This window comes from Zeus faber (genome assembly GCF_960531495.2).
Source record: "Zeus faber genome assembly, chromosome: 8".
Lineage (NCBI taxonomy): Eukaryota > Metazoa > Chordata > Actinopteri > Zeiformes > Zeidae > Zeus > Zeus faber.
In genome coordinates, this window is record NC_137195.1 from 29,014,709 (window position 1) to 29,086,797 (window position 72,089).

Consider the following 72,089-nt stretch of genomic DNA (forward strand, 5'->3'; position numbering starts at 1 on the left):
AGAGATACTGCATCAAGGTGCGAAAGGTTATCTATACCATCTGCCCTACTGACTGTTCCAGTCTCGCTATCTGAATAATTCCATTGGGGCTGAGGTCGAGTGCCTCTAATCTCTTCTCTAATGAGGTCAATTTTCTGAGTGAAGAATCTCATAAGCTGTGAAAGGGAAGCTGTTGAGAACAGGTTGTTGTTGGCTTAGCATAGCTACCATATCAAATAAAGTTTTAGGATTATATTTATTCAGACAAAATAATCTGGAGAAATTCTTTCTTTTAGCTAACGAGAGAGAACGTTTGTAGTTCATCAAACTATCGCCCCATGCCTGACAGAACACTTCTAGCTTAGTTGCACACTATTTACGCTCAAGTTTCCTGCAGGATTTCTTCAGTGGTTGAGTCTCACCTGTAAACCTAGGTGTTGGATTCCTCACACGTGATTTTATTCTTAGTTGTGCCACTGTATCGAAAGCATTACAGGGGGCCGCATGCAATTCATTTGTGAGATTATCAATGTATCAATGATTATCTCGTAAAATAGAAAGGAAGCAACAGCTGTGGGCAATTGGTGAATAAACTCAGTAGTAGTTAAGGTACAAATGTTATGGCTCCTATAGCTCTGGTCATACTCCGAGCTCTGTCAGTGAGTTAAGATTTCAAATTTTATTACATGACAGAGGTATAGGGGAGAACCACCGCGTTAGAGGTATCAATGCCCCTGGTTAGTACAAGGTCAATTTTGTCACCATTATTTTGGGTCGGTTCATTTATTAGCTGCATAAGGCCAAATGTATCAATTATTGTCTGGAACTCCTTGCTAAGGGGTTCAGACAGGAAGTTCACATGGATATTTAAGTCACCCAAAATTAATATATTATCTGCGTGCAACACCATTACAGAAACACAGTCAGAGAATTCATCTAAGAAGCTTAAGCAGGGGCCAGTAGAACACTGCTAGGTAAACCGTTATTGGTGATGGGGACTACATAACAAGAGCCTCAAAAGTTTTAAAGTCAAAGTTCAATTTAGGATTGAGGTTTAGATAAGATTAAGAGATAAGGGCAAGGCCACCACCTTTCTTCGATGAACGTGTAACATGGGAGCTGACAAAGTTTGGTGGAGAAGCTTCTTTTAGTGTTAGGAAATCATTTAGCTTTAACCAAGTCTTACCATCACCCATCATATTGAGATTTTGGCCTCTGATCGAATCATTGACTAACAATGCTTTGGGGGGGGGGGGGGGTCTGATATTTATTAGACCAATTCTCATTAAAGTAGGCTGATCGATGCCGTTCACCCCCTGCTCCCTCCCTGTTCCCTCCCTGGTATTAAATTTAATGAGACTACATTGTTTAGAGCCTGATTTGTAATTCAAGGAACTATAAGAATTGATATTGTGGGTATCTGGTAGGAACTGCTGGGTAATATACAAACACTTTGATTAGAAGAGAAAACCATCAGAGAGGTATGACTAATAGAGTTCATACCAACATGAGAGGAAGGATGATTAAATGCTTCATACATTACAACGTCAGTCTGTAGTACATCGGTCTGTACTACATCAGTTTGTACTTCATCAGTCTGTCTGGCAGAATGTGTTCTCTCTTTTACGCTAGGCAGGTTACTCCTGTCCTGCATAATACTAGCTAAACTTGCAGCGTCTACACCCTCTGAAGGTGTAGCATGTGCAGGCTTACCTGCCGCACTGTGCCTGCTCTGCCTTGGCAAGGCTAGAGTCCACAACCTTTAAAATGAATCTTAAAGTGGTACTACCAGGCTCTCTACTCACCTGTGTCCTAACCTGTTCTAGAGTGAGATGTCAGGCTTGACTCAAACATTTATCGATCTTCCGAGAAAGAGTCAAGACACCTTCTCTGTTAGTGTGAAGGCCGTCCATCCACATCAGGTTGGGTCGCTCCCCGAACGAGGGCCACTTATCTACAAAGGGGCCTCCCTGATCTCTGCAGAACCAGAGACGACACAGAAACACACTACTGTGGCTGGCCTTCTAAGCCTGACGTGGCGAGCGATGGAGTCACCTATGACAACGGTGCCTGAGCCAGGAGGGCTAGCTGAGGTAGCACTAGCTAAATGGGCAAATCTGTTAGATACCTCAACAGGCTCTCCAGGGCTGACAGGATGTTTAGAGCTATCGAGGATCCACGCTATCTGGGGTGCCCGTCACATCTAAAGTTAAATTACTCTGCTCTCACTTACAGACACGTCCCTCTAGCAGGTACAAGGTCTCAAGGAGCAGGGGGCACAGGTCCATACTCACTGCTGTCTCGGAGCAGTACGCCGCATGTAGCCGCTTAGCTGCTAGTCATTAGCCACTGTAGCTCGTAGCCGGTGTAGCCTGTAGCTGGTGTAGCTTGTTGCCGGTGCAGTCAGAGATTCGCAGAGCTTCACCACCACTCTCACAGGAGCCGAATCCGAGAGATGGAGAAGAGAAAGAAGAGGACTAGCAGATAACTCCAGAGAGCAGATTCCAGCAAACACTGGTTGGTACTCGATTACAAACAGAAGCTTGGGAGCCCTGAACACGAATAAGCAGTTAAACAATTTGATTCAAGCGGAATTTAAAGCTAATGTATATTAAACTATTTATTGACACTATGATTAGAAATTGTGAATGAATGTAAAGTAGTTTAAGCGATACAATCACCAGATAGCAGAAGTCGCCGGAGTGCAGAACTCGTGGTCCTATCGTTATTCTTTAATAAAGTTATTTCTGAAACATTTATGAAGCTTTGTTACAGCATTTGGGGAAAAGAGAAAAAAAAAGAGACAAGTTTTTTGGGGCAGTTTATTACATTCACAGCTGTGATACGTGACACGGTGCTCGCAGATGCACAATCCCGTCAAAAGGATATCACGTATTGATTGTACATAACAAAACAACTAATGTTGTTTGCCAGACCCATTGGGAAATCATGATGAAAGCAGCTGCATACCTGCCAGAGTGAGTTATATCAATATTTATCCGCATACTCGCTGTGATTATGGGGTTTCTGGGCTTTCACCGCTGGCAATATTCCTTATAAAGAGCGGCAGTTCAAGATTAAGGTCAGAGCATGGTTAACTAGTGTTAACTCCATCTGAGGTCATTTCAGAGATACGCCATGATGAATATTGAGGTACAAGGACAGGAGTGCAGGTATAACATACAGTGGGAAAACTAGACCTAAATTGCTCTTATCCTGTTCTTATATTTCCTTATCTTATAGATGCAATCAAAACTTAAAATGTTCAAGTACTTGCTCAAGTATAGACTGCTCAATAAATTAGTGTAAAAAAAAAAAAAGGTAACATCCACACAATCCAAGAAATAAAGGTACTTCATTTCAAATATATTCCAGTACCGAAAGTATGAGTAAAACAGTCCCACACAGTTGGAAATGCACATTTCATCTTCACTGCATTCCAGTTTTTTGCAATTGGTTACAGGCATTTGTCAATACTGAGTTGACACTCAGTAATGAATGCTGAGTTTTGAGTTGTCAGTTCTCTTTACCGACTCATGATCAAAATGCACTAAAGCTACGAAAACACTCCATACATCTCTATCATAACACCATTGCTGTACCTAAAAAAAAGTCTAAAACCAGGGAACATTACAAGATGTATCATTTTGTCTTCAAACTATCTTTGACGTTTTACATAAACCAACATGACATTACAAAACAAGAATGGCACCTCTATACCGTATATAATATTGTTACAGAAATTAACCAGAAAGGCTTCAATATGTTGTAGTTTTTGCCATTTGTTTGCGTTGTGATAGAGTAAATACAGAATGCACAAAATGCAACTACACAAATTCCATTACTGTAATAATTTTGTTTTTGTTTACACATATATAGGATATCTGTGAACGGATACAGATATAGACATACAATATAGCAATGATATTCAACCCTGTCCTCTACATTTGGCCGTCTCAAACTGCACCTCTGGGTCTTGCTCTCTGTCATCTTCCACCACTCATACCGTACCTCTTTCTCTCCCTCACCCAGCCACTTGTCTACCTCTGGATGGGTGCATGTTTATGTTAAAACATATATATATTGCAACCGAAAAAGTCACCTGGATAGGTCATCATCTGAAATGGGAATCAGCTGCGGTCTATTCCCAGTTTTTCTTGATCGCTTGAGCATATTCGTCCCAGCAGAATATTTTTTCGCAACAATGAATCACACAGGCCAAAACTTGAACACGTTGGCCAAAATGACAATTTGTTTTTTGCAAAATGCACCAAAAGTCTCAAAACAATACAGTTTTTACTGTTTACACACTAACACTGGTACGATAGACACAATGACCAGAAAAAGGATGTAAACAATTGAGAAAAAACTGTTAATACGAGATTAACTATCTGCATCAAAACATACAACTTGTTACAGTAGCTAACGAAAAGCTCTTGCAATCAATCATTACACATTGGCCCAATGAATACTAACTACAACTGTCTCCTAAAATGGCTTCACCAAAGATTACCGATGCAGAAAGAATGTCGCTCTAGAGCATTATGTCCAGAAACAAAAGCCTTTATTTTACATTTCCAATTTTGGAATCCTTTGCAAAACCCTAATCCTTCACAAACTCCATGATGCCGTATAAACAGGTGATTAAAAACAAACACAGCAAGCTGACAAATCACCGCAAAAACAAAGCAATGTCAAAAAAAAAAAAAAGCTAAACAAATTCTTATCTTGAGTGTATTTCAATATGGTATAACAGTAAATTGCCTGAATTTACAGTCACAGTTTTGAGAAGAGTAGCAACACGGGCTGTAGATGCGCAGCGCTTTGCTGGCGGTGGAGTTTGAGTGAGAAAATAACTGATGAGTTTTGAAAGACGTGCTTATTGAATGCATTTTGTGTCAAAGCAAGGAAAAATGCCCCCGCCCCTCAGTTTAGTCCACACTCACTGCTGCTGTGCTGTGTAAAGAGTTTTGAAAAAGTGAACTCAGTATTGAGAAATGCATGGAACCAATTGTAAAACAGAAATTAAAAATGGTAAGCTCTATGGGTAGATCTGAAAGTGAAAAATGATGAATGATGAATAAAAAAAAGAGAGAATGACCCCAAATTAAGTACTAAATAAATACCTCAGAATTTGGCTTGAGAAAATAAAAACAAAAAAAACTTACTTCTTTCAGACAGACACACACGCTCACACACACACACACACACACACACACACACACACACACACACACACACACACACACACACACACACACAGTCTCACGCGCTCCATATCCGCTTGCAATCCACACGAGTTTTCTCCAACCTGACAGAAGTGCTCCCCCTAGTGGAAAAGTTTGCGCATTACAATTCCCAACAGTTTTGGATTTGGATTTGGATTTGAAATGAGGGAAGTAAAGAAATATTTCCTACCCATGGTTTTATTTCACCTCTCTCTGAGTGCTGTTGTGTCGTCGTCAGTTTATTTTTGTTCTTTGCTTATTCTCGATATTTTAGTCAAATCTTCATCTAAATGGAACACGTTTTTTTTTTCTTTCACAGCGGGTTAGTTGTTTCAAGCCAAATGTGTTCAACGTACTGCTCCGAGGTTTAATCTCTGAGGAATGCTTTTAATCTGTTTCCACAGTGATGACCTTTGTTGGAAAACAAAGAAAAGTGGCTTAAAAGTGGACACACACATACACACACACACACACGTGCGCACGCATGCACGCACGCAAGTATGCACACACACACACACACACACACACACACACACACACACACACACACATAGACAGACAGATGCAAGGACACAAAAGATTACGTGCGCAAACTAACCCTATGTCGACTAGCTGCCTGTCACATTTTGATGCTGCGTTTGATTTGGGAATTTTAAATATTTTGTCTCGTTACGTTCCATCCGTCAGGGTCGCTGTTCCACACTGGGGGCTCGGATGTTGAAGCAGGAAGTGATTAACATGCTCAATTTATCCAATTAACCTGAAGAAGTGATTTGTTGAGTTTGTCTGCCAAATTGGGAACAAAATTCGTTCCAAAACAGTAAAGGGGGGAGGGTCGGGGGGGGTTCCCCTTTTTAGTGGCCTGGAGTGGCTATGACCTCTATCTTCTGCCGGAGGTCTGAAGAACATCTCGTCAACACATGCTGAATCTCAAGGCCTTGTGAGGCCAGAGGCAGCCATTCCATTGGCTCCGAAAAACTCAGCCATAAGATAAGCTTCTGTTTTGCCAGAAGTGTGCTTTTTCAAACTGAGTACACAAAGCCTTTACCGCTCCTTGTCGTTGTCATCTCATCAATTCACTAGAGTATACATTAAGAAGCACGGAGCAAATTTGTTGTCGCTAGTAGGACAACACACAGGTGAGCAAAAGTTAGTCTCTTTTTGAAGATTCACAGGAACGGGACGTTTCCTTCACATCTACAGCACTGTAGAGAACAAGAATTAGCGATGGAACAATCTTAAACCAATATTTAAATATTTAAACACGTGATTACTAAAAATGCTGATGTTGCAGATCGATTACGAAATGCCTAATAAATCTAAAGTAAATGATCTGCACGTTCAATTTATACTAAATTGCATTCCCTTAGAATACGTTAACTGTAGCGGACAAAGGGGCGTGGTCAAGCTCTGGCTGCGGACGACAGCACGGTTCCCTTTCCCACGGCCACCAAGCTGCATCGACGGGCTCGTCAGCAGCGGAACGCCATTCCTCCTTCGCCCGAGATGATCATTATCAACCTCATTATTAAAATAATCATAATTTGTTATTTATACTGTGGCTAGAGTACTTTATTGTTTAAGGTTACATTAAAAACTCTCACCCTAAACCCTTATCTGTGGGCAGAGACCCCCACAAGTGACGCCTAACAGGGACCCAGGAGGGGCAGGGCGCTGAGAGAAAGGCGCCCCAAGGCCGATCCACCGGCTGCGGCACATCTCGTGGACCTGGAGGAGGAGAGGGACTACCTCCGCTGCTAGATGGGGCGCATCCTCGCCAGCGTGAGCTCCGTGGAGCACGCCATCACCGGCCGCTGGCCCGCCGCCGCCGACTGGGAGCCGGCCAGAGGTACAGACCCGCGTCCGACCCCAGGACCCACGCGGGATTCACTGGTTCCGTCACTCATCGCGGTGCTCCAGAGGAGAATGTCCGGGGGGGGGTGCTACAGTATGTCCGTCCCCAGGACCTACGCGGGATACACCGGGTCCCCAGCCCGTCCCGATGGCCCGGAGGAGAATGTCCAAAAGGGGCCTACCAAGTACCTGTAAGGCTACAAGGGGGTAGACATCAGGCTTTGCTGGACTCGGGTTGTTTGCAGCCGATGGTCCAGCAAAGCCTCGTTCCACCCGGGACTTTGGTGGAGCCGTCACAGGTGGAGGTTCGTTGTGTGCGTGGGGATATTCACACATATTCGATGGTCCGGCTCAAAATTCTTCATAAGGGAAAAAAGCATAGGGTACAGGCTGCGGTTAGTTCCCGCTTGTTGCACTCCCTGATTTTGGGAACGGATTGGCCAGGGTTTGACGCGCTGATGAGAGAGACTGGGGGAGTGCCTTTACGGTCGGTAGGGAAATGTGAGTGTGGCGTGGCGCATGGAGGGGGGGTCGTTGGTGGGGACGACTGGTGCAGGGGTAGCGAGATCCCACTTAGGATCTCCCCCGGTGTCTTTAACCTTCACCATCAGCGATTTGCCGCCAGAGCAGTCGCGAGACGAAACCCTACGCGAGGTCTTTGAGGGGGTAGTTAAAATCGAGGGCGTGTTGATGCGTCCAGACGCCGTTCTCATTCACCTGTATTTTTCGGTGATTAGGGACAGGTTATATGCTCTTCCAGGCGGCTCCCCATAACCCAATGCCCGGTCACCTCGGTCATGAGAAAACACGACAGCAGATAATTGCCCACTTCTATTGGCCCGGGCATTTAGGCAGATGTGTATAAATGGTACGCTGCATGTCCTGAGTCCCAGTTAGTCAACCCTCCGGCTAAGCCAAGAGCCCCGTTGAGGCCCCTCCCCCTAGCCGAGGCCCAGTTCGAAAGACTCGGTATGGACCTCATCGGGCCGTTAGACAGCAGTGCCTGCGAGTATCGTTTTGTGTTAGTCCTAGTGGATTATGCAACCCGGTACCCAGAAGCAGTGCTCAAGGTCGGTCAGGGCTGACCAGGAGTCCTACCTCTATGTCACGTACACTTCGGGAACTTGACGAGTTACATGGCGTCCGGTCAATTTGGACTAGCATTTACCATCCCCAGACCGATGGCCAGGTGGAGCACTTTAATAGAAGGCTGAAAAACATGATTTGAATGTTCGTTCACGATGATAGCAGTAATTGGGACATGTGGTTGGACCCTGTTGAACCTGTTTGCGGTGCGGGAGGTTCTCCATGCCTCCACGGGATTTTTTTCCCTTTGAACTCCTCTTTGGCAGGAGACCTCAGGGGGTGCTGGACCTAATTAAAGAAAACCGGGAGGAAGGTCCTAGCACCAGTAAGAATGAAATACAGTATGTTATGGACCTGAGAGCAAAGTTTCACGCGCTGATTCGACCGTTATCATGGGAGAATTTGCTCCGGGCTCAGGAACGTTAGCCCCTCTTATAGTATTGGGGGGCTCGACTCAGACAATTTGCACCAGGAGACAAGGTGCTAGTGTTGCTCCCTACATCCGGCTCTAAATTGCTCCCGAAGTGGCAAGGGCCTTTTGTGGTCACACGGCGGGTTGACGAGGTCGATTAAGTGTTAAATGATACTATAGAATAACATAAATTTACAGTATATAAAATATGTAGGCATCTAGTATGTATAGCTGCAGAAAATAAAGAACGATACGAACATATTGTGTTAATTTAGAACAAAATAATTACCTGCAATTGAATCAAACACTTGTTTGATGTGCCTCGCACTTTGGTGGTCCTAGAATATACAGTAATAAATAAATCTCCAACAAAACTGTCGATCGTTAAAATGCGTAATACAATGCATTTGCACTACAGTTAAGGGCTGATTGCTGCTTCATTAGGCTGCAAGTTATATCGTTTATTTTAAAGGTGATTCAATACCTTTCATAAAGAGGTTCTTCTGGGACCCTAAATTGGTCTATTCCACTGAGAACGCAGCTCTTTTATCAATCAGTCACTCGCGTTTGCGTAAATAAGAAAATATTGTAATGATGTATGTATAAAAAAAAAACATGTACGTGTGTGTGTGTGCAAACTAGCCTGCTCCTGACCAGAATAGCTTTTCTAGTGGGTGTTGGAAACCCTCTTATACTGGAAGTTAGTCAGGCTAGTGGAAATTAACCTTGCTTATGGCATAAGCGACCTTTAGGAAATGCCTGGTTGTGCTGCACTAGTTGAATCTCCTTTTTGAAAACAGGATGTTTACCATACAGTTTGACAGTGTTTATACTGTATGTCATACTGGGGGGAAGCTTTATCAGCTTCTGCACCTCTGCAAATTAGCTTGTATATATACAAATAGCTCACCAACACCAGAGACTATAAACAGGAAGTTGGAGTTGCAAAAAGAACTTTTTAATTAAATGTGATACTACTCAGAACATGTAAAGGGGGATGGTAGCTCAGGCGGTAGAGCTGGTGGTCTAGTAATCTAAAGGTTGCTGGTTGGATCCCAGGCTCCTCCTGCTAGCATGCTGTAGTGTCCTTGAGCAAGACACTTAGCCCCTAATTGCTCCTGATGGCTGCGTCCATCGGTGTTTGAACAATTGTAAGTCGCTTTGGATAAAAGCATCTGCTAAATGACTAAATGAAATGAAATGAGAAAACAAAATACACAACAAATACACGTGTGACTATATTGTCAATTTCCCCTTTTCGAAAAGGAGATTTAACATGTTTTTTTAAGCCTTGAACGTTTGCCCTGCTGTGGCAACCAACCTGTGCTTTAACTGTCCCCTCCCCTACTATGCAGGTAGAATGATATTATGGGAGCAGGGAGTTACTTTCCGAATTTTCAACTTGAAAAGGTGTTAAGGTTGTTAAGGAATTATGATATTCCTTCATAACACATTCCAACTTCATTTCATCCACATACAATTTCTCATAATGCAGTTTTGAGTGGCAACATAAGCCCCTTGTCATCTAGGTTATTGATTCTCAACCTTTTCCACACCAAGGACCCTCAATTAAATATGTATTCCATTTTGATACAATAAGATTTTGTCTCCTGGCCCCCATCCGAGAAGACCTGTATCGTAACAGCAGATATAATAGCCAGGACTTCTACTCTGTGAGGTAAGTGCTGGAGATACGTAAGTTCAGGTAAGTTTCATTTAGGAGGATTTAAATGTATATTTAATACAACACAGTCAATTAATTCTATTATATAATTATAGAACCCAGAATCGCGATTGTGGCGCCTCCCCTTGCGGCTGCCTGCGTGAGCACCTTGTGTCGATTACGCACATTTTGGTATTTTTTAGTATTTTTAGAGCTTATAGAGCTTATTGTGCGTAATCACCGGGTGTCATGACATTTCACTGCATATATGTATGTATATGTATGTGACAAATCATCTCTTGAACTTGAACTTGAACTAAATAAGACATTTTGATTTATCGCACAGAATTATTATTTTTTAAACCTTTTCTTTTTTTTAATATTGTTAATCCCACACAAGGGATACCTGTGGCTAATGTAGAACAAGAAGTGCTCCGCCGCAGCCACTCTGCCACAGTGTTACCTAGATATTCCAAAAACACAAACAACAGGAATCCCGGGGCCCTTTTCATGCGCTTTATTTATTCCCCGCTGAAACCCCTCGGCGGAAATTCTTGGAGAGGGATCAATGCTTTGAGTTTAATTCTTGTGGCGGTCAGCGAGAAAAAAAAATCTATTTGTCAGCTGTCCTGGCCCAGAGCCAGGAAATGTTTGACCGTGTGACCCGTGAACCAGCCGCCCCCCCCCCATGCAGGAGCCTTGCTGGGATTTGGGGAGGGTATATAAGACCCCTGGCAAAAACAAGGGGGCCACAGTTGGACCTCCGGAGGACACTGGTCACACTAAAAGGTAAGCCAACAGTTTACCCAACAATTCACTGGGGATTTTTTGCTCCAGAGGGAGACATGGGAGTTTTTATTTTTGATTTTATTTTAACCGTGTGTGTGTGTGTGTGTGTGTGTGTGTGTGTGTGTGTGTGTGTGTGTGTGTGTGTGTGTGTGTGTGTGTGTGTGTGTGTGTGTGTGTGTGTGTGTGTGTGTGTGTGTGTGTGTGTGTGTGTGTGTCATGCAGATGAGTGGATTTTCCAGTGTCATTGATGACTTCATCAAATGTAATCAGTACAGGAAAGTCCCTTTGTTATGAGCTCACAAAGAAACCAAAATCTGATCATAAAATAAACAGATCCTCTCCTCCGACGCTTCTTATGAGATATTAATATTGTATAGTTTCACCTCGTGCCACACACAGAGCACTGACCTGTCGAGGCATGGACTCCACAAGACCTCTGAAGGTGTCCTGTGGTATCTGGCACCAAGACGTTAGCAGCAGATCCTTTAAGTCATGTAAGTTGCGAGGTGGGGCCCCCATGGATCGAGCTTGTTGTTCCAGCACATCCCACAGATGCTTGATGTGGATGAAAATGTGATTCATCAGACCAGACCACCTTCTCTCATTGCTACATGGTTCAGTTCTGGCACTCACATGCCCATTGTAGGCACTTTCGGTGGTGGACAGGGTTCAGCATGGGCACTCTGAGCGGTCTGACGCTACTCAGCCCCATACACAGTATGCTGGGATGCACTGTGTGCTCTGACACCTTTCCGTCATAGCTAGAATTAACCTTTTCAGCAATTTGTGCTACAGTAGCTCTTCTGTGGGATCGGACCAGACGGGCTACACTTCTCTCCCCACTCGCATCAATAAGCCTTGGGGGCCCATGACCCGGTTCACTGGTTGTCCTTCCTTGGACCACGTTTGGTAGGTACTAACCACTGCATACTGGGAACACCCCACAAGATCTGTCATTTTGGAGATGCTTTGACCCAGTCGTTTAGCCATCACAATTTGGCCCTTGTCAAGGTCGCTCAGTTCCTTACGCTTGCCCATTTGCCCAATGTTATTCACTTCACCTGTCAGTGGTTTTAATGTTGTGGCTGATTGGTGTATATGTCGATCTCAGTTAGGAGAAAAAAATGGCTCCTTCTTGGTATTTCATTTAGGTAAATAATTCCCTATTTTAAAGAGAAGGGCAAACCCCCACTCTGAAAGAAGGATTTTCAGTTTTAGAAGACCATCCATTGTTACAAGATAGTTGTGTATAATGTTATCTCTTGTTATCTCACCCCGAGTGAGCGCACTGTTAAATATTATTATTATTATTATTATTATTATTATTATTATTATTATTATCTGACTCCCTTAACAGATGAAGCTTTTACTGCTGCCATCCATTCAGCTGGTCATCTCCATTGCCCACGCTTTCCAGTATGAGGAGCTTGCACAGTATGTAAACAACCATGAAGAAGAATACATGGAGGTACAGTTGATTAGTATCATTATTATTAAGCCATATAAACAGTATATATAGGTATATATATATATATATATATGTATATATACATATATATGTATATATATGTGTGTGTGTATATATGTATATATGTGTATATATATGTGTGTGTATATATATATATATGTGTGTATATATGTATTATATGTGTGTGTATATATATATATATATGTGTATATATATAACCACAACTAGTGTGTGTCCTTTAGGCACTGCGGGACTGGGTGGCGGTGGAGAGCGACTCCAGCGACATCTCGAAGAGGCCAGACCTCCATCGCATGATGGAGCTGGCAGCTGAGATGCTGCGGACGATGGGGGGAACTGTGAATCTGGTAGACATTGGTGCACAGGAGGTCAGGAAATGAAGCCCCCCCCCCAATACAGACACTACTACAAATAATATTGCATTGATTGCGTGTATGAGATGTATTTAAAAAGGCGATATCAACCCCCCCAAATCTTTTTTCTCTCATTTTCCCTGTTTAGGGCCAAATTAATAATGATAAACATGATAGCAGGCCATAGATTACCGTGAGCTCACATTGTAATAACAACAGCATTTTGCATGTTACACCGACTGGACGTTCACGAGTAGATTTGATTTAAAACCGTCCGTGCTTTCTTTAAAAGCACCGATGGATCGCAGCCGATGGGATCATTTAATTCAGAAATTAATGGTACAAAAAAGGCAAGCATTCATCATTTTGTTCAGCAAATTCTTGTCAATGAGATGTCGCTTGTGGACCTAGTTTTGTCAGCCATATTGACTGTGCCACTTCCACACCCTTATTTAGCGAAAATCCCTCCTGCTCTACCAGCTTTGCTGCTCTGCTGTGTTGGTTCCCACAGCTTCCCAACGGCGAGACGCTGGCCATGCCCAAGGTGGTGACCGCCCAGTTCGGCAGCGACCCCCAGAAACAAACGGTGTGCGTATACGGCCACCTGGACATCCAGCCGGCCAAGATGGAGGACGGCTGGGCCACCGATCCCTACAACTTGACCGAACTGAACGGTTAGGTTGTTTTATCTTTAATGTGGCTGATCCACTGATGGAATGATTTCCAGTAGTAGCGATCAACATTAGGAGTTGGGGTTTCTTTGAGTTGGTAAACTTAAAGACGACACGCTCGCTGAACACTGACCCCACATTGTGTCACTTACTGAGGATGTACAAACAATTTTGTGTTGGAATGAATAGTGCTGGCTAAAACGGCTTCTCAGTTTGGGGGAAAAAAAAAAAATCACAATCACAAGAAATACAAATCAAAAAGATTACAAATAACACATATGTACACATCTATCTATACAAAGTTAACATGAATTACTACTATGCCAACTAGTAGCACTATGCTAACTACTGTATATAGTAGTACTATGCTTACTAGTAACACTATGCTAACTCGTAGCACTATAGCAAGTGGCAGTTAGTTAATAAAAAAGTTGCATACAGTAATATTAACAGTATTAACAACAGTCATAATATGAAAGTGAGTCAGTGGATTGAATGGCTTTTGGCTTTTTCAACACTTCATTAGCCTATTGGAGGCATTTAACCTCACTCAGCATGTTTCTGGACCCACTCACAACAAGGGGCATATGATTCATATGAAAGAAATGCTAATTATACATGAACCAGCAAGAACTCTCAGGTCCACAGGCAGTGGTCTTTTAACTATCCCTCGTCCCAACTCTAAAGCAGGAGAAGCTGCCTTCTGTATCTATGCCCCAAGTAAATGGAACACCCTGCCGAGGGACCTGAGAGAGGCCCCCACACTGATTACTTTTAAAAGCAGGTTAAAAACCTTGCTGTTCGCTACAGTCTATGACTGACTGACTGACGTCTGTCTGTCTGTCTGTCTGTCTGTCTGTTTGTCTGTGTTACTGGTGCTGGTGCTGTGGCTGCTGGTAACCTTATACCTAAACTTAACCCTCGCTTACCTTATAGCTAAAATTAAGTATCTCTAACCCTATACCCTAACTCAAACACCTCTAACCTTATACCTCAACTTAACCGTCTCTAACCTGAGTGACTTCTCCGGTTCTGGTGAAAGCTACCACTTCCAGTTTTGGTGACTTCTTTGCGTGTGCGTTGCTGTTCTCTTTTTTGCTGTTGTTTTTTGTTGCTGCTGCTGGAGTTGTTGTTGCTGCTGCAGTTGTTGTTCTTTGGCTGCTGCTGCTATTTCTGTTGCTGTTGTTGTAGTTTCTGTTGTGATATTACAGTGAGAGGAATATAAGAAGGCTGTGTTTTCGGAGAGATAGTCAAAAGGATCTCCCTCCCTAGGTCAGAATGAAAACCTGACCTGACCCGTCATTTAGGGATGCTAATTAAAGGACCGTGACTGGATTAAGATGAGATGGTGCACACAGTTGAAATTTCCGTTTCCAGTGAGGGCTACCACTTCTGGTTCTGGTGACATCTTTGCTCTGTGTTCCTTTGTTGAGATGAAATGGTACACACTGTTGACCCACTGAGATTTCTGGTTCCGGTGAGAGCTACCACTTCCGGTCCCGGTGACGTCTTCGCTTGTGCGCTGTTGCTGCTACTATTGCTGCTGTGGTTTTCTGTTGCTGCTATTGTTTCTGCTGGTATTGTCATTGCTGCTGCTAACGTAATACCTAAACTTAACCATCCACCGTGACTGGATTTAGATGAGATGGTGCACACAGTTGAAATCTCAGTGTCTGGTGAGTGCTGCCACTTCCAGTTCCGATGACGTCTTTGCTGTGCGTTGCTTCCCTGAGAACTGTTGACTCAACACAGATGAGATTTCTGGTTCCGGTGAGATCTACCACTTCCAGTTCTGGTGACATCTTCGCTTGTGCGCTGTTGCTTCTGCTGTTTTTGCTGCTGCTATTGTTGCTGCTGGTACAGTAGCCACTAGCTGCTGGTGGTGTTGTTGGTGTGGCTAACCTTGTACCTTAACTGGTGGTGTTGTTGCCGCTGCTAACCTTATACCTAAACTTAACCATCTCTGACCTTATTCCTAAACCTAATCATCTCAAACATTATAGCAAAACATAACAATCCCTGAACTTATACCTAAACTTAACCATCGCTAACCTTATACCCTAATTTAAATATCTCTAACTTTGTACCTCAACTCAACATCTCTAACATCTCTAACCTAAATGTGACTTTTCCGGTTCCGGTGAGCTCTTTGTGTGTGCATTGCTGTTGTTGCTCCTACTTTGGCTTTGCTGTTGTTGTTGCTGCTGGTGTTGATGTTGCTGCTATTTCTGTTGCTGTGGTTGTTTCTGTTGTGATATTACAGTTAGAGGATCATAAGAAGGTCGTGTTTTCAGAGAGAGAGAGAGTCAAAAGGATCTCCCTCCCGAGGTCTGATTGAAAACTTGACCCGTAACTTAGGTTCGCTAATTAAAGATCCGTGACTGGATTAAGATGAGATGGTGCACACAGTTGAAATTTCCATTTTCCAGTGAGGGCTACCACTTCCGGTTCCGGTGACGTCTTTGCTGTGCTTTACTTCGTTGAGATGAGATGGTACACACTGTTGACTCAATTCAGATGAGGAGATTTCTGGTTCCAGTGAGAACTACCACTTCCAGTCCCGGTGACGTCTGTTGCTGTTGCTGTTTTTGTTGCTGCTGTTGTCTGCTGCTGGTAATGTCACTGCTGGTGTTGTCGTTGCTGCTGCTGCTGGTGCTGTTGTTGGTGCCGCTAACCTTATACCTTAACTGGTGTTGTGGTTGCTGCTGCTAACCTTATACCTAAACTTAACCCTCGCTTACCTTATACCTCAATTTAACGTAACCTTATACCTCGACTTAATCATCTCTAACCTGAGTGACCTTTCCAGTTCCGGTGAGAGCTACCACTTCCTGTTCCAGTGACGTCTTTGCGTGTACGTTGCTGCTGTTGTTGTTTCTGCTTGTGTCGATGTTGCTGCTTCCTTTGTTGTTGTTTCTGTGGCTGTTGTTGCTGCTGTTGTTGTTTTCTGTTGCTGTTGCTGCTGCTGTGGTTGGAGTCGCTTTTATTGTTGTTTTTGTTGTCTTTGCTGTTGCTTTTGTTGTTGCTGTTGTTTCAGGGGCATTCTTTTGTAATGACCGGCTGACAACTACGTTCTCTCTTTCTTTTTTGTATTTCTTTGTAAAGCGCATTGTGTTGCCCTGATATGAAATGCACTCTATAAATAAAGTGTGACTTGACTTGACTTTACCTGACTTTTGCATATGATGCGTCTTGTCTATTTAAATGGATCTGCAGGTAACTTGTATGGGAGAGGGGCATCCGACAACAAAGCTCCGGTTTTAGCCTGGATCCATGCGATCAAGGCCTACCGGGCTCTAAACATGGTGAGGAGAAAGAAATTCCACTTCCATTTCCTGTATGTTTCCCTGTAGAGCTTAGAGACAGACAGACAAATAAAAAGACACACAGACACACATAGATGAACAGTACACAACAAAAAATATGGCAATATACAATTAACATCATTATACAAACAAACAAACAAATCTATCCGAAAATGTAACACAATGTTGTTAAAACAATAACAAAAATAGAAAACGAGAAATATTTGTTCACATACAATAAATGTATACACTAACTAGAAGATACATTTCCATGAAGAATAAGCCAAAAATAAATGTAAATAAACCTAATATGAAAAACATTGATAAAGAAATAAGTAATAACAGCAAATATAAACCTAATAAAATGAAGAAAAACAATACATACAATAATAAAATAAATACAAATGATGAAAAAAGAAGCCTACAATTTAAACAGCAGATAATAAATATCTATCACATTCCATTTTGCTTCATCTCTTTCAGGAGCTGCCGGTCAACGTGAAGTTTGTGTTGGAAGGGATGGAGGAGGTGGGCTCCAACGGCCTGGATGGCATAATCCTGGCGCAGCACGACACCTTCTTCGCTGACGTTGACTTCATCATTATCTCTGACTGCATCTGGCTCAGCCGCCGGCCCGCCCTCACCTACGGCACCAGGGGCAACTGCTACTTCTTTGCCGAGGTACCGGGGCTTCCGAGCAATTCTTGGATCCGATGGGCAAAGTTTTTTTTTCTTAAAGGGGACCTATTCCTTTTCACCAAGTTACTTTATCTCTGAGGTCCCCAAAACATGTGGTTTTTTTCGTTTGTTTTTTTTTTGCTGCAAATACCACTCAGATTATGAATTCTAGCCATTCTAACATGCCCATAAGTCCATCGTGTTCCTGACGCTCTGTTTAAGTCGGAGGAGCTACACTCCTGAGGCCACGAGTTCTGTGAGCCAATGGGGATTGAGTATAAGTTCTGTGTTCTGTGAGCCAATGGGGTTGGAGCTTTATTGTGGATTCAGATGTATTTTCTCGATAACTTTAACTGATTTCACCTTATCAGTCCACCAAAATCTGTGTCCGAACAAATTTGAGGTGAGAAATAAGCATCCAGAATCTTTGCTCATGTTAGATCTACAAAACCTTATTCAAATGTTTGTCGTGACTTTACCCCTGGTGCTCCAAGGTCCCCCCTGCCCTGGACACCGCGGGATATGGCGGAGCTTGGGGCTTTTATGTTTTATTCAATTATCGAAACGTCGTAAAATGAAATAAATACATCTACAGTTTTGTTTGGAGAAACGTAGAGCGTAACGCGTGCCACAGCCGACAGCAACCTAACGTGGACACACACACAGAAACACAGCAGAATACATTTTTAAATACTTTTTCCCTCATAGTAACGGCTTGTGTTAGGACATGTTTTCTGAAACAGACAGCTCACAAAAAAACTGACTGGGTTATCTTTTTCAGAGTTTGTGTGGTTTTTTTTGTGCACAAGCGCTGAAAAGGTGAGTTTTGCATAATAGGACCCCTTAAAATGATTCCTGTTCCTATTGTTGTTCATGATAAAGAAAAAGCATATGAAACGGCAACAAAAGGATTAAAAAAATATCCCATCTATATTCACATTTATACCGATATTGCTTACTAGCAGCCATACATTTGCAGCAACGCCTTCGCTGCCAGAACCTTTTAATTGAAAATTTCCTGTGCGTAAAACCACATTTTTATTTTGGCCATATTTTCTTTTTCTTTTTTTTGAGGGTTGCACAGTTGTTGTTTTTTTATGAAAATGTACTCAGCCCCACACACTGATTCTGATGAAGTAGAGGCTCCGATTACTTTTTGCAAACAAATTTGATCGTACTCACATTTGTGATCAAGGCCCGCCACCTTGAACATGCCACTTCCAAGGGCTATAGCAGTTTCCTGCTGCAATGGTATTTCTACCATTGTGAGATACAGTATTGTAGCGACCCAAGGGGGGGGGGCAGGCCTTTTGGTTATGTTGATGCAAAGGATTGGTCTGGAGATGTTATGTGCCTCCATTGTGGTTTATTATGTGTTTTTAATCATTTGGGATATTCTGTTGGTGTTGGGCCGTGTTGTTTGTGTTGGGGGTGACCTGGACTGCATTGACTGTTGTTGACGAGGACAGGACCGTGACGTTGACTGATGTAGCCAGTTATGGCTTCAGGGGTTCTATGGGTTATTGTCTGGGGAAATAAAAGGAAGCTGCCCCTGCTGGTCATGTGGTGTATGGGACTCAGGTGGTGACTTATAAAAAGAATGCTCTGTCTTGACCAAATTAATTTGTTTCACTGTGCAAGCTCACCACGTAGGTGTCAGAAGTCGGATACGAAAAAAATTAATTGAGAGCTCCGTGAAATAGCAGAGGCTTTATGGGAGATGGACCAGCTGACAGGTAGCCCTGCCCAACACAATGGCGTCAGTGCATCACGACTGAGAAATAGAGAGTTTCTGGCGCAAGATGTAAAGCCAACGTGAGATCGGTCTCCACCCGGTAGCCAGGGGGAAAACTGCAACGCTGTTAGCTGCCTATGAAAATCCACCAGGAACACCTACCCCTGGGGTTCCGTCAACAATGGCTGTGCCTTGAACCCCTAAGCTGCCGTCAGCTTCACACAGATGGGGTTGGTCCAGCATGCCATTTACACTGGCACGTCTCCACCCATCCCACCTGCAGCCCCACCGCCTGGCCCTGGCCAAGCGTCGCATCGCAGAGGAAAAGATCATGGAGATGGCTCATGTGGGAGTAAACAAGCCTTCCGATAGCCTGTAGGCAGCGACAGCCGTTCTGGTGAGAAAGAAGGATGACAGCTGGAGGTTCTGCGTGGACGATAGGCGTCTGAATGCTGCAACCACCAAGGACTCCTACCCACTACCCCACATCGCGCCGAATTACATCACAGGTTCCATCTGGTTCAGCTCCTGGATTTGCGCAGCGGCTACTAGCACGTGAAGGTGGCGGTGGAGGCCCGGCTAAAGACGGCGTTCACCATCGGGCAAGGGTTCCGAGTCATGCCATTTGGACTCTGTAACGGGCCATCCACATTCGAGAGTGTGCTGGCAGCCGTTCCCCACGATCACTGTGTGGTGTACCTGGACGACCTGCTGGTACACGCCAACAGTTTCGAGGGGGCCTTAGCCAACCTGCGGCAGGTTTTTGCTGCCATTCGACAGGCAAGGTTGAGGCTTAACCCGAAAAAGTGTCATCTGTTCCGGAGAGAGAAAACGTTCCTGGGGCATGAGGTCAGTGCGCAGGGGGTTGCCACCAATCCGGCAGCAGTTGCCAACGTCAACTACTGTCAGTGAACTGTGAAGCTTCCTGGGCCTGGCCTCCTACTACATTTAGTCATTTATCAGACGCTTTTATCCAAAGCGACTTACAATTGTTCAAACACCGACGGACGCAGCCATCAGGAGCAATTAGGGGTCTTGCTCAAGGACACTACAGCATGCTAGCAGGAGGAGCCTGGGATCGAACCAGCAACCTTTAGATCACTAGACCACCAGCTCTACCTCCTGAGCTACCATCCCCACTACCACCGGTTTCATGAGGGACTGTGCCGACATAGCCAGCCTGCTTCACTGACTCATGGACAAGGGCTGACTCTTCTGCTGGGATGACACCTGCAACGCAGCCTTCACCTGACTTCGGAGCGCCCTGATCGAGGCCCCTGTGTTGGCCTATCCTGATGCCCAGCAGCCCTTCATTGTGGATGCTAATCCAATAATGTGGGGGTGGGGGCTGTCTTGTCCCAAGGAAAAGGGGGTGAGGAGCAGGCGGTGGACTACTACAGCCGGGCACTTTGCCGGGCCGAAAGGAACTATTGTGTCACCCGGTGGGAGCTGCTGGCAGTGGTCCAGGCGTTGGGTCACTTCAGACCTTACAATCGGTTCTTCCTATGCACCAAACATGCCTCTCTCACCTGGCTCCTGAACCTTCGTAACCCTCAGGGCCAGGTAGCCTGGTGGCTGGAGGTCCTAAAGGATATAACCTTGAGGTGCAGCACCGGCTGGGACCTCAGCATGGTAACGCCAATGCTGTCTCCCGGCAACCCTGTACGGCGATGGAGTGTCGCTATTGTAGGCATTAGGAGGAGCGGGACCGTGTGACGCAGATGGTGGCGGCCATCCGGACCAGCAGTGACGAGGGGTGGCTGGCGTTGTCAAACCAGGAGCTGCAGCAACATCAGGGAGCAAACACCGAGTTGGTGCAACTGCGGGGCTGGCTGGAGGAAGGACGGCGAGGGTGTGGGCGGCGGTGTCAGCATCCAGCCCTGAGGTGAAGGGCTATCATTGCCAGTAGGGCAACCTTGAGCTCCAAGATGGGACGGTGTATTGTTAAGGTCGGGCCCCCAGATGGGGGAACGACCTGCTCCACCTGCTGGTGCCTCATATGCTCCATCCCCAGGTCCTCCAGCTTGTCCACTGTGCAGCGGAGACGGGGCACTACAGTTCGGTGAGCTGTGCAGGCGACTGGGGGTGAGCAAGATGAGGACGACACCGCTGCACCCCCAGAGCGATGGGCTGGTTGAGCGCTCAACCGAACCTTGGCAACTTAGCTGCCCATCCTCACTAGCTGACACCAGCGGGACTGGGAGCACCACCTGCCCCTGATCTTGTGGTCCTACCGAACTGCTGTGCAGGAGTCAAGCCGGTGTACACCTGCGCCAATCATATTCGGGGGAACTTCGGATGCCTGTGGATCTGGTGTTCGGGCCCCCCCCCCCCTCGAGATTGCCGGCGACACAGAACTGGACTACTATCAATGGCTGACGGACCGCCTGTGGTAGTTGTGGAAGAAATTCTTACGCAATGAGGTTAATCTGCCCGCTACAAGAAAACAAAAACTGAGAATATTCAAGATAATTTATTCTGCAGAATAAAGAGAAAGATTCAGTACTGCTACAAAGCAGCGCTCGGATCAATCTGATATCACAGAAAAAGACAGGTGGCTTTATACAAGAAAACAGGGTGTGGTTTGGGTCAGAGGTCTCCAACAAGTCTGCCCCCCCAACAACTGTCTTCCTGGGTGCCCCCCCTAGACAATGGAAATAACAGGTACTTGCAAACATGACCTGGCAGAAGCGGGTTGCATGACAATGCACTTCTAGGTTACCCTGTTGAGTGTCCCTCATCTCTATAGAAGGTAAACAGGGCCAAGTGTGATCTGATTCTTTGATATTAGAATTGACATTGTAGGAGCAAAACATTTCTCTTTAAATTAACTCTGGGGGGGTTCCTGGGGAGACAGAGACAAATGTTTTAAAACCCCCTTTTGGAGGTAGAGGCCTTTGTCCTCATTCAAAATAGTTGATCGTAATCATTTTTCTCTCACATAGTCCACGAGTATAGTTCAAGTTCAAGAGATAATTATTTGTCACATACATATAAATACGGTCATACATATACCTCCAGGCCCAGGCCAGTTCAGGGGTACAGCAGAAGAGGGTCTACGACACACGCTTTTGGGGGTGAGCCTTTGCGCCTGGGGACAGGGTGTGGGTGTTCTGCCCTACCCGCACAAAAGGGCTGTCCCCCAAGCTGTGCAGTCACTGACTGAGTACTGGGACAGATCACTGAGGTAGTGTACAGGGTGTGCATGTCGGGTCAGGTGGTGCTGTACAAAGACAGACTCGCTCCCTATCGGCTCCTTGTCCCTCCTTCTGCTGGGGACGAGGGGGAGCCCAGCATCCCATGCCAAGACCAGCGCACAGTGCCCACAGAGACATCCTCTGTGGAACGCCGGCAGCCAATCCATCGGCGTCGCCAAACGGGACATTTTGTATCCGGTGATGGGGTCATCGGGGGCAACTGACCCCTAGGTGAGGGCTATGTAGCGACCCAAGGGGGTGGGCCCAGGCCTTTTGCTTATGTTGCTGCAAAGGATTGTGGGTCCAGAAATGTTATGTCTTCATTGTAATTTATTATGTGTTTTTAATCGTTCGGGATAGTCTGTTGGTGTTGGGCTGTGTTGTTTGTGTTGGGGGGTGACCCAGACTGCGTTGACTGTTGTTGACTAGGACAGGACCGTGATGTTGACTGACGTAGCCGGTTATGGCTTCAGGGGTTCGAAGTGTTGTTGTTTGTGGAAAAAAAATGGAAGCTGCCTCCTGTGGTGGATGGGATGCAGGCGGTGGCTTAAAAATAATGCTCTGCCTTGACCAAACTAATTTGTTTCACAGTGCAAGTTCACCACAGTATCTTGATTGGCAAACCAACGCATCGATTAAACGGGAGCCCAGAACCAACAAAAAATCAATAACCCTGGAAGCGTTGGTGGTTACTACTTTATCTAAAGTAGATTTTGGTCTGAAATGCCCCATCCTTGTGGCAGAAACTGTAAACCGTGCATTGATTATGTGATCTTTCCAGGTTGAAGGACCGAAGAAGGACCTACACTCTGGAGTATACGGAGGCACTATAATAGAGCCCATGACCGATTTAATTGGCATTCTTGGTGAGTATCTGGAATTCTATTTCAATTTTAATCAAGTAATGTTCATATGTATTTACTTTATAAATTGTACTCCACTACATTCATCTGTAACACTTTGGCTTAACACACACTAACCATAATGATAATAATACATTTACATTTATTCATTGATCAGACGCTATTGTTCAAAGTGACTTACATGAGAGGCTAAATAATCAAAGCATACATCGACCATTGGAGCAATGTCAAACTTAAACTGATGTCATAATAATAAAAATAGCTGCAGCCAGCAAAGCATGGGGTCCAGGTTAGTTTGTGTGACGTGTGACAAAACGATGTACAAGTCCCATTTGCAATACTGAGGAATTTACTACAGTTAATGTTATAACTATAACTACAGTTCAAAATGACGTGTCTCCAAATTAATTGTCTGTAATGGAATATACACTCATGTTATAATGGCAACAAATCTTGGTTTGACTGAGAAAAACAACATTTATTGTAGACTATTCATTTGGAATTTGGCTTAATATCTAAGGATAAATACAAATGTATGTAATCGCCTTGCCAAACAGTGAGATGTGATAAAGATGGTTCTGCATTTCAAACCCAGGTATAGCCATAAATCAACTAATTGGCAAATGTGTATTAGTCTGGTATTTCTCCGTTCCTTTTCGATTTCCAAGTTACCAACAGGCACAGACCAAAATGTCTCTGGACGCAATTGGATAGACCTACAATCAATCAGAGCAACGAAAACGTGTGAGAGTGCTAACGCTGAGCGAGTGAGTTGGTAAATGAAACTTTTACCAAATCTTGTCAGAAGTACCGCAAATACATCTTTCTTACAAACAAAAGCTTTTTGGAGAAAATATACCGTCCAGTTCGCTTAATACTGTTGGGTCATCGGATTCAACAGACTGTTCCACAACAGTGGCAGCCATCTTGGTCGGTTATGAAAATGCCTCAATGGCGCTCCTCTGCATCGTCATTGTATCAAACACAACCCATATATAGATAAACGGTTGTTACTGGGCTGACCCTGGCAATTTCGGGTGGAAATCTAGTGCTTTTCAAAAGTCCAGGAACATGGAGGTGGGACTTCCAGCGCTGAACATTTCTGATTGGTCGAGTACTCGCAGCATTTTATTCCAGACACCATTTTATCTGTAGCTGCAAACCTTTATTGTTTTATTGTTGTTTTTTAAACATAAAACGAAACAACCAAGGGTATATGTATATGTATGAACACACAAATTGGCAAGTGGTGTAGCAAGTAAAATTTTGCCCCTTCTACACAGTAGACCGAGGTTCGATTCTCCGTGTGTGAACTCATGTTTTGTTTCAAACTTGATAATAAAATTTTGATTGAGCGGGGTAATCATTGGCCTTATTTTGTCCATCTTGTTGGTGAGTGACTGGGAGTTGGTCAGGAAGAGACTCGGCAGGGCTGGTCTGTGCGGGCTAGCCCGTAGCCTGCGCGCCGCTATCTCGGGGAGGTCCTGATTGTCTATAACCAATCAGTAGACTGCAATGCTATCACGTGACCTGTGAGTGCTGCCATCTTATGCATGTACGCAGTGATTTTACCCTTGCAGAGATTCTAAAAACGTTTTTTACTAAACTATTCCACAAAAATTGACAAATCTGGTTCAAACTCAGATGACGGCATCCACACAACACTGACATCAATTTTTCATGGAAAAAAAACAATAGGGGTCTCCACCCCCTTCGGGCAGGACCTCTAATAATATTAGAAATAACTAATTATAATTACAATAATACAATTAATGCATCACCTATATTATATTGTTTATCTTCACACTGAAATAGGCGGTATTTATGTTGGACTTATGTACTTAATGTCAAGTACAATAATATTTGAAGTGTTTGAGTTTTTAATGGAGGTGTTTTTACTTTTATTTGGATATTTACTTCTACTTTGGTACAGGATATGAGTACTTTTATAGTTTTATTTATACTACAATCTGTTTGTGGAATGATGTGTGTAAGTAGTGATGTTCAAAGGTGGCTTGAAAAGTGCCATAAAACAATCTGTTGTAAAATGAAAACAAGAAAAACTAAATACCCTCCCCATATTTACCTCAGACACACTGATTAGCCCCAGCGGTAAGATCCTGGTCCCCGGCATTAGGGAGGCCGTGGCCCCTCTCTCCGATGAGGAGTGGAAAAAGTACCAGGACATTGAGTTTGACATTGATGGCTTCAAGGAGATGATCGGTGTCAGCCAGCTCATGTACAATAACAAGGTAATATCTGTCTGTTTGTCTGTCTATCTATCTGTCTGTCTGATCGTATTCTTACCTCATCAGTTGACTCTTTCCTTTATATCTAGGTAGACTTGTTGGCCCACAGGTGGCGCTACCCCACCCTATCCATCCACGGTATTGAAGGGGCCTTCTCTGCCTCTGGCTCAAAGACTGTGATCCCTGCTAAAGTCACCGCAAAGTTCTCCATGAGACAAGTTCCAAATATGGACCCTGCGATGGTCAAGAAACAGGTAGACGCTTTCCAAATCACTGTTTTCTCATTCCGTGTTTTCTGCCAACCATTTTTCTTCCGCGGCGCACTTTTTACAATGCAATGAATCCACGGCACCCCACCATCGTTTTAACCGTTAAAAATGTCAACTGATGTGAGACTCACAAATGATTTGTTCGTTGTAAACAAACCTTTTAAATGACTCGGGAGTTGGGAGTCACTCTGGGGAAAGGCTGGGAGAGGGAGTTGACTCACAAACTGAAAATAATTACGGAGGATTAAATGGAAGTCCAAGGAAAAACAGGCCAAAGCATTTGACATAATTCATATAAAATATGACTGGTTTGCTCTTTGCATTCCGGCAAAATACATTATTTTCACTGAATTAAATGATTCTTGTGAGAATTCCATTCACAACCTCAGAGTCTAACCAACTCTTCTGACTCTTGTTCACCTCGCTCACCATGCGATGAACCATCCCAATCAGATGGGCAAAGTGTCGGGAAACTGAACAACTTTTACAGCGTCGTCGAGAACCACACCTCAAAAAAGAGTCAAACCCTTCATCACTACAAATACTTTTTGCCCTCAGTGTCAAACTTGTTCTGATCAACACTGAGCTGGTGTTCTGGCCGGGACTGAATTCAATTCAATGATGTGCCATGTTGCAATTTTTTCATCCTGTAACACAAGAGCTAATTCTCCTTATTTCATTTTTTTTAAGTGGAATTTGAAAAATCGAGTCCTTTCCGGCAATCTATTTCCTTTCATATCCAATCTGATCCCCCCAGCTTATCCTTCCCATGTGTGCAGGTGACAGACTACTTGCACTCTGTGTTTGCCAAGAGGAAGAGCCCTAACAAGCTGAAGGTGACTATGCTTATCGGTGCCAAGCCCTGGCTGGCTGACACCCAGGACCCTCTCTATGAGGCCGGAAAGAGGGCCATAAAGAGAGGTACTTGCACTTTTATCACACACGCACCACTCAGCATTTTTTCAATGCAGCCAGAGGATACCAAACATGACACATCTATAGGGCAAACTACATAATCGATTTAACAATATTATGAGAATCCTGATGTTCCAGTGTCAGTTTGCTTAACGGCCCATGTCCCTCTTCTAGTCTTTGACGTAGAGCCCGACCTGATCCGCGAGGGCGGAACGATCCCGGTCGCCAGAACCTTCCAAGATGTGACGGGGAAAAGCATCATCATGCTGCCCATCGGAGACTTTGATGCCGGGATGCACTCTCAGAACGAGAAAATAAGCCGGTGGGTGGTCGCCTTCTTTAACTGCCTTCAACTAGACAGGACATTTGTGTAAGTAACAAAGCGACTATGTCTGATTGAAGGAAGACGACTGGGATTAGAAAATGAAAATAATATCAACTGAACAGGTCGAGAAAGACAGAGAAATACAATAAAGGTATTAAAGAATAAAGTAATAAAGATCAGAGGCGACCTATGGTTACAAAGCCCCCTAACACAAAAACAAAAGATGGGCAGAGTCAGACGAAGTACAATATATAATCGAGACATAACAGTAAACATATGGAAGCGCGTTTAATATCGGACGGCACACGATCCGGTGACAACACGCATCGCCATGAGAACAATGTGAGGCCCTCGGCTTGGCGTAGCGTAGGCCTTGAAGTGCTTGGGGACTGAATTGTGATTAAGGAGGCTGTGGAAATATACGACAGGTTTACATTAGGGAGGATCTCTGGATGGAAACAAAGAACAGAGCAGGCAGCTGAAACTCATTTCAACAAATGCCTGAAGATCTCCGTAGGTGATATTTTTATATTGATTTGTTTTGTAGGACACTCGATGATATGAGGATCTATGCCTATACCGGCATACTAGCCGCCGTTTCAATCTGTTTTTAATTGTTATTCCCATTTTTGTAGTTTAGGACACAGCAGAAACATTCAACACAATTGGTTGACTAAAACTTGATATAAAACTGCTGTACACTCAACCTGGTGCTTCCCATAGTCTCATAATCCACGTTCCATATTTAGAAATTATTTGTGGCAAATATACTTAGATAGCAATGAATTATTTTACAAAATTGTATGTGTTGTTACATTAAATCCACAAGGTCAAGTGTCGAATAATATCAAATAAGTGGATCAAGATATTGGGAGGGGTAAGAGAATGACTGTGGACGTGTTCCCGTTACGGCGGTGCTTTATTTAGGAAAACCTTTAATAAGGAATGGGAACACAATAAAATACATGTGAAATAAAACCACATTGTCTTTATTTGGACAGTGTGTTAGTGTGTTCGGAACGAGGGTGTGGAGACCATGGGTCCCGCAAATTGGCGGAGATGAGTGAGTAACACACACTCATCGAGTGGCCGCAAAAAACAGCGATAGGCTTTCAATGCTGTCGGTAACACTCTATTCCAGTAATACCTGGCGTAGACATTCTCACCAAAAAAATACCTGAAAGTGGGGGGGGGGGGACAGAAAATCATGTGCCCCCCCCCTCCCCATCCCCCATCCCCCCGCCTATTCAAGCGACCATGGCCCTGGATCCTGGAATTAGTGAAGTCAGACTGCTGTGGCATCATGTTTTTCGTGATATGCGGAGTTAAGCTTTTGCACGGCACACAGATTGTATATTTGTCCCCCATTACTTGCATTAAACTTATGATGGGAGCATGCGATTTATTCAGTCGCTCAGTACGTGAAAACTTACCCTATACCCTAAACCTCTCTCACGCCTCCTCTTCTCTTGCCTCTCGCAGATACAACTACATCGAGGGAACCAAGTTATTCATCGTCTACCTTAATGAAGTGGCCCAGATCAAGAAACAAGTGTGATCGTTTGTAACCTGGCATTATATACATTCCTCAACCATTCCAGCAGCTGTACCGGAGACTTTGTACGTTAGTCTTGTGTTTCCACCTCCATTCCTTCTCCATTTTCATTACGTCGTTGCCCTTTGATTCATATTCAAACACATTTCCACCTTTTTGTGTCCATCTATCTGCCTATCTTAATTCATGAAAGAATCAGTGGCTGTGTGCTCTTTGCCGATGTGTCTTCAATAAGGCGATTGCTCATTTAAATGTGCCCGAACCGTCATGCAATGTTTTGAGTAGGTATGTCGTGTATTAAATGCTTCACAATGCAACCATGATTGAACGACTGTGTATTTATTTATTTATATGAAGGAAAAAAAATAGCCACCAGTTCTTCAAATGGCAGAGCTGTACAAAATACAGAACATCAATATTGGGAATCCTTACATTGACACAATACACGAGATAGATAAATAGACAGCACAATTATTTCAAAATAACAGCAAACGTATTTCACCTTCTGGTAAGGAACAATGAAAAACGTGAGAACAGTTGTACTCTATTGCAGTGTTGTATTGCAGAGGCGGTCCTGGCGGTGGCAGCGAGTGGCGGAGGAGAAACCCTGGCGTTGTGAAAAAGCCGGCTCTTGACACTTCAGCGGCCTGATTCACAACACCAGCTGACCCTCCACACCAGACCAAAGACTGCTATTGTTATATCGTTGATGTCCAAAATGATTCACAGGGATCGACAGAGGACCTTCCAACCCTCTCGTTTCATGACTGTCTTTTGACGACTATGGGCTCTTATCAGCTCTCAAAACATATACAGACTTACCTCCTCAGCTGCAGTAGCAACACTTCGAACAACTTTTTATTTTTTTATTTAGTCTCTCCTTAATTAAGCAGACACAAGATTCCACGCCTAACAAATAATGGGTGGGTGCCGCCTACTGGCTGTTTATGCATCGTGTGTACTTAAGTTCTGTCCCTCCCAATCAGCAGTGATGCTGTGACATCCTAATCGGTCAGTTGTCGGAGCGCCTCGTCCTTGCCCTTGAGGAAGCAGAATCTGGAACTTTATTTGTTTATGCACACATTGAAAGAGTTACAACAGCGTATTAACAAGTTATTTGCATAGAGTGATCATCAATGTGCCTCCTTTTGTGCTGTTCCACAGTTTTGCACTGCTACCATTAAAACACCTGAAGTCATTTCCGAAGTCAATCTTGGGTACTTTTTGGGATTGTGTTCAGCTGGTTGCATAGTTATGCACACATACATAGTGAGGGCAGAGAAAAGTCTGTCTGAGAAACAGCTTGTATGACAGACTGCAGTGCCAACAGTGTGCACAGTGGTGGTCTTCACGGTTCATGCCGCACCACGCCTGTCTTATGGGGAGACTTCTTCTCGATGACAGGCTGGTTCAAACGTTTTGACACAACCTAGAGAGAGAGAGAGAGAGAGGGAGAGAGAGAGAGAGAGAGAGAGAGATGCATTTCTTGGGAACACCTCATTATGTATGTGATATATGATAAGGTAAAGGGGCAAATTAAGGATGTGAATGAAACAGACAAATGTTTCCAAAAAGATGAGTCCAACTTAATGGTGTCTTCCAGGATGGCACACGCACCAGGGCGGTCCTCGGCCATATCTGCGCTCTATTTGGTTTATCTATTAATAAAGTACTTAGGTATTGAGGACAGGGTCGGGGAGGAGCTGAGAATAACTTGGGCATCGCAGCGGCACGTCATAATTCCACCTTAAAGTAGCTCACTGCGTGCCAACGTGGAAATCCGGTACCAAAAGAAGTCAGTATTGTACATAACCCTTGTTAAAAGTTGAATTATTTACGGTTATTTCGAGAAACAAAGAAGGAGAATGCATTTAAATATACTTATATATATATATATATATATATATATATAAAATGGCAGGCCAAAGGTAAAAAGCCTGTGCAAATAACGTTAATGACACCCATAAATATAACAAATATTCTTATATTCAGCATTTGCAATTTAAATTCAAGCGACTTGCATTTATGCTGCGTGAATTGCTGTATAAAGAAGACAACGGCTGGGAACATGAAAAAGGCTCAGGCACTCAAGATGTAGTGAATCTTTGAAAAGAGATAGATGTATAGATAGATAGATAGTGTTTCCATTCTTCTCTTCCTTTCCAAGCCAAGGCGAACGTGCGAGACGATTTGAGCGCTTCATTAGGGTCGTGTTTTTTTTTCACTACCCCACCGGCCAAGCCCCGACCCTACCCGGGAGAGGTTAGTCCTCGCTAATTCCCTCACAAGCCGTGTCACACTCAGCATAACAACCCACCCACCCCCACACCCACACCCTGCCTAATCCCATTTTTCACCAGGTTCGCTAGAATTTCCGCTCAATCAAATTGCGACAAAAGCTGACACAAGGGCTTTTGTGCCCAAGAAAGTTCCTCCTTTGGCGGTTTCAATTAAACAGCCGGGCCGGCCCAGTGGAGGCTCTTGGATAAACGCCCAGTGTCCTTCGAACAAAGAATTCCATTGCGCATAATGGACAGGAACACACTTCACCCAAGGAGGAGGGAAGGGAGGAGAAGAGGGAGGGGAAAGAAGCAAATGTGCCAAAGCAATCGTCCACAACACTACAACTTAGCTCAATTCAGGGTCAAGAGGTAGGTTTTTTTGGGGGGGTGGGGGGTGTTTCTTTTCAAGAGGGGAGAGGGGACAAAGAGGTAAGTACCACAATTTGCCTCAGGGATTTTGTGTGTGTGTGTGTGTCTGTGTGTGTGTGCGCGTGTGTGTCTGTGTGTGTGTGTATGCGTGTGTGTGCATGTGAGGGAGAAAGAGAGAGTACAGAGAAAGCAGTTAAGTCGGGTTAGGGTTCGGGTTGATGCCTAAGCCCCTATTATATATTTGGATGAGCAAAGTAACGAAATATTCCCCCAAAATATTCAGAGGGGGCGATCATGAGGCATGGAAATACAAAGCTAAGGAATCAACCACGGTTCCTTCTAAGCCATATTCCACGCATAATGTGTCTTTAACAAAGGAATCAATAATAATGAAAAATAATTTCAGACATGAAAAACAATCCCACCCAATTTCTCTTTTGAACCAGACTGTCTCAAAGAAAAACATTGATCCTCCATTCCCCGAACAGAGGATCGGCAGACTGCTGATCCTCCTCAAACGTGCTCCTCCTCGGTTTCCCCCCCAAATCAATGTTTATTTTAAAAAGAGAGAAAAAAAAAAAGAAAGAAGCAGAGTGAAATTTTCTCTTCCTGGCCCGTCCTCCCTCAGCGGCATTCAACCCCCCCCCAGGGAGCGTGTCGGACAGGCAGGCTCTTTGTCCGCCCGCTGACGTCTCTGTATTGTCTGAAGCCAACCTCTATCTCAGTCCCAGCATTATGTGGCCTCTGTAATTCTAACGTGTTAAACACGGCTGTCGAGTTGCTGGAGAAAAATGAAAAAGAAAGAAAGAAACTGCAACGAGTGCCCCTCGGGTATAAAGAAAAGAGAAAGTAAATCACGCGGTACTCTGTGGGGAAAAAAAGATAGAAGTGATGGTTCTGTCGCTTTGAGGCACTCACAAGGAATATAGTGATAAAAGGCCTTTTTGTAACATGGTCGGCAGTATATATATATATATATATATATATATATATATGTATACACACACAATATAAATACACATATACTATATATACTGTATATATTGTATATATACTGTATATATTAGGGATGCAATGGTATAGTGGGCTCACAGTTCGGTATGTATGGTTTTTGGGCCACAGTAATGGTAGGGTTTCGGTATCTTTATATTTTTTATTTTTTATTATTTTTATTCTTTATATTATATTTTCAGTTAAAAGGTGTCAAAAGTGTTTTTAATAGGTTTAGTAGTCTGCCATTGATAGTGTAACATTGCGTGTATATCGCTGTGGGGGGGGGGTTCAAGTTCATCGTTGGGTTGTAAAACTTGACAAAAAAACAAAACATCTCATCAGTGCCTCAAGAGCCGTTCAAAAGAACCAGATCATTCGTGAATGACGCAACACCAGCGCCAGTGAAAGCGAGAGAGAATGTAGTGTCTGAAGAGAAATTTGTAATAAAAAGGGACATGGCCATCCCAGGGGGTTATTTTCCGACTGGACACACCAACCCCAGGGCGGTTGTATTATATGTTTGTTCTTTGTATTTGAAATGGGTCTTGATCAATAAGCAAATCTGACAGCATCTCAGGTCTCCGCCACAATGCAGACTCATATAAAACCCATTTAAATTGACTGCACTATTTACAAAAACATGGCCACACACATTTGAAAACGTGGCCGCACACATTTGAAAAAAAAAAACCTTGTGTGGCTGACGTGGTCAGTGGAGCTCCAACAGCGGATTCAATAGGAAATAGCACTGACGGCACACCACGGCCGTGTCCGATGGACTTATACCATGATATCGTAATACTCGAGGTTCATGTGTGCATGTTGAACCGTAGAGGGTGTACCGAAAGGTTCGATAACATACAGTGTAACATACAGTGTGCATCCCTAGTATATATTTCAGCAACAACATTAAAACCACTGAGAGGTGAAATAAATAACATTGATCATCTCGTTTCAAAGGGACCTGTCAAGGGGCGGGATATATTAGGCAGCAAGTGAACAGTCAGTTCTTCATGTGTTGGATGCAGGAAAAATCAGCAAGTGTAAGGATCTCAGTGATTTTGACAAGGGCCAAATTATGATGGCTAGATGGGTCAGTGCATCTCCAAAACGCCAGGTCTTCCCAGGGGGTTCCCAGTATGCAGTGGCTAGTACTGTACCTAACAAAAGTGGTCTAAGGAAGGACAGACGGCGAACCGGCGACAGGGTCAATGGCCGCCCAAGGCTTAATGATGCACGTGGGGAGCAAAGTGTAGCCCGTCTGGTCCGATCCCACAAAGAGCTACTGTAGCACAAATTGCTGAAAAGGTTAATGCTGGATATGATAGAAAGGTGTCAGAACACATAGTGCATTGCCCCTGCGGTGTATAGGGATGCGTAGCCGCAAACTGCATAGCCCATGCTGACCCGCCCACTGCCGAAAGCGCCTACAATGGGCATGTGAGTGTCAGAACAAGACCATGGAGCAATGGAGGAGGGTGGCCTGTTCTGATGAATCACATTTACTTTTACATCATGTGGATGGCAAGGTGTGTATGCGTTGTTTACCTGGGGAAGAGATGGCACCAGGATGCACTATGGGAAGAAGGTGAAGCTCGCGGAGGCAGTGTGATGCTCTGGGCAATGTTTTGTTGGGAAACCTTTGGTCCTGCGATCATGTGGAAGTTACTTTGACACGTAGCACCTACATAAACATTGTTGCAGACCAAGTACACCCCATCATGGCAACTGTATCCCCTGATGGCAGTGGCCTCTTTCAACAGGATAATGCATCCTGCCACACTGCAAAAATAGTTCAGGCATGGTTTGAGGAACCTGACAAAGAGTTGAAGGTGTTGACTTGGCCTCCAAATTCCCCAGATCTCAATCCTAACGAGCATCTGTGGGATGAGCTGGAACAAGCTCATATATATATATATGTGTGTGTATATACGTATGTGCACAGTGCATATACTTTATACATATACACATACGGTATATACAGATGTGTGTATATATACTGTATATACACACATATACATATATTATATGTACTGTATATATCGGGTAAATTATTTCAGAGAAAGAAAAGAGCACTCAAACTAAATTCACAAAAATGTACAAAAAAAAAGTTACATCAATTTCTCCATATGGAGCGGCCTGTCTATCTGTCCGTTTGTCTGTCTGTGCTGTGGAAGTCCTCCATCCAGTGAACCGGGCGGGGCCGGAGCTTGGCAGTCCGTCTGACAGGCACAGGAGCATTTATTTATTTTCATCCATTTTCTTTTTTTGCTTAGATCATCCCATTCCATTCATCACATTTTGCTTCACAAACAGCCTGAAAAAATGAGGCAGACACAGTGGTACAGGAAGTGAATATGCTCAACAGAGGTAACACAACAGAGCGATGGTTTCCCAAGGTGAGGATGCTCATCATCCACCTTCCTAACGCAGAGTGATGGATGTCAACGTGGGTTATTCACGTCGTCCCTACTGTTATTCAATATACTCAGTATTTATTGATATGTATCTTTTAAGATGTTTTCAGTTGCTCATTTTCCACCCCACAGTACTTGTGTTCATATGTTTGCCATTGAGTTGAATAAGATTCTCCCAGCTTTTCAGAGCCTACGATGGGAGAATGGCTGTTCATTTTAGTGGCTCTCTCACGGCCACAGGCGCTCTTTTGGAACGTAACACAGGGCGGATTTCAATAACCAATTCTGTTCAGGCACCCGGCCCCTTTCAGAACCTCCATTTCATTCAGAGAAAAAAGGAAATTCTTAGATTAATGAAGACCAGTAAAGCTGCTTAGAGGAATTTTGCGGCATCCAAGCACTGGCATGCAGCCAGGATAAAGGCTGTCTGGCACAAAGGTGTTTTACTGCAACGAGCATAACAATCCTCAAAATTAAATTGGGCCAGGCCATTTCTGACACTTACAAGTTTCTTTGATTTGGCACTGGCTGATTAGCCGGTTGAGTGGACTATGAGAAATGGCATTTGGTTAATGGCAAGGCGCCAATATCTTTCCCTAATTTCCCATCTTCCCTGTGCCACCCCCGGAGGCCTGGATATGTTGGACACCTCCATCCTTTGGCTTTCAGACGGATGTGCTTACTCTGCACTACGGATTGTGAGAGAGAGAGCGAGTGAGTGAAGAGACAAGGTGATGAAAATGGACTAAGAGAGAGAGAGAGAGTGTGTGTGTGTGTGTGTGTGATTGCAAGAAGCTAGAATGCAAGCTTTTTGTTTCTTTAATGGAGTCGTGCCCATCTCCTCCAGATCCATCATTCAGACTGAACCTGACATTGGCAACCTTGTTTCAACATAATTCATCCTGTGAGGAAGAGGGGAAAGGGGCCTGACAGGCACACTGCCATTTGCCAGTGGGATCTAAGAACGAGCTGCAAGCTTCGGACACTGCGCTCGTTTGTTGTATCGTTTGTTCATTCTCGCACATAATCATAATATCATAATCAATCATAATAATTCATTTAGAGGTCTAAAGGTCTATGTCTGCCAAGTTCAGGAAAGATATCATTTAAGTTGCATCATTTTTATTGCTGATCAGAAGGGTTATAAGTTTTGTCTTTAGATTGTGTATGAAGTGTAGCTTGCGGAACTAGTTCTGCCAGACAACTCTACGGTGCCACATGCTTCCACGCCCTTATGGACCAGACTATTTAGATGCCAATTCCTTCTGCCCCACCTGCTTTGCTGCCTGCTTGCTGCTTTGCTACGCTCCCTCCATCTCCTCTGCAGTGGGGGGATTCCAGTTCATCACTCCTATATATCTCACTCATTAAGTATACCTATGTTTGATGTACACCTCACCACGAGTGATGAGCAGTAGAGCCCAGATGCCAAACTCATAGGATGCAAAATACATTTTGATCATTTTAAAGTAAATCTTAAGAAAGAAGTTTGTCAAAAATACAAAATAAGTACATCCTAATCCTGGCAGCCCGAAACACACAGCTGCATATGTCGAAAAGTTAACCTTCACGTCAGGTGAGCCAAGACGCCAAATGACTGAAGAAACAAGCTCGTTCATAAAAATAAAAATAAAAAACCACCCCACACACACTGTGTGACAACAGCCAATATTGACTGCAGTTCTAGCCATGGGACACAGAGGCAGGGGGACAGACGGACTGAGCAATCAGCACATGGCCAAATTGAGTCCAGTATTTCCAGGGCTCGGAATAAACTCCGCCGCCTTCCTTATCGCAGGACGAGCAGCTGGCTGCTGGGGCAGGACAGGTGACAGAGAGGATGCTGCATCAACCTGGCGATAGCAGCCCTGCCTGCCAATCCCAAATCCAGCCAGCGCACACACACGCGCACACAGCCCTACTTATGGATGTTTGAATAAAGCCATGTGAGAAAAGCAGTGGTCATCCAGAAATCCCGCCCAACTGATTGGAAAACGAAACAGATTGGGAGATTTGACAGAGCGAAAAAATAAAAATAAAAAATGGATTACTCAAGACTTAAGAAATGCATTGACTCTTGTACTGTTATGCAGCATATGGGGTTTAAATTCTACTCTTTAACAATTGTGACACCATCTTTACTCATTGCCAGACCCTGTGTCTCTACAGTACTCTGTTATGTGACGTGGTACAATCTGACATTCAACAGACAAAGTGATCGCAACAGCATCTTCAGCTATGGTGACAGCAGAAAGTAAAATAATTAAAGGCTTTAAATAGGAGATTTAATTCAGGGCAAGGGGGCAGTAGACATTTCAATTCAACCAGACTTGGTGGCAGAATTAGACCATCCTAGACACACTTTCAAAGTGAGAAATTAGCATTGTTTCCCAGGGGCTTTCTCTCAGCTTTGTTTGAATCTTGTTTTTTTTTTTTTTTGTTTAAGGTGGCAACTTTTAGAGCTTAATTAGTTCATAAAATCTTGCTGAAGATGTGTGTGCGCGCAAGCCCAACGGCGGCGTCCCCTCGGCGGAAGAACAACAGTCTGCTCATTAGATGAAGCCACTGGTCTGTGTCTTCCGCTCTGCATGAGCTTCCATCGCGGTCTCCGTGGCGCTGGGCCGGCTGTAGGCACAGCGCAGAAATGTTTCGGCGAGTCATACAGCGACGCCCCGCAGCAATGTGCATCCTCCGCATGCACGCACGCACGTACACACACACACTTATATTTACACTCACACTTAGGTGTTTGTTGCAACATACAAACGTATGTCCATTAAAAATTCATACAAATAAGAAAAAATTGTCATTTCTCAATTGTGGCTCATACATACATCACAGCTCACCTACACACCTTTATGTGCACTGTTCTTCACTATTTAAATTTTTTTTTACCATGTCCTTGCGTTCATAATTTTTTTTTATAAAGTGCAATCTAAATGTTCTTTTATTTTATTGTTGTTGATGCATTTTGTTATTTATTCATTCATATCATGACTGTCTTAATGTCTTTGCCTCATTATATGTAATGTGTGATATTACAATTTTTATATACATGTGTTGTTACTGTATGCTATGGCAGAGTTGGAATTCCCATTTTTATGAAGACTTGGTGAGTTTTGGACAGCATCAAAACAGTTTTTTGGAAAATAAATTATTTCACAACGTCACAATGTTTTGTAACACTCACTGTCATTTGGATGGAATGAATGAATGGATTTCTGGCGGTGAGCAACCAAGCGAGTATGCAATAAAGGTGTCGGGACATTATAAAGCCACTTTTGAATGTAGTTTTACCCTGTGCACAGAACCGCGTGTTGCATATTTTCATATATTTGTTTCTCTTTTATATTTTTCTAGACTCATGAGCTTATTCAGATTCTGATGAAACCCACCCCACCTACCTCAAGTTGTGTGAGTTTCATTTTTGGAAAGAGGCGTTAAAATTAGACAGTTGAGGGTCATATACACACACATATATATATATATATATATATAGAGAGAGAGAGAGAGAGAGAGAGAGAGAGAAAGAGGAAGAGTGTGAGAGAGAGGAGGAAGAAAGAGAGGGAATCTGCGTCGCTCAGGTTGCTTGGCAGGCGTGGCCCACTGCAGCAATGTCGAACCAACTGCCATCCACTGACAGAAAGCCAGACAGACAGACAGGATGATGGAGAGGTGGTTGAATGAGGGATGAACAGAGTTAAGAACAGATAGCACATTAATCATCATTTTCTTTCCCCCTTCCATGTGAGGTTGATAAGTATCTCATTGTCTGTGTGTGTGTGTGTGTGTGTGTGTGTGTGTGTGTGTGTGTGTGTGTGTGTGTGCACTCTCCCATATTAAGCCATCACCCACAGCAACAGAACGCGTGAGAGACAGACAGACCGAGAGAGCCAGAGGTGCTGAATAACCGGTTGCCATTAAAGTATTGCCTTTTTTCATCATAATTAGCTTCAATGGTCGCTCGGGGACGGGGGAGCATGTGCCGGCTTAACATACAGGTGTTTTTTTTTTATTATTTTTAATCTGGAATAATTTAAATATGATGTAACCACCTCGGGGCGATGCCGTGGCTGTAAGTCATTTCCAGGCCACATTAAATGATAAGATCAGTAATAAGGCTGAATTATGGTTCGTTCAGACTGTGTGTGTGTCTGTGTGTGTGGCAGGTGAAGTGAAGTGCATGTGTTCTATTAATCCTAATGTAAAAAAAACGTAAAAACAAAAACTTCAGATAACGCCTTGGAAACAGCATCACAGTGCGACAGAAGTTATTATATATCACGGACGGCGATTGGTGCAATTGGCTAGACTCCTTCCAAAGGAGGAGGAAAGTCTGATCAGGGAAGTTGAAGGATTTGAGCTGGTGAGGCAGGTGCATGAGCAGCGCGAAAGGGATCTGGGTCGTTTTCAATCGCTGACATTGTTGTCTCAAAACCACAGGCACAGTGTGTTTATGAGACAGCTATTACATGTCTAAGTTTATATATTTATTCAAATTGGGGGTGGGACACCTTTTGTGTGTATTTGTGTGTGTGTATGTGTGTGCTTGTTTTACTTTACTTGTGAGGACCATTCTCTGAATAGAATAAATTCGGAGAATGGTCTATTTTTGGAAGTCTGCCAGAAACATGGGTCCTCACTTGCCAGTTGTATTTACTCTGACCTCACTTTGACACTGGTACAGGAATGTGTGTGTGTCGGCACAGTGAAAGGTAAGACACCTGTATTTTATATTCTGGAAACTTCTTGTTTTAGTATACATGTGAGGACTGTTCTATGAATGTACTATTTTTGGGTTTAGAAGTTCGCCAGAAACATGGGTCTTCACTTACTAAGTGTATTTACTCTGACATCACTTTTATATCAGAAGAATCTGAGTGTGTGTGTGTGTGTGTGTGTGTGTGTGTGTGTGTGTGTGTGTGTGTGTGTGTGTGTGTGAATGTGTGTGTGTGTGTGTGTCTGCCATTTGTTCAGCCAGGAGTGGCAGAATGGGCGGATTGGCAGGAAGACAGGCATAACAAACACACACACACACACACACACGCACACTGGGGGGCATTCTGGCATTACAAAAATAAATTCAAGGACTTTCAAGTACTTTTTAAGGCACTTCCTTTTATTTTCAAGGACTTCACACAAAACTAATCAAATCAAATTTTTAATGTTTTTTTTTTTTCTTACGTTACGATTTCAATAACAAACCCAGGGGAGAATATCACAAGTTTTCAAGGATTGTGGGACTTTTCAAGCACTTGAGCACAAAAGGGGCTTTTCAAGGTGTTCCAGTACTTCAATTTCTGAGGACGAAATTCAAGTACTTAATGCACCCCTGGCACCTGGCAAGAGCCCTCACAAGAGCCCTTGTTGAGTATTGACATTAAGCAACTTTTTTGTTTGGTTTTCTTTAAGCAAAGCTGCATTTCTAACCATCCATGCATAAGATATGATAAGATACGCTTATAGAAATTCAAGAACACATGGTGCTAACAGATGATTAAGCGCCAAATACCGAGTAGTGTGCACCTAATGATTAATGTGACTTTATTGTGGTTACAGTAAGTACCTGAAATAACTCCATTGTCTGATATATTGGCTTTTCGGCAAAAAAAGATAATGGCAAATCTACTATCTGACTAGCGGTATTACAGTGTTGTGTTATTTCCAAAAATGTACATGTTTATCTATGAATATATATTTGTATAGATTAATGTAGTATGCAGTAAGTATCACGTGTGTATGAATACAGGTTTCCGTGTTTATATGTAAGTATACCTGGGTAAATGACAAATGAAGCTTTTAAAGGGGAGAAAAAAAATATTGAGATACAAGCATTTATTTCTATTTTGTATTTCTTCAATTTTCTAGCACCAAAACTCCCAAACTTTTAAACACTTATTATATAACATAATTATAATTATATTTTTTCTATCTAATACGCGTATTTGTGTAAAATCGGACAAAAAAAAGAGTGCCATGTCATTGACCCATGTCATTGTATGTATTTATTCATTGATTTATTTATTTGTTAATTTACTTGACTCTATACTTATTTAAGTATTGATCACATATGTATTTGTTTATTATGGATTTATCGATACATTCATTAATTTATTTTGAAAACCTTATCCTATCAGTTTTGCCCGTTCCACTGTTATCCATAGTGTCCCATTTTTATTCACTGCTCTCCCCCTACCTCCTCGTAATCAGCGCTGGAAACCACGCCGGGCCTCAGCAAAAAAAAAAAAAAAAGAAAAAGCCAACAGCCCCATTCCGTTCCATGTTGGAAATAAACAGCGGGGGCGAGAGCCAGCAACCTTGACCTGTTTGGTAGCAACAAACAAGCTTAGCGAGTCTCCCGCTACACATTTTGAGAAATAGTAAAACAAAAGAAGAAATGTTTAATTCATAAACAATGCTGTTATCAAAGATACAGGTTGATCCCAAAGTGTAAGAGAAAATATTGATTTGACAACAATAATGTCTAACTTTATAATATTGTCTCCTTGTCAATATTATCAAGGATATCATTCACATTAGAGTTTATCACCTTCCTTCACTTTGCTTAGATGTCTTCTTTCTTTGTTAAAAAAAACAAAGCTTTTTAATAAATATCTTGACAACCGCAACATTATCATCGCTGCTGAATCAAATTTCCAGTAAAAAACAAAAACGGAATTCAAATTCATCAGACAACATTTAAACAACAGCAATTTTAATTTTCCCTCAATTATCCCAAGTCGAAAATAAACAAATGCTGAGGCAATCAAAGAGGAAACAAAGGGAAATTTGAATGCGAAAGGCAATCCAACCCCCCCCCCCCCACACAAACACACACACACACACGCACACACACACACACACACACACACACACACACACACACACACACACACACACACACAGTAAAAAGGGTTTATACTGTATATGGTGGTGGGTTGCCAGGTCTTGCAGCATGGACAGATTTGAAGCAAAAAGGTAGACACACTAAAGTCAAATCTCCAAAGTCTGTTTTCCCATAAGAAAAATACTTTGTTTGCCAGTGTGTCTACCTGTGAGTGCGTCCATACGTTCAATTCAATCTGCGGGTGAGTGTGTGAGCTATATTTGCTCCGGTATATCTACACAGGTTGCCTCCCTTTCCATTTCCCTGATATACATCTGTGCCTCTGATCCCGGCGCTAATGGTCGTGATGGTCCCCTCTGCACCGATGATAAGCCATTAATCATGCAGCCCGTGGGCCGGTGGCTCAACGTTGGTAGCAAAACTATGATTAGCAGCATTGATTGGCACCCAGAAGGTGCTGTGGCTGCGTTGTACCAATCAAGGTAGACTTTTGTTCGGGTTTTGTAAAAAAAAACAAAACAAAAAAAAAAAACACACTAAACGAAATGGGATGGGGTTAGGGGGTGCCGTTTGGCCTTTGAGTTGAGGAAAATGGAATTCCACTTACAATTTTTCTTCTTTTTAAAATTAATATTATTATTAAAAGGTCAAATTAAAAGTGTTCTCTGTACCACTGGATTTGTGGTCCTTAAAAAGGTTCACGAGGTGTGACAACTTTAGTTTAGGGCTATTTTTGTTGATATTAAATACACAAAAATGCCAAACCGATTTGGCTTAATAAGGTATAATAGTAATATAAATAATGTGATAGCTTTTTTCAATCTTAGTACCTGTTCCAATGGTGTTTGACTAGTTGTAGGTCGCGGGTCCATGTGAGTGGAAGTCGGTGTATGAATGCGGGTGTACCTGTAATGTTCCTGAAGATATCGTTCGATACCATTGCATTTCACAGCTGTCGCGGATCACGGAAGCTCAGTGAAGGAGCTCGGGCCGCCTAGTGGGACACGGAGGAATTGCGAGGAAAAAAGGAATGATTAAAAAAAACAAAACGTAGGCCTTTATTTGATAATGTATATTTTAAGCACTAATTCGACATGACGAATTACATTTCATGAAATATCATAAATATGGTTTGTAAAGCAAACAGGATATTAGGTACATTCATACTAACAATATACAATTTGTTTGTTTAAAAACAACCATCTAATATTGACCATCTCTACCTTCCTTTTAAAATCAAAGTGACAATTTGAAAGTGATGAAAAAGTGCTATAATCATGTTATTTCCTGCACTGCACTGCATATCAAGTTTTGTAAATCATCACTAACGTGGGCCTTTTTACGCCCGTGAATGGGATCATCAGAGCAGCAGCCTTTCAAAAGCCGATGATTTGGAGTTTGTTACTGCCGGGGGGGTTCTTTTGCTTTTTTTATTCTTTCTTCCTTCCGGGAAGTCGTGCTGATGATGATCCTGACGTGATCGTGCCCCTTCCTTCTCAAGACCCCCCCCCCCCTCCTCACCCTCCAGTCTCCTGCCTTGACACACGACTCTTACAAATTATGAAGAAGAAAAAAACCAAGCAGGGAAAAGCGGTAATGACAAAAAAAGACCCCCGAAAAAAAGAAATGAGCATCTGAAAAAAAAAAAAAAAAAAACTTCACGCATGCACGCACGCCTGACACGCACACACTCACACGCACACACGCACACACACACACACACACACACACACACACACACACACACACACACACACACACACACACACACACACTGATAAAACCCACTAGCCGACTCTGTCACTCAATTAACACTGCGTTTTTATCTGGTTTTAACATACCTGCCATCCTCAGCTGGAATGAAAGGTTCACCCTCTTTCTCTCTCTCTCTCTCTCTCTCTCTCTCTCTCTCTCTCTCTCTCTCTCTCTCTCTCTCTCTCTCTTTCTCTCTGGAGCATATTCTCTCTCCCGGTAAGAAGCTAAGAGCTAAGAGTGTGGGATTATGCTCGACAGTAATAACTTCAATATTAAAAAAAAAAAAAAAAAATACTGTTAAGACGTTCATAGAGAAAGATTTATATATATATATAAATCTTTTCCCATAGCGTTTTTATCCTTTTTTTTCCAAATTGCTGCGCTCCCTTTTGATTTTTTCTATTTATTTTGTTAAAATGGTGGTGTGGCAGCATTTGACTCATGCCATGCCATGAACCCCCTTGAGAACCACTGACATTTCGGGTGTGCAGGTATTGCTCCCTTGCCCCCCCCCCTTCTCAAATCCCCCCTGTTGCGAGGAGTGTTTGCCGTGAAATCCATTCGCCCTGCAGATTCTGGCGGAAAAGGCTTGTCAAGCCTCTGGGGTAGTCAAAAAATGAAAAAAACAAAAACAAAAACAAAAATAAAACAAATGTAACTTCTTCTGGTTCTCTTCAACTAAATATGCCCTCAAGCCATAGCCTTTGTCTGTCATTCCGTTTACTCTGTGTTAATTTTAAATTTTAATATACATTTTTAAGCAAAATACAAAATCTTCTCCCTTGAGATGACACACTTTCCTTTGTCTAGATATAATGAAAGTACAAATATAATAACTACCTATGTGTGTTTTATGTGTTATCAACCTCAAGGACTGGTTGTTGCTCTGTGGGATTATAAATAAAAATAAAAGAAATACAATTAAATACAAGTAAATAACATAATAAATACAATTTAAAACATATTACCCTGTTGGGGTAAAATAGATGATAAGACAGCCCATAATTATTTATATAGATTAGACAGCCAATAATTGTTAAAAAACAAGACAAAAGAATCACACTGTGAACTCTAATTCTAGCCAATCAGATCCGGTCCTGATGAGAGTCCCCCCACCCCCTCCTGCTCTCCTCTCCATAGATATTTCAGGTCCATAGAACCGCTGCCTTTGTGTGCGTAGCTATACAGTATGTGTCAAACAAAGGGCCGTGGTGGCTGCGCCTGCGGTGGGGGGGTGGGGTGAGGAGGCTGGGCTGTCTGCTGGGAGCAGCCAGGCGTGTGAAAATAGTCTACGTTGACTTTCTCTCTTTCTCTCTCTCCCTCCCTTACTATCTCCCTCCTTTGTTTCCATTGCTTTTTAATTTAATCTTTTAATCTGTGTTTTTTCCCCCGGACACTTCTTGAATTCCCCCTCATCATTCCCCCTTCCTTATTTCCTTTTCTTTTACACCACCTTTTTTTACACTCCCACCTCCTGTCTCTCGCTGTGCTGTCAGTCTGTCGCCCAGACGCAGTTGGGAGCTAATATTAGCTGGCAACAAATGATCGGGGAGAGTTTACCACCCATTACGGCTCCTTTGGTGGGAGGCGGTCTTATATGATATGGTAATGTTGCTGCCGCCGCATGGGACACGTTCGCACATGCCGCGTGTGTATGTGAGTGTGCCCGCAGGAGCCGAGCAAGCGTGGGAAGACAATGAAAAATGGAGGGTGCATCCGTGGGGGAGGGGGGGGACGGGGACGACCCCATCGTAAAAAAACCCCAAAAACCTCACTCCGACAAATTTGGATTGGGACAAAGTGTTTGTCGTAGTTGACAGCCAATACATATACGCACATCAGACCCACCATGCACGACATGCGGTAGGTGTGGATGGATGATGGAGTTAGAAGCAGCCAATAAGCTGTTTTTTAAAACACATTCAAAATCCGCGTTTAAGTACTCACAGTGGGAGAAGGTTATAGAGAAGTAGCAGAGTCAGCCATATACAATAAGCGGGGCCGTCTGAACAAAGAAACACAGACAGCGCATCTCCGACCGGCACATCAGCTAGCGTTCGGAGCCTGTTGTGTGCAACAAACAGGTATGTCTTTGAGTTATTATAGTTATTAATAATGTTGACGACGAAATCGACAAAGTCAGGTTGGCACCGTATGTACGACTACATACGTACAAAAAAAGTCTGTCAACAAAAAGCTTCAGGAATATAAAATACAGGTGTCTTACCTTTCGCTGTGCTGATGGGTACACACACACACACACACACACACACACGAGCGCAGACACACACACACGTGCACGCGCGTGTTCCCATGCGCTCCCGTGCGCTCAGCGCACACCGTGTGAGGACGCAAGACGAGAGGACCCGTCATTGTTCTCGTAACCCCTCCCACGCATACGTGAAGCTGCGTCTGGATGGAAACATGGAGCAACAGTCTCTCTCTCTCTCTCTCTTGCACACACACAGACACACAACCAAGCATACACACACACACACACACACACACACACACACACACTATATAGTCTAGATGAGATATGTAGAAGCAGAATCGTCTTAGCATCTATAACATCCTCTTCTTCAGCGATGACTGTAACCACACACACACACACACACACACACACACACACACACACACACACACACACACACACACACACACACACACTCACACACACACAGACACACACACACACACACACACACACACACATCGACGTGCACCCGCCCCCGCTCCTATATGCAGCGCATGCCACGAGGGCTCCACACAAAGACCGCTACTCAGCGGTCACGCTATCATGTGATGTGTGTGACATGCACATATGTGAACTGCGCACAAGGCATCTCAGCCGCCACAGAAACTGTACAATAAACAGTACAATAAACGGTAAGATATAAAATATGCGATTTTCAAATGACTTGTTATATTTGTCCCGTGTGAATACGTTCCCCAGTGCAAATTTGTCTGTGTCCATGCTCTCTCTGCCTTGTGTGTATTTATCGGCGTAGACGGCCATTTCCCATATGGCCACGTTTTGATCATGTACAAACCGCATTTTTCGTAATTGGAACTATGTTGATCTTGGAGCTGCTACTTTGAGCTTAAAGTTTAATTTGAGGTCATACGTTTAAGGAGGTATTTTCACATCTACCGCTTTCAGTGCCCAACAACGGACCTTTATTCTGATGTTCTACTATTCTGACCTTTTAAACAAGGCGTGATCACACCATGCAAGCAATAAATAGCGGTCTCGGCGTGGCTTGATCTACAGTAGGTAGGTGTGAACACAGTTCTACAATGGTCCACTCTAAACTAGTTCTCTGCACCAATTACAGGAAATGTAAGGCTGCGAATTCTGGGTTCAGTTCAAGGTTGGAGTCTCATTTTAGGTTCGTTCTAGTGTCGAAGCACAATTTTTCCAAGAGCATATGTCGATCTCGATTGCGTCAAATTTTTTCCACTGCCAAACGAGACGTTCCGAACCACTCCCCACGCATTGCGCATCGATGCTGTCAGAAAATCGCCTCTGATTTTCGCAGATAAATTATTTTTTCCGTCATATTAAATATGGCAAATAAGGCCAAACAGGGCACCGTTACGACACCCAGGATCAGAGAGGACATCGTTCTCCCATCTATCATATTAGTCCCCAGGCTCCGGGTGTCGCTACGTGTACTTATCCCCCCACCCTGCCCCCTCTGCATTATTGATGGCTGGTAATGGTGCCATTAGGACGCCAGTGGATGTTTTAACTCACATGGGGTCAGTTTGAAGGGCAAAGGGAGCGCAAACTACAAGACGCATGCCTCATGGGACTGGACCATGTTGGGTTAATCGTCTGTTAGACGGGATAAGAAGCGGGTAAATGCGTTTCAACATGTGGAAACGCATAAAAGCTCGGAACTGAGATAGGATGGGTCTGGGATGGATAGGTCAGTTCCTGCTGACTGTCTGTGTTTTGAGGAGATGAGCCAACTTGCCAACTGGCCGCTGGGCGCTCTAATTGGAAGGGCTTGGAGTTGGTCTTGGAGCAGCATCGCTGAATGTAAATCTTCAAAACTGTGGACTGCGAGGCTTTTAACAAATCGGAGCCTAAATGCCTGAGTGTGTGTGTGTGTGTGTGTGTGTGTGTGTGTGTTGCACAAATCTAGCTGAATGCTCATTTATAAATGAACACTTACACTCTGGCTAATTAAAATTATGCTGTGTAAGTGCTAACCCACATAAACACACACTCACACTTTGTGTGTGATGAGCATGCAGTCACTCACTCACACACACACACACACACACACACACACACACACACACACACACACACACACACACACACACACACACACACACACACACACACACACACACACACACACACACACACAAAATAACAATTATGTAATAGAAGTAATATAAGTTTCTCCTTTCTGTTCAATTATTTACAATTGTTAGAGTTTTTTACAGATTTAAAGAACAATTGTTTGATATAACTAATTTAATTAAATTTTTATTTAGAAAATCCAGATTCTCACACACTGAAAAATCTATAACCAGCATTAGATTTTTAAATGACATAATTTTCTTTTTATGTTTATTAATCATTTGTTATTATTTGTTGTAATTTATAGATTTCCAGTCCAAAACATTTAAGATACATTTAAGAGAAAAGTGAGAAAAGAGTGAAAGGACAACATTACTAATGTTACATAAACATGGATAGCAATCCAACTACATCCAAAGGCTATAATTATTATTACTATTATTATAATTATTAATTATAATAATTATTAATTAATTAATTAATTAATTATTATAATCATTATTATTATTATGATTAGCATTATTATTTTGTGTATAAATATAGTTTAAGCAGCTATGTCTTATTTAAACATTTTTCAACATATTCGCTTTATGCTTAGGCAATTTCCCTGGAAGAGTCAGAACATTAGAACTCATTAAAAATCTAATTAATTTGTTGGTCTTTTTTCATGGGTTCCGTGATGGAGAACAAAGAATGCGAAGATCCTTACAAGATACAGATGTTTGCACGCTTATATAGAAGACACACACACACACACACACACACACACACACACACACACACACACACACACACACACACACACACACACACACACACCCACACACACACACACACACACACACTGCAAGTCATTCTCCTAGCAAGTGAAAATGGGGCTGATGTATGTAATGCACTTTCTCTTATAACAGCTATTTAGTAAGTAATGCAGCTTTTCCCAGCGGTAATTTCACAGCACTTTATAATAACACTGTTTTATTGCAGGCAGAGCTGATAGCACAAGGCAAAAGGGCATGAAAATAGCGTCTGTTTATTTTTCAACCCTAAAATGATATATTATGTATTATTATTATAAAAAATATTCCCGAAAAATGCTGGGCAAAATCTGAAAACATTATGGGGAAATCAATCATTCCAGTTAACATTACAAGGTTGAGGTTGAAATGTTATTTACGATAAATGTATCAAAAATCATTGACTGATCAACTGAAAAACATATGGTTGAAATGCTGCGTATACAAGGGTGTGATGTGGGGCTTCGTCAAATTGTCAAATCATGCATGCATTTCTCAAAAAAAAAGGGGGCACAGGCTTTCTCTGTAAATGCCACACCCAAAGGCCTCATACTTGACAGCTTGTGGAAATACACGACGCTCCTATGAGAGCGTTAGTGTCAACGAATGCGAAAAAGGTTGTTGTTTTTTTTGTTTGGCCGTAGCCTTTATACGTCCTGTATCTATAAAATCAAGATTTTCGCCTCCCTCAAGTAAGACCTCCGTCCGTGCTGACAAAGCCAGCTCCACTAACATAAAGAGGGCAGAGTCTGGGAAAGGATGAGCCAGCATCCAGGGAGAGGAAAATCTGATTTGATTACGGCTGATCAAATCAAATCAATTAAATAATTTGAGTTCTATTTTTTCTTGGACTTGTCTACATGCACTATGTGCACCTTTCCGCTTCTGCGATATGAGGTTCTCATATTTTATATATACTGTGAATATATATATTTTTTATTTTATTTTTTTTATTTATTTTTTTTAAGTTAGCTCTGATATAATCAATGTTATATGTAGGAACTCCCACTAGCCTGTGCCATATAAAAGACGTTCAAATTGTAATAGTGATCTTTTTCACATCTGAATGGAGTCTCGGTAAGATAATCGTGACTTACCACACCCACCGTATGCTGCATACAGAAAATGCATATTCCCTTAGTTTCAAAATGCTTTGTTTGTCTGTTTGTGTCTGCCTTTATGTCAGACACATACACACAAGAAAGCTTAATCACAAATACATTTGCCCCCCATTCTATGTAAGGAAAAAGATTTTGACCAAGTCTAAAATCCCTGAAATACCTGAAATAACTTCCCCAAAATAAATCTCAACCATTGGCTTAGTATTGCCATTCTTGGCCTGACACTGTATGATCACAATAGCATTTATTGTACATCAAAAAATTTTCCCCATCCTAATTTAAAAAGGCTTTCAAGATTACATTTTAATCTAAATTCAATATGGATGAAAGCCGATGAGGCAAATATTACTTGTTTTAGCAAGGCAGCTAGAAAATAAACAAACATGCTCGATTGCGCGTTCCCTTAAATTCCAAATAATGGCAAATAGTGGTACGAGGTGTGACGATGACAAAAAACACCTACGGTGTATCACCGTTCATACCAGGTGAGCCCTGTCCTTTTAGCGGCCGGTCGAATTAGCTCCATCATCTTGACACCTGCTCTCCTTGACGACAACCTACCATGACAACCACTCACCATGACGACCCCTGTAACAGACCCATCTGCCAAGGCCTCTAGGCCGGATATTAGCTTGGATGAGAGAGCTCATAGGACACTCCCATCTCTATCTATCTATCCATCCATCCATCTATCCATCTATCTATCTATCTGTCTATCTATCTATTGCTTCTGTCATCTTTCTGTCTAGCCAGCCCACACTCATCCCCTTCCCCAGCTTACCTTCTCTCTCTGTACTTCACTTGGGCCGCAGAACCAGATAAATATGTGCAATCGTCTCTCATTCAGACTAGTAAGTGAACTCCTTCCTCCGGTTTCCATCGGGGGTTAATCAGCCTGTCAGTTCACCGGCGCAGGAATCCATCAGGCTGTACGGTGCTGTTAGCCAACCGCCTACTGACGGCGTAGCACCGTGGCCTCACTTTGTCTAGCACACCGGAAAGAAGAAAAAAAAAAACACAGGCCAACCGAATCGGGTGAAAGGGTAGGGATGCCTTCGGCCCACGGGGCTGCACTTCCGGAAGATTCCTCGAATCACTGCCGCAACCCATTTACGGCCGGAGCGGCTCAATTGTCTGGACGTGTTCAGACTGAGTTGTGTTTGTGTACTGATTGATAACGTGTGTGTGTGTGTGCTTGTTCATGTGCAACCCATTAGATGCACAATGACGCAAACACACACTAACACATGCAGAGTGATCCCCACAGCGTCTTAAAGCGACTCTTTGTCTCTTCATTATCTTGTTAAAAAAAATAGGAGACAGAAAGAGGGAGACGCTAAAAAAATAATAAATAAAGACGTAACGTGGAGAGGGATCGCCTCAAATAGGGAAGTCACGCCTGCCCTACCTGTCCATCTGAGCGGCACTCTCTGGAAGAACCACAACCCCGCCCTGCCCCACCCCGCCCCTCCCCTGCAACCCCCGCTCCTCTTATTTTGGAGGAAATCAGCTGTTCTAAGAAATGCAGAAATGCAGCTCTGTCATTTCCTCAGAATAGAACTAGAATTCATTTTTTTTAATGCCATGTTGCTGCATGTTTGCTGGTCCGCCATGAAAAAAGGCCCCATTGCATGGGACATCAGAAATGTGTGCGTATGTGTATACTTACATGAATGCGTACAATCAGGGTGTGTATGTGTATGTACGTGTGTGTGTCAGACTCACCCCCTGCTGACAGCTCTGATTCATCCTCAGTTCCTTGCTCCTGTGACGGGGCTATGGGGCTTCTTCCACGACGCTGTGTTTTTGCTCTCGCTGCGACATAATTTTTTTTTTTTTTTAACTCAAAAGTGCGACTCCTCTTGTTCTAACATGTACTTTATCGCTCTCCTGTTTGCCCTGTTTCACTCTCCCTCTCTCTCTAAACCACCACACCTTCTCAGCGCACCGGTGTCTTTCTTCCTGGTTTCCTCTTTCTTCCTTCCTTCTTAGCCCTCCTTCTTTCTCCCTTACTGGTCCACCCCCAAGCCCCCAGGCACTCCTTTCTCTCTCCCCCTGCCGCATCTTCTTTCCTTCTTTCTCTCTCTCTTCCCTTTCTCACATCTCCCTTCATCGTCCCCTTTTACCGCACCATTAGTCCCTTTCTCATCAACCACACTGTCGTCCTCCTGCACTCCTTTTTTAACTCGTCTTCCTCTATCTCTCTCTCTCTCTCTCTCTCTCCCCCTCTCTCTCTTTCTTTCTCTCTCTTGATCTCTCTTTGGAGAGAGGCATCGGCGTCTCTCTCGGCTGGCACGGAGAACAGACAGGCTCACCGGAAGGGGCTGCTTTGTAATCCGGCAGGTCATACCACCCTTGGCATGGGAGAGGGGTGCCAGGAGGGGGGGGGGGGGGGGGGTAGACAAGGCCAGCCTTTACCGCTAACACCTCCCACTTCTATACCTTCACCGCATCATCCCCTCCCTGCCCGCTGCGAGGCGATTGGTCTCTCCCGCTCGGCTGGCTCGCGCTTTTTTTTTTTTTTCTCCCACCGACGACGGGAGGTCTCGCGCCACCGCGTCCCCTCCGTGCATTGAGATTCCAGGAAGGAAAGAAGGAAGGATTTAAGGTAGATTTAAATAATAAATGAATGACGAGGAGGAAGAAGAAAAAGAGGAAGGAGGGGTGGGATGGGATGGTATGTCGGGGGGTAAAAATTACTGAATGAAATGGAAGAAGGAAGTGGAATTGAAGGTCCGATGCGAGGCTGGGCGACACAGGCGGGGGAGAGAGTGAAATGATGGGGGGGGGTTTAGTTTTCCGTTAAAGGCGAGGACGATACCATGTCGGTTCAGGAGGGCAGGTCACAGCGACAGACAATACACACCCGTCCCCACTCTTCATTAAAACCTGTGTCCTGTTAAATCCCCCGAAAAGACGGTTCTAGAAAGGGAGCGAGAGGGAGAGAGACACTTTATACTAGCTGCAGCGAAGTTCGACACCCCTTGCGCTCGATCGGTTCACTTCCACTTAACTACAAATGGGTTTGTTCTGTAATAAGCCGCTGATGGCAGCTTTTCTGTGCGTTTTTAATCGGTTGCACGAAAAGAGAATTGGAAGAGGCCACGACGCTCAAACAGCCTGATAGTAGTTAAATCAGCGCGCATTGAGCGAGTAAATCAGCAGATTGGTTGTGTTATTTCTATCAGGTGGCCATTGACAAGTAATGTTCGATGGCCATGTGTAATTTTCTTTATATCAGTGGAAAGCTGGATTAAAGAAGCAGTGAAACTCAATCGTGTGATTTATTTTTAAGAGAGGGGCAGGCAGGATAAACCAGGCCTATCATACAGGCCTGGTTTATTAAACCACACATACAATTGATGTATCTTCCTATAACAAACACAATGTACATCATACAGAGCATCTCGGAGCTGTACGATTTTGTCATTCAAAAAAATTCTAGAATTCTGTTAACACAAAGAGCAAGCAATTATAACACGCTGAGCTAAATGTAACTGCCCATGTTAATACATGTAAGCACGTTTTAATTTGGTGTAATTGACTGAGCTTTACCTATATGTTACAGTAGGCTGGTTCCAACTGCTGCGCTGGGATATGCTAATCCTAGTGTGACATGTGTGTGTGTGTGTGTGTGTGTGTGTGTGTGTGTGTGTGTGTGTATGTCTGTGTGTGTGTGTGTGCGTGTGTGTGTGTGAGAGAGTGTGTGTGGAACAATAAGTAAATGAATAACCACTGAACCATGAAGGAAGGTGAGCTAGAGGTGTGTGTGTGTGTGTGTCTGTGTTGGCCTGATCCACCTGTTCCTGTAAAAACGGAGAGAAGACAGAGGATGGATTACCGCAACAACATGACAGAACCAAGCACATTATACAGAAATCTACAGTATTATATCGATATGAGAAGGTAAAAACGTCCTTGACCCTATGATCGTTAGAGAGCTTTCAACATATCTAAGTGATATCATTGTGAAAATGTCTCAAAATGTCACAGGCAATGATTCTTGTTCGCCTAACTGTGATATTTATATTCTTATACAGCCTATTGTTAGAATGATTGCAGGGAGTATGTTACCTGAAAAGCTAACCTTTCAAATGTATACCAGCATGACAACATGAACCACTGCACAATAAATATGGGCATTGTAATTCCTTCATTTGATTTCACTGTAGTTTGCCTGTAATCCAAATTAACATTTATCCTCTCTAGTGGAGGCAAAAGTTAAAAAATAAATAAATAAAATGATGACAGATTAAAGGCATAGGTGGATCTGACAATAACAATGGCTTACGAATGCATCTCTGCCTGGACCATTAGAGTGGAAATGGATTTGAGTATCTTTATTATGTTGTTTGATGTGGTAAATGAACAAAACCCTCTCTGTCTGTAAATAACTAAACAATGCTATTTTATAGGAACAGGGAAGAGCCTTGAAGCCTTGAATAGTTCCCTCTAGAAATAAGGTAAAGCTTGTTGTTAAAGGAATACTCTGGAAATGTTTTACCTCATTTCTGTGTATTGGTCCCCAATTACTAGAGGTGGCTTACGCTAGCTAGTAAGCACATCTAATAAACTGATGTTTACCTTGCAAAGGTTTCTTCCCATATAGACAAAAGTGACTTTGGTTCAGTTTTGACAACATGGTTAGGACTATGAGGGATGGGTTTGTAACTTCAGCAGCGCGTCTTGGGAGTTAAGGCTTTGCCCTCAAGAAGCTCTTCCTCAAGGGGCAGGTTCTCGAAGCACGATGGCTTTAATAGACTACACAAGCCACCAGCACTTCCTGGACGTCCACACGGTCAGCAGTGGAATTTTCCCTTTAAGACCGGCGTTCATATTATCAAGAATAAATCAAATCTGTTCCCTATGAAGGCTTTGAATGATCCAAAGCTCTTGTTAGTGTCCATCGGTTGTGGCTTCAAGATGGGAATGTTGCCATTCTACCATGAACTGCCATGGTGGACTGTGACTATACAATAAATGACAGGGACATTATATTCTTAGGCTTTAGACACTGCTATGGGACCTAGAATGAATGTACATTACTGATGATATGGTGGGTGATCACATGGTGGGCACTCATACAATCTAGCAGTAGCAGACTGTGCAATTCAGACTGAGGCCTTAAGTGGACATCTCCCGCAAAACCCTTAAATTCACACGACCATATCGCATAATGCCTTTTAGTCATGCACAACTACTCATCAATAATTCTTCACTTCTCAATAATTAAGCCCATTTTACACAGCCGGTTCAAGACGGGAAGACTGCACCTTTATTCCACCTCGTCGTTCTGTATAAAAGGTAAAAACACAGAATGGGGGTGCACTGGTGATGTGTTGTAGTCACAGAGCCGAAACGGGACCCAAACGCTGTCTTTGTAAAAGGCACAGCCGTGTGACACAGGGGTGTGACATTTTGATGACCAAGTTTTTCATTGATCGGTTGGTCGCAGGAAAAAAAAAACTCCATTCGGGAGCTGTACCTTGTCAAAATTAACCTTAAAACCTAATAAGGGCTGGAGATATTCCTCTATGACCCAAATTGAATTTGTATGCTTTATTATTTTTAATATTCGAATATATTCAGTTCCCACAATCCAAAAAACTTCTAAAGTCCCGTAGAGCCTGGAGCATTGAGTATGTTCCCACATTAGATGACTGTCACGGATACAGTATGGTGCACTTAGGTGCCGGTGCAGCGCACTTAGGTGCCGGCCACTCACAGCTCCACTGTCACCAACTAGGCACTGTCCTTACCCAAGGCCACAGCGTTAACTTAACATTAACTTCAATAATTTTAAATAATTTTATAATTTAAAATAATTAGTACATACCCATTCAAAATGTGAGACTTCCTAAGACTTTTCAATGACACAGTTTAACAAAGACCTCACCCATACGTACACCTCGTTCCAAATTTTTATGCAAAAGATATTTTTCTCTCATTTTCCTAAATAGTCGATGCAAATGACAGTCAGTATAATTTTCAAGTCATCAACCTTTAGGATATAATTCGAATGTTATTGAACAAACCTCCCAATGATAACAGTATTTCTTTTAAAAAATAAAAAACTCAAAATGCACTGTTCCAAATTATTAGGCACAACAGAGTTTCAAAACATTTTATAGGTTGTAAAGAACTGAAAATGGTCATTTGTTGAATTTGCAGCATTAGGAGGTCATATTTACTGAAATCAAAAGCTATTTCAATCAAAAACATCTTAACAGGCCAAGTTACATGTTAACATCGGACCCTTCTTTGATATCACCTTCACAATTCTTGCATCCATTGAACTTGTGAGTTTTTGGAGAGTTTCTGCTTGAATTTCTTTGCAGGATGTCAGAACAGCCTCCCAGAGCCGCTGTTTTGATGCAAACTGCCTCCCACCCTCATAGATCTTTTGCTTGAGGATGCTCCAAAGGTTCTCAATAGGGTTGAGGTCAGGGGAGGATGGGGGCCACACCATGAGTTTCTCTCCTTTTATGCCCGTAGCAGCCAATGACACAGAGGTATTCTTTGCAGCATGAGGATGGTGCATTGTCGTGCATGAAGATGATTTTGCTACGGAAGGCACGGTTCTTCTTTTTGTACCATGGAAGAAAGTGATCAGTCAGAAACGCTATATACTTTGCCGAGGTCATTTTCACACCTTCAGGGACCCTAAAGGGGCCTACCAGCTCCACCCCATGATTCCGGCCCAAAACATAACTACGCCACCTCCTTGCTGACGTCGCAGCCTTGTTGGGACATGGTGGCCCTCCACCAACCATCCACTTCTGCATCCATCTGGACCATCCAGGGTTGCATGGCACTCATCAGTAAACAAGACTGTTTGAAAATGAGTCTTCATGTATTTGCAACACTGCCACCGTTTCTGCTTGTGAGCATTGGTTAGGGGTGGCCCAATAGTAGGTTTATGCACAACTGCAAGCCTCTGGAGGATCCTACACCTTGAGGTTTGTGGGACTCCAGAGGCACCAGCAGCTTCAAATACCTGTTTGCTGCTTTGTAATGGCATTTTAGCAGCTGCTCTTTTAATCCCATGAATTTGTCTGGCAGAAACCTTCCTCATTATGCTTTTATCTGCACGAACCCGTCTGTGCTCTGAATCAGCCACAAATCTCTTCACAGTACAATGATCACGCTTAAGTTTTCATGAAATATCTAATGTTTCCATACCATGTCCATCTACTACTCCAACTATTTGACGCTTTTCGGCAGCAGAGAGATCCTTTTTCTTTCCCATATTGCTTGAAACCTGTGGCCTGCTTAATAATGTGGAACGTCCTTCTTAAGTAGTTTTCCTTTAACTGGGGTCACCTGGCAAACTAATTATCACAAGTGTCTGAGATTGATTTCAGTGATCCAAAGAGCCCTGAGACACAATACCATCCATGAGTTTAATTGAAAAACTAAAAAAATTATGTTTATGACACTTAAATCCAATTTGCATAATAATTTGGAACGCAGTGTATATGGGTATTTTTAAAGATATATTTTTTAGGGAATATACATTCAAGATTCAAGAGGTTTAGGTAATAGCAATAAAGTAGTCAAAATTAGGATTGAACCACAGATGGCATCAAACCTCAGGACCATGGAATGGCCCAGAATTTGGTAGAGCAAAATAGATTAAATCAATCGTCATAATTATTTCATTAAACATTTCTACAATATCAAGATTTGGTGAGAACTAGAATTTCTCAAGCAAAAAGATGGAAATATATACACATTTTATTCATGCAATAAATGAACTGTGTGAGAAGAGTACGTTTTATATAGATTTATTCAAATTATTGAAATGTTTTATAGTCACTGCACATGAACCTGAAAAAAAAAAAAGTTAAACCCAGGGTCCACCCCCCTGCCATGACGGTCCACCACTGCAGTCTGGGGGGTATTCCTTAAAGGTCGCCTACACCCAAGCGAGGCTAAATTCCACTTGCCTGACTAACTTCCGGTATAAGAGCCAGCTAAAAAAGATGCCAGCTAGGTTACCATGGGAAAATATGCCTTGGAGCTAGCCTGGAAAGGAGCAGGCTAGTTTGAGGACTTGCGGCTAAGAGTGTCACTGTTCAGCGGTCCAACACATTGATATTATATTGTGAAAGTGAAAAAAATACATATATACATATATGTATATATATATAAATATATATAAATTAATTACCTTGTCTGAATATATGTGATAATTGCTATCTTCCTCACTGCCAACATGCCTGTTTTGCTAATTGCTTGTGCATAATTCAAAAACATATGAAAAAAGTAATGAACACAAAGAAGTGGATACCTATACATTTAATTAATTTCATATATAAATAAGAAATGTGTATATATATATATATATATTTATATAATATAAATGTATGTTATATAGGTTTATGTATACAATATTATAATATTTTTATATTTACGGGAACGCAAGTGACTGGCCATTTAGGGTCCCAGAATAACCTTACAATACAGCAATACAATTATTTGTGACACTTTGTCCTTGTCTTAAAAAAAGAACATAATAAACAAAACATAAGTTTGAAATTGCAAGTTGGTATCGGGTTCATATCACTTTATTAGGGGTCCAGCCCCTATTGTTGGGGGTCGGGGTCCCCGTTATGCACGGGTGCTAATTACGGATGGAGGGAGTCAGGTCCCGATCTAGACCTGATCTAGGGTCTCCAATAGGCTTCTCTCCTCTACTCCTGAGCTAAGCAGACTGTGTTGCGACTCTATTATTAGCACAAGCTCTTCCACTTTCACAGCGTATTGATAACACGCTTAGTATTTTACACATTCGATTTTTTTTCATTTAATGAACATCGGTGCTTATACGTGAAAATTAACTAAATGTTTTTATTTCGGTTTTATTTCTATTAAAACTATTTTAATTTTTTTATGAAAATTAAGGTGGCGGTGGTGGGCAAGTAATGTTATCGGTATATGCCCAAACACCGTGTAACAAGTAACAAGTACGTTTTATAGTTTTATGTTGTGTTGTTTGTTTAAGGCGCTGTTTCCTGCCGCTTGTTGAGTTAAGGTACAAAATTAGAGATATTTAAATTAGGGTATAAGGTTAGAGATGGTTAAGTTTAGGTATAAGTTTAGGGACTGTTATGTTTAGGTATAATGTTCGAGATGATTAGCCGGTTAGCAGCAGCAACGACAACACCAGTTAAGGTATAAGGTTAGCAGCACCAACAACACCACCAGCAGCAATAACAACACTACTATAACAACAATACTGCTACTATACCAGCAGCAACAATAGCAGCAGCAAAAACAGCAGCACCAGCAGCAGCAACAGTGCACAAGCTGTAGCTCTAGGAACCAGAAATCTCATCTGAATTGAGTCAACAGTTCTCAGGGAAGCAACGCACAGCAAAGCCGTCACCGGAACCGGAAGTGGCAGCACTCACCAGACACTGAGATTTCAACTGTGTGCACCATCTCATCTTAATCCAGCCACGGTGGGTGATTGAGTTGAGCTATAAGGTAAGCAGCAGCAACAACAACACCAGCAGCGACAACACTAGCAGAAACCATAGCAGCAACAGAAAACAGCAGCAGCAATAGTAGCAGAAACAGCAACAGCGCACAAGCGAAGACATCATCAGAACTGGAAATGGTAGCTCTCACCGGAGAAGTCACTCAGGTTAGAGACGGTTAAGTTGAGGTATAAGGTTAGAGATGTTTAAGTTAGGGTATAGGGTTAGAGATGCTTAAATTTAGCCATAAGGTAAGCAAGAGTAAAGTTTAGGTATAAGGTTAGCAGCAGCCACAGCACCAGCAACACAGACAGACAGACAGACGTCAGTCAGTCAGTCATAGACTGTAGCAAACAGCAAGGTTTTTAACCTGCTTTAAAAAGTATTCAGTGTGGCAGGAACAAGGGCCAAGGTGATGACCCCAGATGGCAACAGCGAGGAGTTTGACATCCTGGCTGGCGTTATGCAAGGGGACACACTAGCCCTCTTCCTCTTCATCATAGTCCTCGATTACGCACTCAGGAAGGCAATCAGCGGGCGAGAGCAGGAACTTGGCTTCACGCTAACACCAAGGAGGTCAAGACGACATCCCGCAGTGGTCCTCACAGACCTTGATTATGCGGATGACATCAGTCTGCTCTCCAATAATGTGGAACAAGCACAAGAACTACTGAAAAGGGTAGAGCTAGAGTGCGCCAAAGTTGGCCTGAGGCTAAACACCAAGAAAACTGAGGTCATCACCTATAACGTTCCACCAGAACATCAACCTCTGACTACAGCAGGAGGAACTGTGCTGAAAGAAGTCGATGACTTCAAGTACCTGGGTTCATGGGTCAACTCAACTGAGCAAGTACTGAAAGTGAGGAAGGCACCTGCATGGAGGGCCCTGAACGGCATGTCCAGTGTATGGAACTCCAACCTCCCCCGCCAAATCAAACTCAGCTTCTTCTATGCGACAGTAGAGTCCGTTCTCCTCTATGGCAGTGAATGCTGGTCCCTGAAGCCAACCCTAGAGAAGTCCCTGGACGGGTGCTACACCAGGATGTTGCGTGTAGTGCTTAACATCAGCAAGAGTACACATGTAACCAACAGAATTCTGTACGAGGGAATACCAAGGGTGAGCGAGAAGATTTCTGTAAGGAGAATGAGACTAGCAGGACACTGCGAAAGACACCAGGAGCTGCCAGCCAGCAAACTGGTACTGTGGGAGCCAACACATGGGCACCGGTCACGAGGACGTCCCACTTTAACATATGTGGATGTACTCAAGAATGATGCGGGAGCACAAAGCACCAACGAGCTGGCCAGATGTATGGAGAACCGAGATGACTGGAAACCCACGATGGAAGGCTCGTCTGAGGACGACCTAGACAGTGTGGGGGCCTCTCTCAGGTCCCTCGGCAGGGTGTTCCATTTACTTGGGGCATAGATACAGAAGGCAGCTTCTCCTGCTTTAGAGTTGGTACGAGGGATAGTTAAAAGACCACTGCCTGTGGACCTGAGAGTTCTTGCTGGTTCATGTATAATTAGCATTTATTTTATATACTGAGGTGTAGGCCATTAATAGCTTTATATACAAGTAGCAGAATGTTAAAATCAATTCTAGTTTTGACAGGGAGCCAATGTAGAGATCTAAGAACAGGTGTGATATGTTCAAACTTTTTTGTCCCAGTGAGAAGCGTGCAGCCGCATTTTGGATTAAAATTTACTTAAAATGACTTAAAATTTAGATCGCTGTCTATGATTACACCCAGATTTTTGGCTTCATTCTTGCTCTCCAGGGACAGAGAACTAAGATGATCCATGCATTAATATCATTAACACAATGAGTGAGGGAGTGTATGGGGAGTAGGTCATCAGGAGATAGGGATATGTACAGTTGTGAATAATCTGCATAATTATGGTAATTTATTTTGTGCTTCTTTACAATCTGTGCAAGTGGAAGCATTTGGAGGTTAAACAATAATGGTCCCAGAATCGAACCTCGGGGCACTCCACATACAATATCCACTTTGTTTGATACAAAATCTCCAATGGACACGAAGAACTGCCTGTCCTGTAGGTAGGTTTTGAACCAATTTAGAACCGGGCCAGATAGGCCGACCCATTTTTGTAATCTTGCTAATAAAATGTGATGGTCAACAGTGTCGAAGGCAGATAGTTTTATTTGCATCAGTTTATGTGTAGATTGTTCAGAACTTTAATAAGTGCTGTTTCTGTGCTATGGTGAGGTCGAAAGCCAGATTGATAGGTGTCTAAAAGGCTGTTTGAGGTTAGATAGTTGTTAGGCTGAAGGTAAACTGTTTTTTCAAGTATTTTACTGAGGAACGGCAGGTTGGAAATGGGCCTGTAGTTGACAATAGCTGTTGCATCGAGATTGCTCTTCTTCAGGAGTGGTTTAATGACAGCTGTTTTAAATGCTGCAGGAAATATACCTGATTGAAGACAGCCATCTAGGCAGTAAAAATGGTTTTAAAAAATGTGGTAGGGAGGGGGTCCAGGCAGCAGGTGGAGGACCTGAGCTGACCAACAATATCGTCCAGTCTTTTAATGTATAAGGGGACGAAATGGGACATGTTGAGGCACTAATATTCTGTCTGGTAGCTATAATTTTGTTACTGAAGAATGTAGCGAACTCCTCACATTTTTCAGTGGAGAGCATCCCTGACGGGGTTGTAGATGGTGGATTAATAAGTCGATCAACAGTGAAGAAGAGCACTTTACTATTGTTGAGGTTTTCATTAATGATTTTAGAGAAGAAAGACTGTCTGGCCTGTTTAATTTCTATATTGTATTGATTGAGTCTATCCTAAATCCTCTATCCTAAATTTCATGATGAACCTGAAGATTTGTCTTTCTCCATTTTCGTTCTGCCTGGCGACACACTCTTAAGCTTTTTGTTTTTCTATGTTTTTAGTTTTAACAGGTGCAATCTTATCAATAATATTTTGTATTTTGGAGTTGAAGTTGTTCACAGGATCCTCAGTTGATGATGCCTTGAACAGCGGCAACTCATTTACAATTCTCATAAAGGTTTCAATGGTATTATTGTTAATGATAGATTTTTTAATTGTTTGGGTACCCCTCTGTTGTACAGGAAGATCAGACACGTCAAATAAAATGCAACCTGAAATAGCAAAATCCATGACATAGGGTACAGTGATATTTAGTCCCTTTGATATAACTAGAGTCCAGAGTATGCCCCATATTGTGGGTGGGTCCAGAAACATGCTGAGTGAGGTTAAATGCCTCCAATAGGCTAATGAAGTGTTGAGCATCTGGGTCTGTTTGATTATCAACATGAATATTAAACTCACCTGAGATAATAACACAATCATAATCAGTGGAGACCTTGAACAGTAGCTCAAAGAATTCATCAAGAAAGCCACATTTAGACTTTGGTGGCCAATAGACAGTGATGATTAAAATTGGGGCTCTGCAGTTTATAGATATAGCAAGGTGTTCAAAAGACGTGAATTCTCTGAGGAGGATTTCCTTGCAGGTATAGATATCAAAGAAGACAGCAGCTATTCCCCTGCCTCTCTGGTCAGCTCTAGTGGTTTGGATGAACTTGAAATTAGGAGGTGCTGTCTCAATGAGTGCGACTGAGCCATTTCTATCCAATCCCGGTTAGTAGAGCGAAATCCAGGTTATGAGTACTCAATAACTAAAAATGACTTGTTAGTTAGTGACCTTACGTTTAATAGAGGCATTTTTATTGTTCTGGGTGCATGGCTTTGCGGGGTACTGAGAGTTTGAGTATGAACCGGTAGTAAATTGTTTAGATTCCTGTATGTTACAGGGAAGTTACGCAATTTTGGTCTATGGTTTATAAGTACAGGAATTTGTAAAGCAGAGTGACAGTCATTAATGTCAGAGTGGATCGGACTCACCAAACATCAGCGGCTTGATGTTGTAAGAAATAGACCTATGCTCCTCCTTCACCGTGAGGTGCCCTGGCTGAGAAGGAACGCACACACTGTCACGTCAGGTTCACAAAGCGAAGCTACACACGCACCGGTCTGACTGTGAGGTTTTATTTCAATAACTTATTTTACTATTATTTATGTGTGAAGAATACTGTTTATACTTGTTGCACACAAAAATAACTAACTATAGTACCTGTTTTATTTAGATTTTTTTTATTGTGAAACATTTTTTAAATATCATTGTGGTGTGTGGATGGTGTGGTTTGAGCAGCCACACCTGACCTGGGTCTAGGTAATTCAGGCACAGGATCAGAGTAGCTGCATACCTGTTGCTCGTTGGTTGGTCTAACAAGCAACGGGTAAAACCCCCATCCCCATTCACACACACAGGAGAGGAGCCCTTGTCATGACATGCCATCCATCTGCTCCTCGGCTTATTCCAACTAGCCGCCTCTCTACAATAAACTGGTGTGTCTGAAACCCTGCGTCTGTGTCTCTGTGCCGGAGGTCACTGAAAACGCCACTTGGGTGGCATGTGGTATGCCACAATCATATATGTATATAAATAGGCAAATATTAAAAAAATAATAATATTTGAATAACCCACTATCCTGGACACCTCCCCTCCAATCAGGTCAACTTATGCAAATTATAAAAATCCACCAATGACCTTGAACCCCCGTCCTCCCCCACAGTCACACACACAGAGTGTTACACTCGTTTTTTTTGTGGCAGACTACTAAAAAACAATGTTTCACCTTTTAACTTTAAAAAAAAACACGTAAATATAAAGATACCAAAACCGTACCATTACCATGGCCCCCAAACCTTACCATGACGCTGTCAGTGGTGAAGTGCAGGGTATACACAGTATACTGAGTATACCTACTTATTTTTCAGTCAGCATTGCGTATACCCACTTCTAAATCCCCTCTGATGCGCATCATTCAGTAGTGTCCATAGTGTCCACTGCAATAGCCAAATCATGAGACAGTCCAAGCACACGTTCTCTTAAGAACACCCACCCACATAGATGATCTTTACATAAACAGTGGATAATTATGTAGTTGTCTTACCCTATAGTTTGTAGGCCAGTATTGATTGATTGCTCTTCTGTGGCTATTGTTAATTCCATAATGATCCTTACTCCCTGAAGTCAATGAGCAGGGAGCAAGTTAATTGACAGTTTTCAAATACGACTAGCCCACTTTTGGATGACCCTAATATGCAAGATGTCACTGTTTATAACACAGGGTGTTTATCCTTTGCTGGAAGGGCCGCTTAAAAAAAAATATTTTTAACAAAAAAGTTAGAGTATACCCAATTCTCCAGGCACCACTTCACCACTGGATACCGTCAAGCACAGATGTAATCGTGATGGGACGTTAATGAAAGAAATATAAGATACAAACTCTAACTCATACAAAATTACAAAGTAGCAGGTATTACTTTGCCAGAAGACAATTGGATTAAACAAAGTGACAGATTAAACGTCATAAATACAGTATATACCCTTCTGAGGACAACTGTGCATGTGTGTGTGTGTGTGCATGTTTTGTAGTGGCATGTCGTGTGACAATTTAAGATTCTTCTAATAAAAACACACTGATTTTGTTTCATTTGGAGAAACGAGAAACAAGCATGTGCAGTAGAGCGTAAATGCGTTTGCATTATTGGAGTCTCCATTGACGTATTTACAACACTGCTCTACACCTGCCTGTTTTACAAATTATCAGTCTTAAATAAATATTAAACTTAAAATAACTCTCGCACAGTAGTTGAAGTAGGTTGACATGAAAATGTCAAATTGTAAGGAAATTCTTGGGGGTACAGTGCCGGCACCCTGGGGTTGGCCTTCTTGTTTGGATGTAATTTAAAAATAGCCTTAAGAAGACTGAATTCATGTGAAGAAAGTCCTACTTTGATTCCAATTTTTGTACATTTAAATGTATTTATTTATAGGTTAAAATACATTATTATTTTGAAGGCAGTTTTCTGTTGATTAACAAAGCGCAATAAAATTATTGTGTCATCCAAAATGGATGAATAATCATTATAAATAATCATGATCACAACATAAAATAATCGTGATTATCATTTTAGCCATAATCCAGCCATACCCACCTGCAGCCACAAACACCGATCATACAAACCCCAATTCCAATTAAGTTGGGACGTTGAGTAAAATGTAAATAATAACAGAATACAATGATTTGCAAATCCTTTTCAACCTATATTCAAATGAATACACTACAAAGACAAGATATTTAATGTTCAAACTGATAAACTTTATTTTTTTTTTGCAAATATTCAATCATTTTGAATTTGATGCCTGCAACACGTTCCAAAAAAGCTGGGACAGGGGCATGTTTACCACTGTGTTACATCACTTTTCCTTTTAACAACTCAATAAGCATTTGGGAACTGAGGACACTAATTGTTGAAGCTTTGTAGGTGAAATTCTTTCCCATTCTTGCTTGATGTACGACTTCAGTTGCTCAACAGTCCGGGGTCTCCGTTGTCATATTTTGCGCTTCATAATGCGCCACACATTTTCAATGGGAGACAGGTCTGGACTGCAGGCAGGCCAGTCTAGTACCCGCACTCTTTTACTACGAAGGTGCGCTGTTGTAACACATGCAGAATGTGGCTTGGCATTGTCTTGCTGAAATAAGCAGGGACGTCCCTGAAAAACACGTTACCTGGATGGCAGCATATGTTGCTCCAAAATCTGTATGTACCTTTCAGCATTAATGGTGCCTTCAAAGACGTGCAAGTTACCCATGCCATGGGAGCTAACACACACCCATACCATTACAGATGTTGGTTTTTGAACTTTGCGCCGATAACAATCTGGATGGTCCTTTTCCTCTTTGGCCCGGAGGACACGACGTCCATGATTTCCAAAAACAATTTCAAATGTGGACTCGTCAGACCACAGCACACTTTTCCATTTTGCGTCAGTCCATCTCAGATGACTTCTGGCCCAGAGAAGCCGGCGGCATTTCTGGGTGTTGTTGATATATGGCTTTCACTTTGCATGGTAGAGTTTTAACTTGCACTTGTAGATGTAGCGACGAACTGTGTTCACTGACAATGGTTTTCCAAAGTGTTCCTGAGCCCATGTGGTAATATCCTTTACAGAATGTTGTCGGTTTTTAATGCAGTGCCGCCTGAGGGATCGAAGGTCACGGGCATTCAATGTTGGCTTTCAGCCTTGCCGCTTATGTGCAGAGATTTATCCAGATTCTCTGAATCTTTTGATGACATTATGGACTGTAGATGATGAAATCCCTCAATTCCTTGCTATTGTATGTTGAGAAACGTTGTTTTTAAACTGTTGGACTATTTGCTCACGCAGTTGTTCACAAAGTGGTGAACCTCGCCCCATCCTTGCTTGTGAACGACTGAGCCTTTCAGGGATGCTCCTTTTACACCCAATTATGATACTCACCTGTTTCTAATAAACCTGTTCACCTGTGGAATGTTCCAAACAGGTGTTTTTTGAGCAGTCCTTGACTTTCCCACTCCTTTGTTGCCCCTGTCCCAGCTTTTTTGGAACGTGTTGCAGGCATCAAATTCAAAATGAGTGAATATTTGCAAAAAAACAATACATTTTATTAGTTTGAACATTAAATATCTAGTCTTTGTAGTGTATTCAATTGAATATTGGTTGAAAAGGATTTGCAAATCATTGTATTCTGTTTTTATTTACGTTTTACACAACCTCCCTTCATTGGAATTGGGGTTTGTAGAATTACACTGTAACCAGGTCGAAAGGAAGGAAGTTCTGTAGTCACAACACACTATAGAGCCAAATCGCAATCGTCCATTGACCTTTAACAAAGAGCTGACTACCCTTGACCCTGCCTATTGCTGCCTGCAGCTATATTTATTATTATCATTATTATTATTATTTTTAAACAAAGTATCTTAAGTGAACGCAATTTACTATATTATAAATGGAATCTGCAGATCATTTACTTTAGATCAGCTTAAGTAACATAAATGACGTGTTTATGCGTTTGGTAATCGATTGCCAGGATGCTTTCCTGTCTTTATTAATATCTTCCGCATCTTCAGCATCGCCCTTTTCAGTAATCATTTGTTTAAATGTTTAAAAATTGTTTAAATATTGTTCCATCAGTCATTTTTGCTCTGTATATGTGAAGGAAACATCCCCTTCTGTATTGATCCTGTATTGAACTGTGTCCTTCTGATTGGTTGATCCTTTAAATATCGAGAGCATGCACATATTATCTCCATCTGATCCAGACTCCACTAAGTCTGGGACTGGTTTAGCTCCAAGCACTGTTTAGAGAACCCGCTTAGCTCAGACTGGCAGTTGACGCATATGTAAGCGACGCTATTGTGGGTTATCACTGCCTAATCCTAGCGACTTTTAGGGAATACAACCCAGGTCATATTCTTCAGTTCCACATCGCAGTGACTGCGCTCTACAACTCATTGGACTGATCGTCAGATCATGTAATCCAATCGAAGACTCAGCATTCACGGCGAATGGCAGAGGAAGTAACGACACTGCACGTACGTCCCGCCCCCACGCCACGGTATATATTACTGTAGCTCCCACTTCCTCTCTTCCCCTTTTCTTACTTTGCGTAAGAAGAACCCTATTGGAGATTCTCGAAATTAAACTGCAATCTGTTTCAACTTCAGGTTCCTAATTCGTGCAAGTTGGTCACCTGCTTAAGTACTGTTTGGTGAGGCAGTGTAGTGTTCATCTGATTATTATATATTTTTTATCTTGGTTTGGGAGAAAACAAACATGGCGTCTAGGAGGCATACCTGGATTGCGGACACTGCAAAGAGATCGGATCTGCGCCTGCACTACGTACCTGGGAAGGCAGCATACCAAGGCGGCGCTCCTGGAGGACGTCCCGGAGTGTCCAGCCTGTGCTCAAATTCCCCTAGCCACTGTCAGGAAACGAGCAGCGTGCTGGCAGGTTGCCGACGAAGGGTTGAGCCAGCTTCCCTGGATAGCATCAGCACAGGAGCTGGCCTCGTTCATGCTGCCACTACTCCGACCACTTGCCCGGCCCCCATACTCCCAGCGGTTTCCTTCCCCATCGAAGCGCTCCGTCTATCCCGCTGTTCAGCGAGGTGCATGCAGAGTTAGCAAAGGTCTGGGCTAACTGCGCAGGCGCCAGTGGGTGAGGGGGTTCAATGCCTACCGCCTTGTTGACCAGGTGCAGGAGCTGGGCTACCTGTCCTTCCCTCCAGTGGAAGGGCCCGTCGCCGGCTGTGTTGCCCAAATGTGCCCTCCCCCTACTTGCCACTTTGAGCAGGCAGGAGAACGCCGTTCTGAACACCGGCTCACTGTGCACAAAGCCCCACAGTACCACAAAGCACTGTTTGAGTCCAATCACATATTCAACCATAAAACGTGTGAGACTCATGAACCCCATTGTATCATTCTATACAAGGGGGCAATTTTTATCCGAATATATCGCCCCTGAGGCAACAGTTGGCCATATGCCCGACCCATTTAGCGTCACGCCTGCTGGCTGACAGGGTGCCCAGGCTAAAAAGGCGTGCTTTACAGACCCGGGGGCCTGCAGATTGAACCGGTACGCAGCCAACCTATCGTGTTCCGTGCCGGCACGCCCACAGGCTCTGGTAACCCAGGCTCGAAGCATGTGCATGTTGGACCCGTGGGTCTACAGAATAAGTGGGCCCGCACCCAACCTGGTGTATACCAGGCCGGCGCAGCCCCAATGCGTAACGGCCTGGCATGCATGCAAGATGAACCCGTGGGTCCTCTAGTCCTCTACATCATTCAGTTCGCCCCTCCTCGGCCCACTCAGTGGAAAAGTGGAGTCCGTGGTCCCAGACAATGAGACAGAGGTTATCGCGAGAGCGGTAAACTCCCTGCTAGAGAAAGGGGCGGTGCGGAGTGTCCCGAGAGAGAGAGAGAAAGGCACACGGACATTACAGCAGACACTTTGTGATTTGTGATTTCTGCCCGATATTAGACCTGCAGATGCTAAACAAACATCTCATAAAAATGAAATTTCATGTTTCCACACCTCATTTGGCATGATTTATTCAAACAAACGACTGGTTTGTCAAACTAGAAAGATGAAAGATGTCTCCTTCCCCCCTCGGTACAGAAAATATCTGCTGTTTGCCTTCCAGGGGAAAGCCTACGAATTCCTCACACTCCCCTTCGGGCTATCTTTAGCTCCTCGGGTGTTCACGAAATGTGTGGAGGCGGCGAAAACACCGTTATGGAAGCAGGGGGTGAGAAGCGTCACATAAACGTGTTCAAGCTGCACACGGTGTTATTAGCTCAACACCAACACCTACCAGCCCTCAAGGGCCGAAATGTTCTGTGGGGGGTCAGACAACACGTCAGCAATAGCATACATCAATCTTAAGGGCATGATCCAGTTCCTCCCCCTTTACCACATGGCAAACCTCTTACTGCTGAATGCGGAGTGGAACCTCCTCTCCCTCCAGGCAGTCCACATCCCTGGAAAACTCAACCACGGAGCAGACTGATTGTCTCGGGGAAATCCCGGGTAGCAGACTGGTTACTTCAACCCCAGGTGGTGGCGGAGATCCGGTGACAGTTTGGCCGAGAAAAGTTGGACCTGTTTGCCTCACGAGAGACGACACAGTGCTCATTATGGTTCTCCCTGGGCGAGACCAGCCCCCAATGGGCGTACACAGGCTGACCCACCCTTTTCCCCCTGTGACACTCATCTAGCCATTGCTGAACAGAGAGCGGGAGGATAACCTATCACTGCGGCTGGTGGCTCACTATTGGCTCAGCCACCCGTGGTTTACCGATCTGACATGAGTGTGGGTCCCTCGTGGGAACTTTCCCTCCAACGAGACCTACTCTTGTAGGTGCACAAAACAATATGGCTCCCACCCTCGGACTTGTGATGCCTCCTGGCCTGGTACCTGAGAGGGAGAAGCTCCTAGCATCAGGCCTTTTCAGATGCGGCGGTCGCTACTATACAGACCGCCAGGGCGCCCTCGACACGCTCCCAGTACACGCTGAGCTGTTGTATTTTTAGCCAGTGGTGCTAACAACAGGGACATGCCTCCACCGACTGCTCTATAGGACCAATACTGGAGGTTCTACAGGGACTATTCGCAGAGGGAAAGTGACCTCTACACTTAAAGTCTATCTGGAAACAATCTCAGCATGTCATATGGGCTTGGACGGCTTCACGCCACTATCGTCGCGCTCTATGGCACGACACTATGGCTCTAAAGACGTCTTTATCGCTGCCGCTCGCCTCGGAGAAACAAGTGAACTGCAAGCACTGTCAGTCAACCTATCCTGCATGCAGTTCATGGGTGGAGGAGATAAAGCTAGGTCCTTAAGCTAGGTTTATACTCGCCCCAAACGTGAGGGTGTGGGCGAGCCCGTGACGCAAATTAAATCACCGGGGGTGGTGCCACGGCTTTTGGGGACCTGCGTTGCGGTGCTAGGTTGCGCACCTCGGAGATTTTGTTAACTTGGAGCAGGTTGCAGCACAAAGGTATAACCGGGGCTTAACACATCCTTCTCTCAGAAGGTCGTTACCACACATAAGTAAATGCTGGGTCATTTTATCCACCCAAACGTGGGGTTGAGCCTGTTGAGCAATTTTTCTGGGTTACTTCCAGGGAGTTGGGTAGTTTTTGTGTAGCCCAGCTGCTGGTTTAGTGGTTGGGTCAGCGCTGGTGACAGTTGGCACATCGCAGACAAGACCGCTCCTCCAAATTCCCGTATCTACCCAGCAGCTGTGTAGATACAGCTGGCGCTCTTTGGGTTCCTGTACCACTCAAGAAGCAGTGAATCCTCCTAATGCATTTAAGGCAAAAGCAAAAGAAAAGAAAAGGTTTGTATACACTTTTGTACCTACCTAAGTAACATACAAGCGAAAACTAACAGTCTGTGTAACGACTCTAATGCATGTTTGGTATTGTGTTAACTGAAAATAATTAATGTTTGAACATTTCTTTCACACTTATATTTTAGACTTCAGTGGACATCAGGTAGAGTTACGCTAAAGCTAGCCCCAGGTTACATCTGCTTTGGGCCTGCTAGTTAACAAGCTAACGCCAGTTACATGATCTTTATAATACATTTAAAACAAAACTTGAACAGAGATAGAAATTCATGGAAGTAGAAAACTATGTGATGATATATATTCTTGTATACAAATATATTCAATATATGTCATTATATGTTTGTTATGTGAGGGACATATACTGGAAATATAATGCAACATATTCAAATGTAGTTTTTTATATATTACATGATGTTTTTTTGTATGTCAATTTATGTTTGTTACGTAAGGGACATAAAGCATACTGTACTAGTTAGAAAATATATTACATTGTATTTTTCAATAAATGTCAATAATGTATGTTTGTTACATAAGGGACATATTTTGGTAAATATGATGTTGTGCATTTAAATGCAGTTTTTAATATATTACATAATATTTTCCCGGATATAAGTCAATATATGTTTGTTATGTGACGGACATATATTGTAAAACATAATGCAATATATTAAAATATAGCTTTGAATTAATTACATTACATCTTCCAATATGTGTCAATATGTTTGTTACTTGGGACATACTGTATATTGGAAAATGTAATATAATATATTCAAATTTAGTTTTTAATATATTACATTACATTTTCCAATATATGTCAATATACATTTGTTACATTATGTAGGGACATGGACTAAGTAGACCGATTGCGTGTATAGTTTTGGTCATATTCCAAATTCTGTAGTATGTGACACATTCACAACACGGATTCCAGTGGCTTTGAGTCCTGCACAGACAGACTAATCGGGGCTCACATCGACAAGCCGTGTGACTGACAGACGCAGACTGAAGCCCTGCAGTCAGGGATGAGCTGCCACAGCTCCATCTACTATGCCCCTACCCCATCTACATGCCGCCATGCCAAATAACACACAGGCCGTCTTCCCACCACAGTTGGAAAAAATAATTTTAACACCCACGCTTGAGGAACAAAAGTGCATCATTAACCTATTTTAGCACAGTAAGCAGCATGGGTAAGCTAGCTGGCTCTCCACAAGAGAGGGACAGAGTGAGAGAGGGAGAGAGAAAGAGAAACAGATGCAGCCTGGATATATGTCGTGTTGTCAAAGACGT

At 43.0% G+C, this 72,089-nt stretch overlaps 1 protein-coding gene across 1 annotated transcript; it reads left to right on the forward strand.

Annotated features, from left to right (window-relative positions):
• Positions 1-12,368: 12,368 nt before the first annotated feature.
• On the forward strand, positions 12,369-28,615 carry cndp1 (carnosine dipeptidase 1; the record flags this gene model as incomplete). Its single annotated transcript, XM_080006204.1, has 11 exons — positions 12,369-12,479; positions 12,722-12,865; positions 13,362-13,524; positions 16,738-16,826; positions 17,310-17,507; positions 23,218-23,302; positions 25,391-25,551; positions 25,638-25,802; positions 26,597-26,738; positions 26,907-27,054; positions 28,540-28,615. 11 exons carry the CDS (start codon positions 12,369-12,371, stop codon positions 28,613-28,615), a joined length of 1,482 nt encoding a protein of 493 aa, XP_079862330.1.
• Positions 28,616-72,089: the final 43,474 nt, after the last annotated feature.